The sequence below is a fragment of the Budorcas taxicolor genome, chromosome 13 (genome assembly GCF_023091745.1).
Source record: "Budorcas taxicolor isolate Tak-1 chromosome 13, Takin1.1, whole genome shotgun sequence".
Classification (NCBI taxonomy): Eukaryota; Metazoa; Chordata; class Mammalia; order Artiodactyla; family Bovidae; genus Budorcas; species Budorcas taxicolor.
This window is the reverse complement of record NC_068922.1, coordinates 53038668-53109222: the sequence shown is the minus strand read 5'-3', so window position 1 is coordinate 53109222 and position 70555 is coordinate 53038668. Positions and strand designations below refer to the sequence as shown.

General features: G+C 51.1%; 1 protein-coding gene and 1 non-coding gene across 7 annotated transcripts; one reads left to right on the top strand and one right to left on the bottom strand.

The window, feature by feature from the left end:
- Positions 1-14203: 14203 nt before the first annotated feature.
- SIRPA (signal regulatory protein alpha) lies at positions 14204-57614 on the top strand. 6 transcript variants are annotated; one of them, XM_052650837.1, is made up of 9 exons: positions 14204-14378; positions 15419-15506; positions 35274-35630; positions 41228-41548; positions 42115-42444; positions 44207-44320; positions 47294-47318; positions 53930-53981; positions 56482-57614. In XM_052650837.1, the coding sequence occupies exons 2-9, from the start codon at positions 15428-15430 to the stop codon at positions 56734-56736; spliced, it is 1533 nt and encodes a 510-aa protein (XP_052506797.1). In that variant the 5' UTR covers positions 14204-14378; positions 15419-15427; the 3' UTR covers positions 56737-57614. The 6 variants fall into 6 exon arrangements, with proteins under 6 accessions (XP_052506797.1, XP_052506798.1, XP_052506795.1 ...); XM_052650838.1 differs by having other exon boundaries at positions 14204-14553; positions 53930-53969; XM_052650835.1 differs by having other exon boundaries at positions 14204-14553.
- TRNAW-CCA (transfer RNA tryptophan (anticodon CCA)) lies at positions 50000-50071 on the bottom strand. The gene has a single exon. It is a non-coding gene; the product is annotated as a tRNA-Trp (tRNA).
- Positions 57615-70555: the final 12941 nt, after the last annotated feature.

Genomic DNA, 70555 nt, shown 5'->3' with positions numbered 1-70555 from the left:
GAGCTTCAGGGCTGATGATGGGTGAGGTCACACACTGGGAGATGAAGTGAAGAGGGGGAGACTTCACCCTCTCCCTGCAGAGTCTCACACCCTTTCTCTCCCTACATTGCTGACTGGAGAAGGGTAGGGGAGGTGGACGGGAGGGGGAGACACCACTTGTCCTGCTGCCTGTCCTCTGGGACTCGCACCGTCATTTGGAGGAGATCGGTCGTCTTCTCTCTGGTGAACTTCCAGGTGTCTTGTACATGCTTGAGACACTAAACGTGAAATAGAACAGGTGATTCTGGTGGTGTGGGGTCATGGGATGGAAATTTCCAGGGGAGCAAACTCTGGGTGCTCTCCTACCCCCACTGTACCCCCACACTCACATGTCTACCCTCCTGGGCTCCCCGGCAAGGGCAGAGTCTCACTTACCATCAGTGAGCAAGTTGCCTCCTCATCTTCATCTATACACAGATGAAGCACCAAATAGAGAAACAGGGTCTAAAGAGATCACACAGATAAAGCCCTTCCCAGGAACGAATGGGAGGTGGAGTCAGACTGTGGAGTGCGTGTCCAGACAGACCTTGACTGGACACCTGGTTGAGGGCAACACAGACTTCTATCTCCCCAGTCTGCACAATGCAGACCTGCAATTCTGCAGGTCAGAATTGCACATAATCATCTGAAAGTTGAAAATGCAAAAGACCAGCACACAGTGGGCTCATTGTATGGTAGCTAGAAGAAGGGTTGGTGCCTGTCTTTCTAGACCCAAGCACTGCAGGGACTTCTGTTGGGGGGATTCCCCCAACCTGGTCTCAGCTGGAGACTGGAGCGGGAGGCCCATGGCCTAGGTAGCAAAGAGAGATGAGCTGCGGGGAGCTGGCACTGGCAACAAAAGGTATTTGCATCAGATAATGGGTAAAGTGTCTTGTTATTCCATTAACTTGTGTAGCAACGACTGCGGCAGAGAGAAGGGAGTGCTGGAAACCCACAGGGTGGGCAGGAGCTGAGATCGCTGATCAGCAATCAGACTGGGGGCTTCCAGGGGGCTGAGCAGCCTCAACAGAAGCTGCAGCAGGTGGCCTTTGGACAGAGGGGTACGGGCAGAGCTGGGCTTCATCCTAGACCCTCAAGACTGCCTCACGGCTGGAGACCCAGCTGGAGGCAAAGTTGAGAAGCACATCCCTGGTACCACTGCACCAGCCGTCAGGGGCAGGTCTCAGGGAAAAGGAAGAGCAAGCACAGAGCCCCAGGCTGGACTGGACCAACATGTTAAAGGACAGGAACAAGGCCAGTGTGGCTGTAGCACAGTGGGCAGTGAGTGGTCCCACCTCATGATGGAGAGGATAGAGGAACAAGGCACATTGAGAAGGGTCAGTTGCAGGACTTGGGTTTGATTTTAAGCACCATGGCAGGCCCTGAAAGTTCAAAAGCAGGGAAGAGACATAATCCTATTTAGATTATTCAAAGGCCTCCTAGAGGCTAGTTGGAGATGGATTGCAGGGACCAAAGCTGCAGGAACAGAATTGCTGAGAGGAGGATGGTACAGTGTCTGGGTGTGAGCAGATGGTGGGCAGTAAGAGTCGTCCTAGGGGAGGTGGAAGAGGCAAATGGACCAGGACTGGGTTTTAAAGGTCAACAGGACTTGTAAATGGACAAGGGGGTGAGGCAAAGAGGGGACAGAGATGACAGGGATGAAATGAGATTATGGATGTGGGTAAAGGGTTTATTTAGCACGGCACCTTGAACACAGTAAGTGCTCAGTAAATACTGCCCATCATACGAGCCAAACGTTCTGCACCAAGCCTAGCCTGCCACCCAAACCCGCTCTGCCAACTCTGCAGGTGGAGTCTCTGCTTGGTTTCCTGGCTTGGGTCAGATAACCTCTAAGAAAAGGAAGACTCCCCTCTCTGGCAGGGGTCAGGCACTCATGCTAAGTAGTAAGGGCAGTGCCCGTGTGAACACCAGGCAGGGGCTTCCCCGGGTCACTGGGCTTGACAGAGGCAGAGAAAGCCCTGGAAACCAAGTCTCCTGACCCTGGAAATCCCCTCTGGAATCTGGAAAGTCAATGACGCCCAGGCATGAATTCCCAGCAGCACCTTCCCCCAGCATCCGCTGAGACACTGGCTCTGAAGTCCGTTTCCTGACTCTTCTCTGGACCGCAGTGGTTCTAGCAGCTCAGCCTCAGAGACTTTGCACTTGCTGCTCCCTCCTCCGGAACCTTCCCAGGACTACTCCTCTCTCTCACCCCAGCAACCTTGCAGAGGTCTGCCTGTGGAGGGAGCTGGCCTCACAGCCTGCAGGATTTCCCAGGACTAGGCAGCTACTTGGGCAAACCCAAAAGTCGGGTCATTACCATTGCCTCATCCTCTTCCACAGCCCACTTGGAAGGACTCCCCAGCCCTTCGCGAGGACAGGCCAGCACAGCTGCTAGCACCCACTCTGTGGTGCCACCAGCCCCCACGTGGACTGGCCCTGGACTGTGGGGGCGGAGCCACACAGGATAGACCCACCTTTCCTGCTGGGACGCAGCCCAGGCAGAATCTCCCTTTCTTCCTTCTTGCCCAGCTAGAATATGAGTCAGAGAAGGTCCCATTGACATTTTTCCTCTCTCCTCCTCCCCAGCCCACGAGGGCATGAGCAGGCACAGCCCTACATGGCAGGGAAGAGAGGTGGAGCTAGCTGGAGTCAGTGCTCAACCTGCTTTGCCTGGTAAGGTCATCCAGGAGCTTCAACCCAGTGGGCAGTCCTTTCTCCTGTCTCTGAGGCTACTGCCTTATGCTGGCTCCAAACTCAGGATACAGGCTTTACACTTAACCCCAGAGCAGTCCCTGCCTCACTCAGGGCCAAGTTCAGACAAGAGGCAATCAGGGGCTTAAGTGGCTGCCAGAGAAGGCCAGCCGCCTAGTTATTAAATATTAAGTGGCAAGAGCCTAGGAACGTATAATTGCAAATAAGACTTTGAAGCAGATGTTGCCAATGGCTTGGACTGGCGCTCACAGTTTGGACCAACAGGGGATTGCAAGTCACCAAGCTTGGCTGCTGGCAACTGCCCTGTGTTTACTGGGCACCTGCTGGGTGTCAGGCTCTGAACTGGATGCTGCAGGTAAAGGTTAACCAGACATGGTCTCAGCTTCAAGGGGTTCCAGGTCTAGTAAGAAGACAATGTAAGCAAAGACCCACAGCCTCAGGTGGTAAGGGTTGGAGAACAGAGGAGAACCATTTCTCCAAATGGTGTAGGATGCTTTCAAGCATTTGTTGAATACCTATTGTGTGCCAAACATTGTTGTAGATTCTGGGAAATCAAGTATTAAATAAGTCAAACTTTTTCCTTCATGGCACTTGCAATTGAGTGGGAACTTGCATTCCACGGCTAAATGAGCGTGCACCATGAAGAAGAGGCACTGGGGAACAAGCCCATGCAAAGATTTGGAGGCATGAAAATGTAAAATAGATTCAAGGCAAGTAGGGAGTTCAGTGCAGCTGGTTGCATGTGGGAAGGAGAGATGAGATGGATAGTAGTTGGGGCCTGAAAAGCCGCCATGCCAAAGAATTTGAGTCCTGGAGTTCAAAGTAAGTGAAGTGAGCTCCCTCGGGGACCATCCGTGGCTCCCAGGATCACTGGGATAGGACATAATCTGACCTTTGAAGCTGTCGTCTTGAGAAGAGTGGAGTGGAAGGAGACACCTCAGTGGACATCCTGGGGTGGGAAGTAGCTGCCTGGTTGGTGACCACTCCAGTTTCCACTGCCCGGCCTTCAGAGGAGCCCTGCCCCTTGACTCTCCTCACACCTGCAGCCTGTTACACCAGTTCCTGAAAGGCAGCAAACATAGCCTGAGAACATAGGCGCCTTTGTCTCAGTCCCTGCAGAAGGTGAAGGGGTAATATGAGCCCAGACTATTCAGGAGACAACTCCTTGCCAAAGGAAGATTCCAATTCAACATCCCCAAGAATGTCCCAGTTGACTGGGCCTCTCTCTCCACTGCCCTGCCCTGATCAGGGTGAAGTGGAGGTCTAGGTGGACGAGATGAACCTTCAAAGTCATTCCCTGGCCATGATTCTATACAAAGAAAGGCGAGAGAAGAATGACCTTTGAAGATGCTAATCCAAGAGTTCTTGGGTACACTTCTGAGAGTCTAGAGTTGCATAAGGCTGAGGTTCTAGAATTCTGCAGATTGAAAATTCTAGGATTCTAGGATCCTGTGATTCTAAGCTGCTAGCTTGATTAGGAAAGGAAAAAATCAGCCATCATATCCTCTTAATAAAAATTATGCATCTGGAGAGAACCTCAAACTAACACTGAAGCCAAGGAGGCTTGTTTTCCCCTTTTCTGCCTTTAAATTGTCTTCTCACTCCTCCTCGGTGTCTGCTCATCTGCATACCCCCACCACAGTCCCTCCTCCAAGCCTGGCAGCCACACATTTGCCATCTGCATATAACCCAGTGATTAGCGCAGCCGAGCAGGAGAGGAGGGGTGTGAAACCCTTGCTGCCTGCCAGTCAGGCGGCCTGAAGTCAACCAGGCTGCGGGGAGTCACTCAGCTCCCTGAAAACGGCTGAGCCGGGGAGGAGAGACACACTTGCGCAGACACACACCAAAGAGCAAAACACACCAAGAAAGGCCCCAGATACATAGACACACAGAGACAGAGACATGCACACCACATGTGGACATCTGCAGACAGCACACACACGTGCAGCACACACATGCAAACAAACCAAAGGAAGACACACAACCTTACAAGTGACACATTCCTGAATACACAGACATGCAAAGCTTCAGAGCAAGACACGTACAGCACACAGGGATATTTGCAGTACAACACACACATGCACACACACATGCACACACACATACACATCCATACACATGTGGCCACAATAGCAAGACACACAGTGGCACTCACTCGAACACCTATGTACAGAGAAGTCCATGAAAACAAGTGCAAACAAATAGACGCATACTATATAGGTGGATACACGACCAGGAGGACACAGTACCGAGTTGTTAGTGAACTCTCCAAATGAGGAACGACAAGCAAGTCACCCTTCCCATCCCCTTCTCATCCCTCCCCTCTCCCTCTCATTCATGGGACATTACTGAAGGCATCCTATGAACACAGCCTGGCTTGGGCCCTTGGGAGACTGCATGAAGTGGGAAGGAGCAGTTCAGTTAGACTGTGGGAGCTCAGAGTGGCTGAAACACAAGTAGGCACTGAGTTTAAGAAACTGTTCCCAGAGCTGCAATGGGATTGCCCAGAAAGGTAGTGAGCTCCCCACTGCTAGAGGCAATCTAGTGTAACAGAGAGATTTGCACATCAAATGAGAGAGGGAATGATGGGGGAACTGAAGGCCTTTGAAATTCCTTCCAGATCTAATACTCTCTCCCAATTTCACCAAGCTTAAAAATCGGTCATGTTCTAAAATGTTTTAATCATATTCCCATCAGTAAAAACATTTAAAATATGCACCCTAATGTACATTTGTTTATTTTATAAATATGTTATATACTTTTAGACTAATATGTACTTCATAGAACAGGCACGAAAATAGAAAAACTTGAACTAATAAGATGAAAATACTTCTGATTATGTACCTTAAAGGACAGGCAGAAATGGAGGGGGTGATGTAATATTTATTGAGTACCTCTTATGTGCCAGACTTGTTATACATATTATTTCTTTAAATCTTCAAAATAGCCCTCTAAAAGGGGGCAGTATTTTTTTCCTTTTTACAGATGGGAAACTGAACACGAGGGGCAAAGTCCCTTTCCTGAAGGCACGTGACCTGCAGCTGGCAGGGCTTGAATGTGGACCCCAGCAGGCTGGCTCCGGAGTCCACTCCTCCCACATCATGCAGGCAAGGGGTGGGGCTTGCACAGAAAGGAAAGACCCATTGGTTCTTATGGACAACGGGCCCACAGGTTCAAAGGGCACCGCAATAATTTAGGCTTAAAACTGAACAACAGGTAGGATTCTCAGGCCTCGGGCATGGATGGGCACCTGCTACTCAAAGTGTGGTCTGTGGACAAACAACTAAAGCTTCACCCGAGAACTTGTTAGAAATATAAGATCTCAAGTCCCATTGGGACCTACTGAGTCAGAATCTACATTTAACTGGGTTAAAATATGGGAAGCCTTGGTGACGTTAAATTCCTCTGGTCTGTGATTCTGTCCACTGGAATGAGGAGAAACAAGTTTACCCTTGGTCGCTCTAGGGGCTTCCTTCTCTCAAGAGTTTGCTTAGTTCCAGAGTATTAGAGAGGTGGCTTCCAAGAATCTGTCTACACTGCTTTCCCTCTGAAAGTGAAAGTGAAAGTGAAACTGAAGTTGCTCAGTCGTGTCAGACTCTTTGCGACCCCATGGACTGTAGTCCACCAAGCTCCTCCGTCCATGGGATTCTCCAGGCAAGAACACCGGAGTGGGTTGCCATTTCCTTCTCCAGGGGACCTTCCTGACCCAGGGATCGAACCCAGGTCTCCTGCATTGCAGGCAGACGCTTTAACCTCCAAGTTAAAACTGAGGGCTTTGCCTTGCCTGTGAGACTGTGAGCCCTACTTCCTGTCCAAGCTTACTTCCCTACCGCTTCCTCTGCTATAGTGTCCTGGCTGCCCATGTCCCTGCCACCCGAGGGCCTTTGCACTGGCTACCCCTTTCATTGTGTGGCTCTCCCTCTCATATCCATCAGGAAACTCCGTTATCTGAGCGAGACCTTCACTGCCGCCCTGCACAGATAGCAGCACCCCCTCCCACCATCAGTCTGTGTCCCTCACCCTGCTTCCTTTTTTTCGGGATCTATCACTGTTCACGTGACATGCAGTGTATTTCAAAACTCACACATTCATTTTTCCACCTCTCGCACTAGAATATGAATGCCTCAGGCACCCAACACACCCCAGCCCATAGTAGGTCCTCCATAAATATCTATTGAATGAATGCAGGCCATGCGTTGTCCCACCCCAGTGGCCCCACTGGCTCAGCTGTGCTGTGGGGCTGCAGGATCTCTGAGGAGACCGGAGGTCTTGGTCAGCCTTCCTGGGGCCACCAGGAAGCCTGCCCTGAGGTCTTGCCCTGCCCCTGCCATCCTGCTGGGGGAAGAGCAGCATCCTCTCCTGTCTGGGACCTGCCAGCAGCCACGTACAATACATCTGTCTCCCTCCAGCCTCTCCCACTCTTCTCTGGCAATTTCTTCAGTTTCAGACTTTACAAAAACCAAGGCCTTACTCTGGGTTCCCTTCTGCCAAATCCCTACAACTCCTGTTTACTAAACCCCAATATTTGCTTGAAACTGGGGAGCAGAAACACTAGGAGAACAACACAGAACAATGTCATCCAGTTTGGTTGGCCAGGCATCTAGGGAGAGACTTTGGGTCACCCCATTTCTCTCTTTGCCCCTCAGTCCTCTTATGCATTCCATGGGGACTGTTACTACTTTCCTCCTGGTCAGGGAAGAGAGTGGACTGGGGATAAAGATGAGGAGTAAAGGATTTGGTATCAGAAGATCGGGGTTCACCATCTTACATCCACTGGCCCAGCAGTCTCTGCCTCTCCTGAAGCCTCAGTTTGTTCATCTGTACAAATGGGTAGATGTAAGTGGAACAAATTCCAGCCAGGTGAGGCTGACATCTAAACCCAGTCTTTGCACAGCATGACTGTGAGGCTCCCGTGTGGTAAGAGGCCGAGGAGCTCTGGAAATGAACTCTGGAGTCCTCCAGCCCACCACCCCCCTTGCTCCAGTAGCATGGCACCGGCATGGCCACCTGCCACCTGAAGCCACAGTGCCAACTCCTCAGAAGCTGGGAGCAGACAGCAGGATGGGTTGCTTTGGCTTCCCCTGAGAGCCAGGCCAGTTCCTGCTGGGGACAAATATTTCCTCTTGGGAACAGGAATGAGGCCAACTGGAGTCCTGGCCTCCCAGCCTGGGAAGGAAACCCAGGTTCAAAGAAGACATCTGTTTCTTGAGGACACCCAGGCCAAGCAGGGGCAGGGGCAGAGGAACCTGTGCCACCGGTGGAGCTGCCAGCACCTTGCGGACAGAGCTGCTCCCTGCCTGGCTCCTTTCACCCTGTGGGCAGCCACTCTGTGCAGGCACGGCTCCAGGTGCTAGAGAGCAAACATAGAGTCTGGGTGGAGCTCGAATCAGGTCAGCGAATCTCCAGCAACCGAAGAGGGTGTCATATTTACATGCTACCAGGAAAAATAAGAAATGGTAGGAGACTTTTAAAAAGAGTGCTCAGGACAGGCTTCTCTCAGGAGGGGACACCTGCGCAGAGGGAGAGTGAGGCTGGTGGCTGGCTGGGAAGAGCAGGTTCTAGGCACAGGGAGCAGCAAGCGCAAAAGCCCTGAAGTGGGCACCTGCTGGGCGGATTCCTGGAATTCAGAGAAGATGAAGATGGCTGGACTAGAGTGAGCTGGGGGAGAGGTGATAGGTGAGATCATGAGGGGCCTTTGGGGTTTACTCCTCTTTCCCTCCCTCACTCCCTTTTACTCATTAATCCTGGCCTCAGCCTGTTTCCAGAAGAGGAAATGGCGGCTGAGATCCACTCAAGATCACACAGCTAGTAAGGGGCAGAGCCTGAGTTGAAAGCATGCCTCTCAGCCACTGACCAGTATTGTCCCATCACGACTGGAAAGTCAGACTCATCTGCTGATTCTTTATTTCATTCACCAGATACTTTCATTCCTACGACACATCAGCAGGCCTGCACCAGGGCCTGGAAGCCAGAAAGCCCCTTGTTGTGATGGAGACCCTGAGAGGGCACTCTGGGGCCTCCAAGCTCACAGCAAAGTAGAAGGCAGAATGTGCAGAGGTAAGGAGCAGGGGCTGGGGGATGATAACTCCTGGATCCAAAGCCTAACTCTGCAATTCACAGGCTGTATGTTCTTGCACAAGCCCCTTAACCTCTCTGAGCCTCAGTTTTCCCATCTGTGAAATGGGGATAAGAATCGTGTCCACATAAGAAAATTGAGTGAGAAGCATGAGAGAATCCACTGAAATCCTTCAGGCCTGGGGCTTAGTAAGCAGTCCTAATTTAGCAGTGATTCGTGTTATCACTGGGCTGAGTCAGCACTTGAAATCAGGTCCCCCAGTGCATGCTGAGTCAATCAACTCTGTCCTGATGCCATCCTTGCACCCCTCCACCCTGCAGGGGACCCTGCCGCCCAGAGGGTTGGGGGAGGTTAGCTTCTGCACAGCTGAGCTGAGCTCCAAGCGAAGCCAGATCTCCAGAGCCTGAGAACAGTGTTTAGGGCCTGACAGTGCGGTCCCACCCCTGACGAGCTCAGGCAAGCTGCCTGCCTGCCTGCCAAGTCACTTAGTCGCTGACTTCCCCTGGAAAGCACTAATTACAGCACGGCTCTCTCAGGCCCTGGCTCTGTGATCTGTCACAGCCCCTCAGCTTTGGGGGCACTACCTGCAGCCTCTGAACCAGTACTGTTGCCCTCTCTGTTTTCCTCTAGGTGGGAAGGACAGAAAGCAGAAGGGCAGACAGACTGCAAACCAGCCAATAGGAAAGCTGAGACTGGGCTCATGAAACAGTCTGACTAGTCTATTCAGTGGTCCTACCAGTCTATCCATTGGACTGCAACATCAGCGTCACCTGGGACCTTGTCAGAAATGCAAATTCTCAGATCTTACCTGATACCTATTGAATCAGAAACTGGGATCCGTGGTTTAATAATCATTCCAGGTGAGGGTGATACCTGCTCTGTGGCGGGAAGGTGGGGGCTGTGGAGAGGTGATTATAAAGTAGAGTGCACTGAAGCACAGGGTCAGAGAAACACTTCTTCAAATCCAGACTCTGCCGGTGGATGTTTTAGATGTCTTATCGTGGGATTGTGGGCAGGTCGCTTTTGTAATTGAATAGATATTTATTGATAACCTACTGTTCACTATTAAGGCCCTGGAGCCTCAGCGCTGGGAGAAAACTATGGCAATAGCCAATATCTTTCCGCAGATTAACTCATTTTCCTTACTAGAGACTTTTTAGGTCCGATTCCATCAATTCCTGAATCTGGGTAAGTGAGGCACAGATGGACAGAGAACCCTGCCCCATGACTGGTCAGAGGCAGCGCTGGGGGTTTCACCATAGTATGTGCTCCCAAGGCTGGGCACTGAGCCCAGGGATAGGCTGACCCGCAGCTCATTAAGGAGTTGGATAATGCGCAGGGCAGAGGCACAGCGCTGGCAGGTTGTGATGCCTGTGATAAACACGAAAGAAAGTAGAGAAGGAGGCAGAACACACTGGGGTAGGGGAAGGGACTTTTAAAAGGATAGTCTGGCAAAGTGACCTGTGAGCGGAGACCCCTCTAAGGCAGCTTAGAGGAATTCTTAGTACCTAGGTGTGGTTTGAATATGTCACAAAAAACACGCCAGTAAAGCACAGCAGGAGGCTTCCCAGGTGGCTCAGTCGTTAAAGAATCTGCCTGTAATGCAGGAGACCCTGGGTTTGATCCCTGGGTCTGGAAGAGCCCCTGGAGAAGGAAATGGCAACCCACTCCAGTGTTCTTGCCTGGGAAATCCCAAGGACAGAGAAGCCTGGCGGGCTATGATCCACGGGATCACAAAAATAGTCGGCCGTGACTTAGTGACTAAATAACAACAACAAAGCAGAATAGATGCTGAACAAATGGGAACTGCTATTATTTGGAGACGTGAGTTCAAATCCTAACTGGCTTGGTCGTTCACTAGCTGTCTGTCCCATGTCCGGAGTAAGTAACCCCATCCCTTTGAACTGCAGTTTCCACAGCTATAAAATAGCCACGTGACCTCTGGAGATGACCCCCCTGCAGGTCAGAGAACAGGGAGCACAGTGAGGACGCTCCTTCCTTCAGCCCCCACCAGCTTCTCTCCAGCCCTTCAGCAGCTCCTCGCTGGGGCAGTTGGTTCCCTGGTCCAAGCTGCCCAGGAGTCCTTGCTGTTTTTATTTTTATTGTTCTGGCTCCACAGCTGAGGCCTCTAACTCCAAATGGCTCCTCTTGCCCAGAAAAATAGGTCGTTGGCAGCTCCGGCCTCCTGACAGGCCCCACACAAAGGCGGCTGGCGGGCCTGCCTGCTGACGCCAGCCCAGGGTGATGGGAAATGAGGAGCAGAGCCCGCAGGGCTGGCACCCGGCAAAGCTGGGTCCCTGCAGGCTCCTGCGTGCCCTGGCAGAGTGACCCTGGTCCAGTCGCTTTCTGTCCCTGGCCTTGCTTCCTCACCTCTGGGGACATGGTGGAATTTCTGAGGCTTTGACAAGATGACCCCTGTAAACGGGCCTGGCACACACAGGGACACCATCACCCTACCAGCAGGGACAAATTCCACAAATGCTCCCACCACAGCAGCTTCACATTTGTGCCACCACCAACCCCTTGACCCGGGTGGACCTTGTTACTCCTGTTTCACTGATGAACAGACTGAGGCTCAAAAAAATTTTTTTCCCCAAGTTGCACGAGTCAAATAGGCAGAGCCTTGGCTTCAAGACCCTGACCCCCCCCCACCCCCCTCGTACTCTTTCACATCTTTCCACCAACGCTGGACAACAGGAGGCACATGGTCTGACCTCTGGCTGCTGAGTGGAGAACACACAGGGTGGGAGATGGTAGAGAACTGGATCTGAACGGTAGAAGGAAGGGGCTGAGGAGTGCTTTGGCTCTGGATGTGGAGGGATGGTCCGGTGGGGGATGTGCTACACCAGGGAGTTACAGAGTCAAGGACCAAAGGCTGAAGGAGCTGCCTCTGGTTCCATCTAACATCTTTCAGGTCTTTGCCCAAATATCACCTGTTCTGAGGCCTCCCCTGACACCCTCCCCTTGCATCATCAGTCCTGCTTCATTTACCCCTGTAGCCTGTCCCCACCCGACAGACTTGCTATTTTACAGACTGACTTGCTTGTCCCCAAAAGACTGTTAGCTCCTTGGGGTGAGGGTCTTGTCTGTTTTTCTCAGTTGCTGCATCCCTAGTGCCCAGCCTAGTGCCTAGCACATAGCAGACACTTAATAAACATGGACGAGTGTGTGAATGAATGGGAAAGGGGCAAAGCCATTTTGACTTTAATCTGGGGCAGCCCAGGATGCCTCCCATGGAGGGGGTTGATTCACCTCAATTATCTGCCATAATCTGCGTGACCTCAGGCAAATTGTCCCTCTACCTCAGTATATATCCAGATGCCCATTGGTCTGAGTGATCTCCCAGCCCTGGCAATCGGCCAAGGGTGATTTTTCCGTAGATGCTGATTCAGGAGAACAAGGCCCCGACCCCCTCCTGGTGAAGAAGGGAGGCTGTTGGGAAGCCCTGCTGGGTGCCCTGGCCGAAGGTGCTACATAAATAGCAGCTGGTTCCATTATTATCCTTCCCTAATCCGCAGGTTCCTAATCCCAGGCAGGTCTGTGTGTATGTGTGCAGTGAACAGCAGAGCCTTCTGGAAGCCCAGGCCAAGAGGCTGCCTCATCTCTGACCTTCAGCAGCAACCCCTGCCCCGACTCCCACCCAGATAGATTCAGGTGATGGATTTACCCAGGAGCCCCACTGGTCACCTTCATGGTATCAGTCAGATGTGGTCTTGAACAGTTGGAGACTCCCTACCCTCACCTCAGATACTAGGAGGACCCCAGAACTTCTCTGTGATTCCACACTCTCCTCCCTCCAGCCCATTTTCCACTTGTAGCCACAGTGGCCTTTTAAACACATAAATCAGACCATGGCACTCCCCTGCTTAACAGTGCCAATTATTCTTCCCTGCAGAATAAATGCATGTGCTTTACCAAGGCCTGCTAGGTCACCCATTTGGACCAGTCTCCCCCATCCTTTGCTCACTCCCCTCCAGCCAAGCTAGCCCCCGGGCCTTTATATGTGCTGGCCCCTCTTCCTGGAACAGCAAATCCCCCAATCCTCGCCTTGCTGCCCATTTTTTTGTGATTCAGCTCCCAGTCTCAGGAGGACTTACCCTTATCCAAATCAGTGCACCCTTCTCACTGTGTAAGCTCGACCTTCTGCTGTTCATTAATTATTTCTGCTTGTCTACTTATCTGTCTCCCCACCAGAATGTAAATTCTTCACGGACAGGGATATGGCGTGGGTCCCTGCTGCATTTCCTGCACCCAAAGAAAATCCCCTTACACTTCACATACTACCCAGAACCCTGTAGGTTCCTGAGGACTGCTGTCAAATGCTTGACTTATTTATCAAATGCCATGTGGCAGTTTTTAAATGTACAAATACCAACTCATCTCATCCTCACTCCAGCCTTTTTAGGTTGATACTCCTGTTGGCTCAGGAAATGGAGCCACAAAAATGAGGTATTTTCTCAAGTCTACACAGCTCACAAGAGGTGGCTGGCAGGATTTGAACCGAGGCAGCACCCTGCCTGCCTCCTTGTCTTAGCAGCACATCAAGACCAGACATTTAACAGGGAGGCTGGGGTAGGGTCGGAGAGGGATGAGGGTGTCACTGTACAAAGATCTTTAACCTGGGAATCAGAAATTCAAACTTTGTTTCTACCCCAGGTCTTGCTGTGTCACCCTGGGCAAGTCCATACCCTCTCTGGGCTTCAATTTCTCCTCAGTTTAGAGGACTGGCCCTTCTCCCACCTTGCTTCATATCATCCTAAAGGCTTTGTGAAGCCAAACTGGTTATTGTTTATTTACAATTAGAGGGTTTTTGACTCCACTCCCTCCCCCAGTCTGGAGCCTTCTTTGGCCTGGTGATCAGAGCATTCTCATCCTCATCCCTGACCTGAGTGCTATTGGGAATACAGCTTTCCCTCAAAGAAGGGGAACAGAAAGAGGAATTGAGAGAGGGAAAACGGCTGCTTTTTTCTCACCAGCAGGCTCTGTCCTGCCTCCAGGCCTCTGGTTCCAGCTCTTCTCCCATCCCCTCATCTTCCTCACCCCCTGCCATCTTCCTGAAGCACAGGCCTTCCAGTTGCCCTGGCCCCGCACCTCTTCCGGGCCCCTCCCCATCCCTGAAGCAGCCATCCTTGACAGAGAGGCACCTCCTTGACAGACAGGCACCTGGCGGGGAGAGCCCACCTCCCCAGAGAGGCCCGGACTCCTCCCCCTGGTGTCCTGGCCACAGCCCCCCTTCAGCTCCCTCTCCTCCGCGCCGCTTTCCCAGGCGGTACTGAAGTCCTTCCTACACACACGCTATTTTTGTACCATCACTCTCTCCTTCCTGCCCCCTTCCCCCTACCTTCACTTACTTCCTGCTTTTTCCTTCACCTCGGCCCAGATCTGAAAGGATAGGGGCCCCTTCTGGCCCTCACCCACCCCGAGAGGGGCTTTGGCTCTGGGGCCCCGGGACAGGGCCGCAGAGGAGGGGCGAAAGGCAGACGTCCCCCTCCTCCACTCCCCGCGCTCCCGAGCCGCCTCCAGCCTCCCGGGGCGGGAAGCCGGGACTGGCCGCGGCCAGAGTCCGGAGGTGAGGGGAGGCCGGCCGCAACTTCCCCAGTCCACCTTAAGAGGACGATGTAGCCGGCCTGCGGCTCTGACCTTAGAAAAACAAGTTTGCGCAAAGTGGAGCGAGGGGCCCGGCCTCGGGGCAGCCCCGGCGACGCTTCCACCGTCTCGCAGCTCTCATCCGCCGGGCGGCGCAGGTCCGAGCCCGGCTGGCCGAGGGAGGGGGCGAGGGGGAGGCGGTTCGGGGCCGGGGCCACCGCGCGGGCGTCTGAACTGGCACATTGTCGGAGCCCCGGCAATTCCAGTCCCGAGCCGAGCTGGGCGCCGGCGGCCGGGGCCACAGCCCGGGCCCGGGAGGGGATGAGGGGGTGCCCGGGCCTGGCGCACCGCCCTCTCTCGCTCCCTCCCTCCCCGGGGCGCGCAGCTGGCGGGCGCTCGGCGGAGGTGCCCGCGGGGCCCGAGCCCCGCAGCCTCCAGCGAGGCCGGCGGGAGGAGGGGAAGGGAAGGAGGGCGGGGGCCCCTGCCCAGACTGCGGGCCGGAGGAAGCGAGCCGCGGCGCCGCGAGGAGCCCGGGTGGGGCAGGAGGGCAGCGGCGGGGGCGGCCGGGCCCACTGCCCCTCGCCCTGCCCGCGCGGTCCTCCCTCTCCCGCGCTGTCTGTCTCGATCTGCGCGCCGCCTCGCTCACTCCGCGCGCGCTCTCTCTCTTTCTCCTCAGCTCTCGCCTGTGTCTCTGGCTCTCTGCCTGGCTCCCTTGGGTCTGTTTCCCTCTCCTGCCGGCTCTCTCGGGCTGTCCCTGGCTTCGTTTCTCGCGCGCTTGGGGTCTCTCCCCTTCTCCGTCTCTCGATCTCTCCGGGGTGGCGGGGCTCGGGGGAGGGGGGTTCCTCCGAAAACCGCGGCGCTGACGGCGCCTCCTAAGCCGCTCCAGGCGCCCGTTCCAGGGAGGGGGGAAGCCCGGCCGGGAGGAGAGGTGGGGGGAGAAGGGGGAGCCTTAGTCATTTCCCCGCTCCAGCCCGCGCCCGCCCGAGCGCGCACTCACGGCCGCTCTCCCTCCTCGCTCCGCAGCCGCGGCCCATGGAGCCAGCCCGCCCGGCCCCCGGCCGCCTCAGGCCGCTGCTCTGCCTGCTGCTCGCCGCGTCCAGCGCCTGGACAGGTAAGCACCCGCACCGCCCACCGCTGCCGTCCCCAAATTGCCGACCCAGGCCTCTCAGCCGGCCACTCGGAGCCACTCGACTAATGTCTAGCAGTAATAGGGGGAGAGGTGCCTGTAACCAGGGTTACAGATGAGGAAACTGAGGCCCAGAGAGGGACAGCGATTTGCCCAAGGTCACACAGCCAAGGATGGAACCCAGTCTCTCTGGACTCTGACTGTGCGCCACTACGCTGGGCATCAGAACAGACCCAGAAGAGCTGGTTCATTGGCCCCTGCCCAATCTGATGGGGGAGGCGGGCTGTCAGTGGCTTTCAGAGCGAGGGACCCTGGCTCCTCTGGAATATCTCTCCCAGGTCTTATGTTTTCCACATGTTTGACTTCAGGGTCTGAGAGAAGGGGATAGGGGCAGAGGTCCTTCCTGTACTGGCCAGGATGGAACAGAAACAGGCTATGACAACTGGGGAAGAGTGAGCTCTCCCTCTGGTGCGCAGAGTAAAGCAGTGTTAGTATGCGGGAGAGAGAGGAAGAGAGGCCAGGGTAACTCTGGGGTGAGCGGCTGTGATCTGCGATCTGCAGATGCCGATGTGGAAACACAGCGGATTGTCCCTGTGGTTGCCAAAGCCTCTGGGTGGATGGTCGTCTCCCGGCTGCTCTGTGGCCCCCCTCCTTCCTCCCGCCTTCCCCAGGTTTCCAGGCAGCTCGCTGCAGCTCAGGTGCTCAGTGGGGCTGTTACCTGTGGCTCTGAGCATGTCTTTTTGTTGGCCTACATCAAACACCTGGCTGTCTCCAGCAGGCGGGCTCTGAAGGCTATCGTGTGTTCGCCAAAGGGTGAGGTCACCATTCAGGAGCCCTGCTTCTTAAAGGGGTTTTGCAGCACCCTGAGTCTCCTGGGAGGGTGTGGAGAGCAGAGAAACTGTGTTAAAGGAGTTGTTGGGGGCGCAGAGAATAGGATTTTGTTTCTGGCTGCTTGAAGCCGTGTTGTCAGCAGAGGGGTCTCTGCACCTCCCTCTCTTGAGGGAGGGAGGTAAAGATGAGCTCAGTACCCACCTCCCCCCTCCTTCTGCATTTGCCTAGAGACTGGTAACCATCTGATAGCGGTGAGAAAGGGAGAACTAGCAAAGAGTGGGTGGAGGGAGAGGTGGGGGTGGACAGCAGCTTCTTTCTGCCCCACTGTTTCCACTGAGCCCCCAGAACCCACGCAGGCACCCCCACATATCCCCACCCCCACCCCCACCCCCAGTATTTCAATTACAGTTGGGCCCTTGCTGGGCAAGAGGAAGCCCTAATAGATTTCATGTCTCTCTGATGAGCCAGTGGTGTCTCCGATCTACTCCTTCCTGCCTGAGCTGACCATTTACACCCAGTAAAAGTCTGAGGCCCTGCCCTGCCCTCCTTCCTGGCCTGGGATGCACGAGATTCTCTCACAAGAGCTTAATTTCCCTGAAGCAGGGAACTGGGCCCAAGTTAAGTTCTCAATGTCTGTTTGAGACCCTTCTCTAACCAGGACCCTGTGGTTCCGTCCCTGGGAAATTCAGGGTGATGCTGATTAACAAGTGGGCAGCTGCCTTTCCCAAGGCTGCCTTGGGAGCACCAGCACCCTTCTCGTGAGGAAATTCTCCCCCTTTTGCTATAAAAACAATCTATAAAATGGTAAAGATTAGGCTGTAAAACTTCCGTTCCAATCCATTCAGCATCAATAGCCTGAAAAAGTGGGAGCAGCAGAGGGGCCAAGATTAACTTTGAAATAAATAAATCTTAGGAGGGAAGAATACATTTCTTGGTTGAGGGTGGTGGGGAAGGGGTGTTACCCCCAGAGCTCAAGCTTCTCAGCATCCTTCACTCGGTTCTAAAGGGTCCTGGTCACCCTTGGCCCTGGCGTGGAATTCACCTGGTTTGGCTGAAGAATGGGGCTTCAGACCCTTCCCTCAGGTCTCCAGGCATGCATTTTATGACAAAGCAGAAGAGAGGAAGGGCAGAAGAGCAGGAAGGTAGAAGGAGGCAGTTGTCCAATTTTCTAAGAAAATGGATTTGCTTGAGTGAGGAACTCAAATGTCAGGCTTGGGAAGGCGTCTTTGGATTGAATGACTACTACTGTCTCCGGCAGAACTGTCGGCCTAGGAGGTGTCACATGACTGCTGTGGTTTCACATGATCACTGTTTGGAGGGGGCTACTCACGTGAATTATCTTGGATAGGGGAGGCAGGGAAGAAGTTTAAGATTGCTTTCAGCACAAATGTTGCCAAAGAGAAGTTCTGAAAAGAGGCCAGTGAAGTCACCAACTTGTGTTCTTGGAGCCAGTGTTTGCTCAAACAACTTCACCAAGGGAGATTCTGAGGCAGCAAGAAGGGCAAGGGGCCTGGACTGGGGGCACCCGGGAAGCTGGATTCTGCAGTGGCAGCAGCAGTGCCTGACACCAAGGCTGCAGGCTCCTCACTTGGCCCCTCCGGGTTTGAGGACCTCTGGGACCCCTGCTGGACAGACTGTAGATAAACTCGCATTCACTCCTTGCTCTGATTTGGAGAAGGCCAGGCCAAAGTGGGTGTCAGGCTTTGGGGAACAGCTGAGCACTCTGGTGAACCTCTCACCCTTCAGAAAAGGGTAGCATGCTGGTGATTCCTCTGTACTTTCCTAAGTGGTGAAATTCAACTCACTTCCTCTTTCACAAGAAAAAACGAGTGGGGTGCCTTGGCCCCAAAGAGTCTGTGGAAGGTCCTTTAAGGTCTTGGTGTTCTCTGGGTACTTTCTTGCCATTAATTACTCCTTTACCAACCCCGTGGAAACTCGTGGTGTGATTCATTCCTTTACTTGCCATCACTTAGCATGTATGAAGTCCTAATGGGATCCACGTGTTGAGAGAAGGGAGGAGAACCAACATTCCTTGAATGTTGCCTGTATTCCTGGCTGAATCCTCAGTAGTGCCTTATCTGCCAAGTGATCTGCTATCTTATCAGTCAGCAAAACAAAGCGTGAGTTGGCTATTATCCCCATTTTGCAGATGAGAAAAATAGAGTCCAGACTAGGGAAGTAACTTGCCCCAAGGGGTAAGTGGTAGGCAGCTGGGATTTTGAATCTTGGCCTTATGGCTGGGTAGCCTTAGAGGGGAGACGTTTGATGACTTAATCAAGGGTACTTTCCAATGGCATGAGAGGGTCCCCTATCCAGCTCAGATAGAGATTTGTGAAAGGGTTCCTTCTGCGGCAGAAGTTTTTAACTGAGCCACAGTTGTTTCTCTGAGAGTGCCCTGAGGATGGGCCCTCCTAAAGGACAGCTCATGGGAGCAGTGCGGCTCCTATCAGAGCCCCCAGTCTGGGCTGCTGAGCTCTGGAGCCCCTAGAGCTGGAATCTTCCTCCCTGCATTTTCCTGGTGCCCTTTGCGACAGATGGAGAGGGGGTGTGTGAGAGGAAGGCAGTCTAAAACTGTTGTATGAATCCCACACGCATTCGCTTGCTGCTTCCAATGGCTCCGTGCGACAGATTATTTTCTTATTTGTAGTCCTGAACTGATGGAAGGTGCCCCCCCCACCCCCGCCTCTTTTTAATGCGTTCAGATTTCTGGTCTGTCAACACAATTCTGATCATGTCACTCTCCTGCTCAAAACTGTTGAGTGGGTCCAAGTTTTCTTTAAAAAAAAAACAAACCTACAACAGGGCCTGGGCTCCCTCCCTGACAGGCCCTATTTCTAAGCCACATGTTTTCCAAAGAGCTGACCTCTTGAGATGCTGCTAGATGGCCAGACTTCTGCCCTGCAGCCAGAGATTTCCTGGCAGCTCAAGTGTATCAGCACCTCAGAGACCCTGAGATGGGCTCTACTTGCAGAAGCCCCAGCTGGACCCTTTCACTGCAGGGTTCCCCAGAGATATGAATAAGAGGCATTGGGTTTGTTTGATGGCCATTAACACAGGGCCTAACCCAGTTTGGTAAATGTGTGTCTGTGTTAGTTGCTTAGTTGTGTTAGACTCTTTGTGACCCCGTGGATAATAGCTCACCAGGTTCCTCTCTGTCCATGGTATTCTCCAGGCAAGAACACTGGAGTGGGTTGCCATTCACTTCTCCAGGGGATCTTCCCAACCCACGGATCAAACCCAGGACTTCCGCATTGCAGGCATACTTTACCAAAGTTTGTTTAATGCCTTTGTACAAATCCACAACCTCAGCCGGACTTTCTCATCTCTGTGCCTTTGCTTATGCTGTTCCTGCCACCCGAGATGCCGTTTCCTGTATGTCCGTATCATTACATGTCCGAACCTACTCAGCCTTGCCTTTGTGCTGCCTCTTGTTCCACGGATCTCGTTCTCCTCTGAACCTTCACCCCAGGATTTATCTGAGGCTACTTATTACTTTTCCCTTGTTTTTTTAAATCACATATTAGTGCATGTTTAACTCTGGTGGGCATAGTGGTTCTGCGCTGTAGCCTTTCCACACACAGACACAGCCTAGCCTACTTGGACAATTTATTGAGCCCAGTGGTTCAGTTTCCTCATCTGTAAAATGGAAATGACATTAACAACTGTATTTCAGGGACTAAGTTAGCCCACGTTTCATGCTTGAAGCTGTGCCTGGCACGCAGTACGTACTTAGTACCAGCTTACCACACGTTACATTCAGTTGTCATCGTTTTGTTCTGTTGGGGTTTCCTCATCTATGGGAGTGGGACTGATGTTGGTAAAGCACCCTGCAAAAGCCCTTGCACACAGAGCAGAGGCGCTCACAAAACAAGAGCTGTCGCGAGTGAATGTGAGCATCACGTTTTTCCCTGTGGCTTTTGTGCAGTCAGGGAAGACAAGTTGAGCAGAGACTGGCTGGTGTGACTGAATAGTTCCTGGGACTCGGCACCCGCCGTGGGCGCAGCCTGCCTCTAGGTGTCTCTGTCTCGATCCACAGGGCTGGAATTGTGGATTCCCAGACCTGGAAAGCCGGAGGAGGCCTGAGAGAGCTTCCATCAGTCAGCACCTCTGTGTGCGGCCAAGAAAACCGCAGCCCTGAGAGAAGTCAGGGCTGGCTGGGCTCACACAGCAGATCCCTGGCAAGGCTTGGTGGTACACCACGCCCCCTGTCATTCAGGCCAAGCTCTTTAAAACCGAGCTGGGTTGGAAGTTTCCACCACTAAAGCTAGAAATCTGACAGGATGCCACATTCCATGGAAAATACCTAAGTGATAATAATGGGAACCATCGTTCCCGGCCCCGTACTGGGCTCCGCACTTGGCGCGGAAGATCCCAGTGGTGCGTAGAGTTACCCTGGGTGATGTGCATGGTTACCATCAAATCCATCTGACCAGTGAGGAAACTAGGCTCAGAGAGGCAGAGCAACTCGCTCAAGGCCACACAGTAAGTGTTAAGAGTTTAGGATGGCCACAGCGCCTATGATGTTCACTCACTCGGCGTCCCTCCACCCTGCCCGGCAGAGAGATGAGGCTCAGGGGTGCTGCTCTCCTGCCCTCTTGGTGCTCCTTGCATATTTTTGTCAGTCAGTCCATCCTCCTGGGAGGCAGAGACAGCGGCTCTTCCCAAGATGTGTTTCCATCGCATACCGAAGAGGGAAGCGTCTATTTTCACAGCTGAAACTGCTTTCCTGTTAACGTGGGTGTTCCTGGGACAGGTCTTTCGATAGCGCCCTCCACAAGGTGGATTTTCCCTGCCAGGCCCTCAGTCCAGGGAGGTGCAAAACAGCTGAGGTGGAAGTCAGTGGTGATACAGAATCGGTTCTTTGTGTCTGGAAGATTTCCTGGCACATCTGTTTGGGGGCACAGAGTGTGAGATGGCTGCAGATTAAGCCAGGAGCTGGGGGAGATCAGGTGTGCAGCCCAGGGGGAGATCGGGAGCCAGGAGTGAGAGATGAGCCTGCAGGCGGGAGGGCCGGAGTGTGTGCGTGACAATGCCAGCCTGTGGTGTCCTTCAGAAGTGGCAGCCCAGGCCGGAAGCAAGTCGTGTACGGTGTGCTTGGGCACTAGCTGAGCTGGGACTCTCTGCTGCCTCTTCCTTATCTTTTTATTTTAGAAAATTTCAAACATTTGTGAGATGAGGAATGGTGTGAGGAACCTCAGCTTCAACACTCATCTGCCATTCAAGTTTCACCTGCCCCTCATTTTTCTGGGAAAAGCGGGAGGAGGGAGGATGGGTAAAGACGGCTAGACATGAGGCTCCATTTCAGCCATCGATACTTGAACATGTAGACATGAGGCATCATTTCAGCCATCGGTACCTGAACATGAGCCATTGTATAATCCTTATAATGAGCCAAAATGTATGAAGTCCTTCATCCTCCTTTTACAGATAAGGAAACTGAGGATCCCCAAAGCTAAGTTGGGCTCCTCCGAAGGTCACATGGCCAGTGAGAGTTAAAAAGCTAAATCCAAGCCTCGGTTTACTCTTAATCACTTCTCTGTCCTTATTATGGTCATTTTAATTGTAAATATCCATTCAACAAATATTTTTGAGCATCTATGTGCCAGGGGTGGCTCTAGGTACTAGGAATATAACAGCAGACAGACAAAAACACCTGCTCTGATGGAACTGACATCCTAGTGAGAAAGGAAAAACAGACCCAAGTAAACGTTCTGTCAGGTGGAGACAAGTGCCACGAAGAGAGCTAAAGCAGGTCAATAGAATAGACGGTTGAGTGGGGATGGGGTGGGGGTGCTCTCCAAAGAGCAGAGGCCTGGGTAAAACCGAGGGAGCAGCCAAGGGAATATCAGGTTCAGCAGGCCACACAGAAGGAGTAGCAAGTGCAAAGGTCCTGAGGCTGGGATAGGTTAGCTGTGTTCCAAGAATAGCCAGTGAGGCTGGACTTAAGGGAGAGAGGCAGTGTGGGAGTCAGGAGAGGTCAGGGCCAGACCAAGTAGGATCTAATTCACTGAGCACTTGACATTGAACATGTGAGGTCATGTGATAGGATGATTACTCTATAACTCATCTCATTTCATTCTCGCCACTGCTCTGTGAGATGGGAACTATTGTTATTTGGGCAGATGAAGAAACAGATATTCAAAGAGGTGAAGTGACTTGCCTGAGGTCACACAGGGCCTAAGTACGGAGCTAGGTCTGAACTCAGGCCCCTAAACGCTGCAGCACCCTCATCACTGCTGTCTTGTCTCCCCTCTTACCCCCTTCAGTCTCTACCCATAGCACCTGGAGTGAATCAAATTCTCTTGGTCTTTCTCTGAACTTTTCAGTGATTCCCTTCAAATAAAATCAAACTCCTTACTATGATCCCTGAGACATGGCATTTTCTGGAAAACATCCATCTCTCCAGCTCCAACTAGTACCACACTTATCTTCCTCCAAGGGCTTTGGCCGCAGCAGTCTTCTTTCTGGACCTCACGTGAGCTGGCTGCTTTCCTACCTCAGGGCCTTTGCACTTGCTCTTCTCTCCTACCAGAGCACCTTCCCTGGCCTTTGCTTCCTTCAGCCTTCAGCTGCCATCTCACCTGCTCAGAGATGCCTTTCCCAATTGCCGCATTCTAAAACTGGTTCTGCTTGTTATTCTCTTTCGTGGTGTAAATGTATTTTCACTCCTAGCCATTTTTATATTTGTTTCATTATTTCACCCCTGTCTCTGCCACTAGAATATAAGCTATCTGAGAGTAGGGACTATGTCTTATTCACTGCTGGGCCTCTGGGACCTTATACTGGGCCTGCTAAAAGTAGGCAGATTAATATATATTGTTTGAATGAAGAAAGATCCTCATTTTTAAAAGGGAGCTCGGAACCTTGAGGTCACACAGGCAGTAATCCTGGTCAGAAAACAGACCTGTGCCCTAACGATTACACAGTTCTGCTTCTGTAAGGGGACCACGACTACAAATCCCTGCCCATCATGTGAAATAGCTCAGTTGGTAAGAATCCAGTTGCAATGCAGAAGACCCTGGTTCAATTCCTGGGTCAGGAATATCCCCTGGAGAAGGGAAAGGCTACCCACTCCAGTATTCTGGCCTAGAGAATTCCATGGACCGTATAGTCCATGGGGTCGCAAAGAGTTGGACATGACTGAGCGTCTTTCACTTCACTTCAAGATAATCAGGAAGCACAAAGTATCAGTGCCATCTAGGATGGAGGTAAGGGGCCAGAAACCCTAACTTCTCGCTGTACTGAACAGCTTGCCCCAGTGTAAACTCCATGGTGAACAAGCAGATAAACCATGAAACGATGCAGTTCATGCTATACTCTCTTGGCTGGGATTCGGCTTGAAGGGCCTGATTCAGTGCCAGCCTCCCCCGAGGGGCTTCCATCACACCAACCCATCTGATGCAGTGGGTAAGGATGTGGGTGGAGTCAGACTACTCTGCAGCCTTGTGACTTGACCAAGTGTCTGTACTTCCCTGAGCCTCAGTCTTCCCCTCTGTGAAGCGGGGGTAGGACAGCCTGTGTTGCTGGGTCCCTGTGGAGGGTCGTGAGGCCTGTCGTGCTCCTGGTAATATCCGTGCTCAATGCTTGTTAGCCATTGTTACTCTTATCATCGTGCAGCCGTCATTTTCTGGTTGGGGCTCTAAAGAGCAGGTGGAGGCCCTGCTCTTTCACTCACCAACCAGAACTTGGAACCCCCCATGCTGTCCCTCTGAGCCTCAGTTTCCTCTTCTGTGAAGCAGAGGCTCAGCTGGGCTGCTCTCCTGCTGGTCCCTTCCAGCTCAGGTGCTCTAGCCGGAATGCCCCTCTCACCCTCCATTGTGATGGTACCCCACACCCTCTGTCTAGCGGGGGGGAGGGGGGACAATGGACAGGCATCCACTTTGACACACATTCCTGAGTGAATCCAGGTGAATGTGCTGCTTCTTGGCTGTGTGCTCTGGAGGAGGTGTCTTTCTCTGCTCTGAGCTTTGGTTTCCTCATCTGTAAAATGGAAATGCTACCAGTCTTTCCTCTTGCATGGAGACCTTTGAGGGTTAAGGGAATGAAGAGCTGTGGAAAGTGCTTTTGTGAACTGCAAAAAGCACTATAAAAGGCATCTGTGAATAGTGTCAACTTGGGGAAAAATCTTGTCCGGAGAATGTCTGCTGTCGGCCGCAGAATGTGCTGAAACCTTGGCAAATGTCATTTAATAAATGCGTGTCGCTTTAAGGGGGCCTTTATCTCAACTGGGAAAATGTGTGTGTGTCCTTGGCAGCCTGAGAATCCAGAAGCCTGAGCCGGAGGGAACCCGGTCACAGAGGGAAGAGATTGCATGTGTCTGACGTTTGTGTTTGAGTTCTGCTTCTGCCCCTTCCTGCCTCGTCGGGTCTCAGCTTCCTCACCTGGAGGAAGGGGCTGGTGACAACAGCAGTTGCATCCCTAGGTCATGACAGTTAAATAAATGAGGGCTTCCTGTTATGTGGCCTTATCTGTTATGTGTTATCAGTGTGTTGTACCCATGAGAGCGTGGCTGGGAAGCACCAGGGCTTGTCCTAGAGGAACAGCTGGGCCTGGAGGTTTGGGGTTAAAAGGACACACCGGGGTTCTCAGCCTCTCCAGGCTTCATCCTGGGCCTTAGTTTCTCCTTCTGCAAAATGGGGAAATAGGGGAAAGGTTAGGCTGTCAAGAAAGTGCATGGTGGGTGTTACTGCCCCTGCCTGCTCTTGCAGCCTCGCCTGGCCCCACCAGGCCTGGAGAATGCAGAGGGTACTTATAGCACACATCGAGTAGTAGTTCTTTCCCTGCTGCTTTGAAAACAGGGCTGCACCGTGAGCATTTCTTCATTACATCCAGGTCCCATCTAAACCCAGCAAACACTCACCAGGGCCTCTGGCCCTCCCGGCCTCCTGCCAACAGAGCACACACACTGTGCACAGGTTCTGCTCCAAGGGATCTTGTGTAGACATCGAGGCAGAGCTGGTTCTGCCTCAGAGAGAATCTTTAGCTTCTTAGGCTTACGGCTGCAATCGTCTGTCTTCCTCTTCATCCTTAAATATCCACTGCCGTGATAACGCCCCGCACTGAGCACTTCCTCTGTGCCAGGCACAGCACTGAGCTCTTCACACACGTTAGCCTGTTTCATCCTAGAATAGCCCTGGTGTTAATGTCATTATTATCAGCATCATCATCCTCATTCTATAGATGAGAAACCAGAGTTCCAAGGGGGTCAAGACACTTTCTGGGGTCTCATGCGTGGCAGAATTAGAATCCAAACTAGAACATACATTCAGCAAATGCCAGTCACTGGTAGAAACCTGGAGGACACTGCAGGGAACAAAACTGAGTCCCTCTCAAAGGATTTATAAGTCTAGGTGGGGATTTAGATGCTGATGAAATTGACAAATGCTTATTATATGTTGGGTGGTGGGTGATATGTATTGTAGAAAAATAAAGCAGAGCAAGGGACATTGAGGGGGGTAGTGCTTTATACACAGTGCCAAGGAAGCTTCTCAGGCCTGAAGAAGGTGAGGGATCCAGCATGCAGATATCTAGAGGATGAGAGTGCCAGGCAGAGAGAGTGGCAAGGGCAAAGGCCCTGAGGTGAGTTAAGAATCCAGCACGGTTGCGAGCAAGGCTGCAGGAAGGATCCTGGGTCTCACCGTGAGAACAATGAAGGCTGCAGAAGGGTTTTGCACAAAGGAATGATCATGTTACCTTGGGTTTTATGGGCTCCTCTCGCTGCAGGGAGCGTACATCACAGAGAGGTGAGGTGGAGCAGGGAGGCTGGTTTGGAAGCTGAGATAAGGATCTGGTGAAGGATGGTGGCACAATAGAGGTGGTAAGAAGAGGTCAGAGTCTGGCCAGATCTTGGAAGGTGAGCCAGCTGCTCTGCTAATAGCTGGCTGTGGGTCAGGGGAAAGATGGGAGTTGGGGAAACGTACAGATCTCAGGCCAGCTCTTCCAACCACTGAATGTCTGGCATTGAGGAGAGAGAGAGAGTGGTACCCCCTTGTTTACAGGTGAGAAAGTGGAAGCTTTGAGAAAAGTGACTCTGCTAAGTCACCCTGCTAGGGCTGATATATGCTTCTTCTGGCCCCAGCGCCCAAGCTTTTAAGAGTTTACCTGCTACATGGAGGGGGATACCAGGGTCTGCCCTTTACCTGCATATGGACAGTGTCCAGTTCTCTGTGTTGCCTGGAGTGGCGATGCAGGAGAGAGTACCCTGATCCCAGTGGACCCGCTCCCATGTTATTCACAAGGTCATGTGTATCCTGATTTGTACCGGTCCCAAGGCAAGTGCTAGTTTCCACCGCAGCAGCTGAGGCATCTCCACCCAACAGGTACCAGTAGGCTGCTCCCAGTGATGGCCTGCTCTTTAGATGGCAACTGAAGCCATCCTTTAGGGTCCTGGGTAGCTCAGTCCTGGGCTAACCCTTCCCCAGCATGCTCACAGTTACTAAGTATGTCCCAAGGACTCTGCCCTGGTCCCTTAATTGTGCCAAGCCCTTTTCTCTCCTCTACACCCATGCTCACATGGTTCTCCCTTCTTGAATGCCTTTCCTTCGCCCTAGCCTTTGTCAGCTTTCAAGACCCAGCTCAGGGACCACCACCTCCAGGAAGTCTTCTCAGATCTCTTCCAACACCCTGTCCCCAAGCCTCTTACTGATCACCCTACACATGATTATTGCCTGTGTTCAAGACTCTGCCCTACAAGAGTGAGAACCCATCTGACTGCTCTGTGTCCTGTGGCATCCAGGACACAACCCGTCTGTAGAGTGAGGCTTGAAAGGGTGTAAGTGAATCAGCCTCACTCCAGAGGAAAGTCAGCGCCTAGCTGCAGCTGGTACTCCTGGATCAGAGCCCCAGGCTCCCCATTGGGAACTGCAGAGTCTACACAGTCATCACCTGTGCAACCCCCTCCTGAATGCATCCTGGGAGCCGCCTGCCCCACCCAGGGTCATGAGCTCCAGCAGGGCAATTCCAGGCTGGCCTCTTCACCACTGTGCCCTGCGGCTACTGCCTAGTAAGTAGGTGCTCAGTTTGAGCCTCCTGTCAAGGGCAGGACCCTGTCCCAGGGGTCAGACAGGGCCTTGCCCACCAGGAGCCAGACTTGAAGGGGCATCTCCCCCCACCCTCCTTCCTCTTTCACTACCCGGTGTGTGCCAGGCATGTTCACAGCTGGGCACTCACACACACAGTGTACATGACAGTGGTCCCCACTCACACTGCGGCCCCTTCTCCCCAGCACTTACGTCAGCACGCACACCCTCACATTCACACTCATGTACACCATTCCCATTGCACATGTGCCCTCCCTGCACACATACACACACACTCGTGTACACAGCCCACTTCTCTCCTCCCTGCATGCACCCACATTTGTATGTACCCACATGCTCACACCCCTCCCAGATGTCTATCTGTTCACACCTTGGGCAGAGACACACACCAACAGGTTCACACCCACATTCAGAAACTCTCTTGTGCACAGTTCATGCCCCTGCCGGGCCCTGGTTACCGATCCCCTTCTGACACACTCCTGAGCTGCACCAGAGCATGTTCCTGCACATGTGAGCATCTTGTACACAAGCTTATGTGTGTATGCAGCCCTGCACCCACCCATGCATACATGTGTGAATACCTGTGCTTGGCACACCCATGCATGCATGTGCACATTTCTCCTTCTCTCCTGTGTGCGTACTCCCATCCACCCTCCTCACTACACACTCATACACAGACATCAACTCGTAACCCAGAAGATGCCTAAGGCACTGCCTAAGGAGGTGCTGCTGTGTTGAGGGGGTGGTAAACCAGCACGCCCCACCCCCAAGGATGGCCAGTAACAATCAAAGCCAGGAAGGGGGATACTAAGCCAGGTGGGGCCAGGGTGGATGTTTTCTTGGGATACTGAGCCCCAGGTGCTGCCAGAGCTCCCGCCATAGCCTCCCAGGCCCCAAGCTCCTTGGGTTTGTGGAAATCTGAGGGGTGGCCTCCAGTTCAGTTCAGTTCAGTCGCTCAGTCGTGTCCGACTCTTTGCGACCCCATGAATCGCAGCACGCCAGGCCTCCCTGTCAATCACCAACTCCTGGAGTTCACCCAAACCCACATCCATTGAGTCGGTGATGCCATCCAGCCATCTCATCCTCTGTCATCCTCTTCTCCTCCTGCCCCCAATCCCTCCCAGCATCAGAGTCTTTTCCAATGAGTCAGCTCTTCGCATAAGGTGGCCAAAGTACTGGAGTTTCAGCTTTAGCATCATTCCTTCCAAAGAACACCCAGGACTGATCTCCTTTAGAATAGACTGGTTGGATCCCCTTGGAATCCATGGGACTCTCAAGAGTCTTCTCCAACATCACAGTTCAAAAGCATCAATTCTTCAGTGCTCAGCCTTCTTCACAGTCCAACTCTCACATCCATACATGACCACTGGAAAAACCATAGTCTTGACTAGACGGCCCTTTGTTGGCAAAGTAATGTCTCTGCTTTTCAATATGCTATCTAGATTGGTCATAACTTTCCTTCCAAGGAGTAAGTATCTTAATTTCATGGCTGTAATCACCATCTGCAGTGATTTTGGAGCCCCCAAAAATAAAGTCTGACACTGTTTCCACTGTTTCCCCATCTATTTCCCATGATGGGGCTAGATGTCATGATCTTAGTTTTCTGAATGTTGAGCTTTAAGCCAACTTTTTCACTCTCCTCTTTCACTTTCATCAAGAGGCTTTTTAGTTCTTCTTCACTTTCTGCCATAAGGGTGGTGTCTTATCTGCATATCTGCATATCTGAGGTTATTGATATTTCTCCTGGCAATCTTGATTCCAGCTTGTGCTTCTTCCAGCCCAGCGTTTCTCATGATCTACTCTGCATAGAAGTTAAATAAGTAGAGTGACAATATACAGCCTTGATGTACTCCTTTTCCTATTTGGAACCATCTGTTGTTCCATGTCCAGTTCTAACTGTTGCTTCCTGACCTGCATATAGGTTTCTCAAGAGGCAGGTCAGGTGGTCTGCTATTGCCATTTCTTTCAGAATTTTCCAGTTTATTGTGATCCACACAGTCAAAGGCTTTGGCATAGTCAATAAAGCAGAAATAGATGTTTTTCTGGAACTCTCTTGCTTTCTCCATGATCCAGTGGATGTTGGCAATTTGATCTCTGGTTCCTCTGCCTTTTCTCAAACGAGCTTGAGCATCAGGAAGTTCACAGTTCACGTATTGCTGAAGCTTGGCTTGGAGAATTTTGAGCATTACTTTACTAGCATGTGAGATGAGTGCAATTGTGCAGTAGTTTGAGCATTCTTTGGCATTGCCTTTCTTTGGGATTGGAATGAAAACTGACCTTTTCCAGTCCTGTGGCCACTGCTGAGTTTTCCAAATATGCTGGCATATGGAGTGCAGCACTTTCACAGCATCATCTTTCAGGATTTGAAATAGCTCAGCTGGAATTCCATCACCTCCACTAGCTTTGTTCATAGTGATGCTTTCTAAGGCTCACTTGACTTCACATTCCAGGATGTCTGGCTCTAGGTGAGTGATCACACCATCATGATTATCTTGGTCATGACGATCTTTTTTGTACAGTTCTTCTGTGTATTCTTGCCACCTCTTCTTAATATCTTTTGGTTCTGTTAGGTCCATACCATTTCTGTCCTTTATCGAGCCCATCTTTGCATGAAATGTTCCCTTGGTATCTCTAATTTTCTTGAAGAGATCTCTAGTCTTTCCCATTCTGTTCTTTTCCTCTATTTCTTTGCACTGATCGCTGAAGAAGGCTTTCTTATCTCTTCTTGCTATTCTTTGGAACTCTGCATTCAGATGCTTATGTCTTTCCTTTTGTCCTTTGCTTTTCGCTTCTCTTCTTTACACAGCTATTTGTAAGGCCTCCCCAGATAGCCATTTTTCTTTTTTGCATTTCTTTTCCATGGGGATGGTCTTGATCCCTGTCTCCTGTACAATGTCACGAACCTCAGTCCATAGTTCATCAGGCACTCTATCTATCAGATCTAGACCCTTAAATCTATTTCTTACTTCCACTGTATAATCATAAGAGATTTGATTTAGGTCATACCTGAATGGTCTAGCGGTTTTCCCTACTTTCTTCAATTTAAGTCTGAATTTGGTAATAAGGAGTTCATGATCTGAGCCACAGTCAGCTCCCAGTCTTGTTCTTGCTGACTGTGTAGAGCTTTTCCATCTTTGGCTGCAAAGAATATAATCAATCTGATTTTGGTGTTGAGCATCTGGTGATGTCCATGTGTAGAATCTTCTCTTGTGTTGTTGGAAGAGGGTGCTTGCTATGACCAGTGCGTTTTCTTGGCAAAACTCTATTAGCCTTTGCCCTGTTCAATCCATATTCCAAGGCCAAATTTGCCTGTTACTCTAGGTGTTTCTTGACTTCCTACTTTTGCATTCCAGTCCCTTATAATGAAAAGGACATTTTTTGGGTGTTAGTTCTAAAAGGTTTTGTAGGTCTTCATAGAACTGTTCAACTTCAGCTTCAGCGTTACTGGTTGGGGCATAGAGTTGGATTACTGTTATATTGAATTGTTTGCCTTGGAAATGAACAGAGATCATTCTGTCGTTTTTTAGATTGCATCCAAGTACTGCATTTCAGACTCTTTTGTTGACCATGATGGCTACTCCATTTCTTCTGAGGGATTCCTGCCCGCAGTAGTAGATATAATGGTCATCTGAGTTAAATTCACCCATTCCAGTCCATTTTAGTTTGCTGATTCCTAGAATGTTGATGTTCATTACATGTATAGGTTTTTCTTATTACAGGTGGGATACTGTCAATATTCTGTTTTTAAAAAAATTTTTAATATAAATTAATTTGTTTTAATTGGAGTTGGAGGCTAATTACTTTACAATATTGTATTGGTTTTGCCATACACTGACATGTAAATATTCCTTAATAGCTATCCAGTTTAAAAAATCTGAAAATACCCAAAATAGAAGGAATAAAAAAGAAAAAGCCCATTAGATTCACGACCCAAAGAGAGTTGCGTTTTATAGCCTTGTGTAGTACCTCACAGTTGTTTGTTTACATATAGTTTTAGTTTATTTTACAAAGTCATGATCATACTGAAAGCAGTTTTCCTGCTTCCCTATTGTACAAGTAACACAAACAGAAAACATAAAAGCAGAATCCCTTGGAAGTCTGCTACTCACAATTAGTCATGTTAGTCTTTAAATCAGATATACATCTTTTTCAAAATTAGAAGTTTAAGATCACATGAAAAACGTCACTTAGTAACTGACTCCGATCTTGTCATCTATTTCTGTGTCCATAATTATAATCCTTATATGTAGGTGTGGTCATAATAAGTTCATCATCTTGGGATCAACAGTCTCCTTTTCTTGGAAATTACAATGTTTGCAATTTTTTATTAGAACACCTGAATGAATGGTGCAAAATATTTGCAAGTATCCTTAGTAATATGAGCATGATTTTACATTGTTTTTATTTACTCATTTTTTACCAATGTCAAAATGCAGTTATCTTTGATGGTATTCTATGAGATTATTACTTTGTTTTTATACTTTTTCTTTCTTTAAATGCTTTACAATGGACAGGTTTTATTTGCTAACCACAATATCATTTAAAATTATACCTTGCAAAAATGTCCAGATTACCAGTTTCACAGTTACTGTTTTGTGATGGCTGCTTGTAATTCCATCTAGAGAATAGGCCACAGTTCCCTTAACCATCCCTGTCACTGAGCACTTGAGTTTTTTCCCAACTTTCACAAGATTGTTCCATGGGGATCCCACTCCATATTTGGGGTCGCATCCTTGTGGAGCAGCCCAGCAAAGGCTGGGAAACAGCCGCCACGCCTGGGTGCCTCCTGCCACGCTGTTTTCTTGAAAGGATGGCCCACCCTCCAATCCCACTAGCACCGTGGGAGGATGGCTGCCCAGCTGCCCTCCTCTCCCTGAGACGATGCAGGCTGCTGAACCATTGCCAGGAGGGCAGAAGAGAGTGGGAAATGGGTTTGTCAGTGATGCCAGCGTGATGACCCCAGGCCCAGAACCGCGGGAGTAGTTTTTAAGAAGCCCAGTTCCCAGAACAGGACCTGCAGAGAAAAAGAAAAGCAAGCAAATGAGGGAAAGACTCTGCTGAGAAAAAACACACAGAGATTAAAATAATATTTGGCACTTACATCGCACTTTTAAAATTCTTCAAACGCTTTATAAACACTGGCTAATTAATTAAACCTCCTAAATCTGGCTGCAGTTGGTGGAGAGAGCTTGAGAAGAGCTAAAAAAAAAAAAGTAGGGGGGACAGCCCTCCACAATGCCAGATTTTATTGTCGCCTCCCTGGGTGTGACTGCAGGCCTCCGGGTGCAGCACAAGAATAACCCTGCCCCAGCCCTGCTTCTGGCTTCACACCCCATGTCCTGCTCATGGTCCCTTGCCAGCTGCTGACTCACAGCCCCGTGCAGTGGTATTGATGACGATAATAATAACCACCACCGATTACGTGCATCTATGGTCCAGGCCCAGTCCCAGGCTCCAGGCTCGGTGTCTTCCAGACCTGCCTTTAGCAGCCCCTCTAACAGATGAGGCAAGAGGCTCAGAGAGAGGATTTGCCCAGGAGCAAGTGAAATCCCTCCTTCCTTCATTTTTGTGTTCTTTCAGTGTGTGTTTATCAAGGGCCCAGTGTGTACCAGGCAGTGTCCTAGGCAGGGGTCAGAAACACTTCCTTGTGGATCCTGTTTCCTGCTTGGGGAGAAATGCCAATCCAGAGAAAGTCAAGTATAATGTACCTTTGGTAATGATGGGAACAGAGACTAAAGTTTAATCAGCACATGTGCTACAGGCACTTATATCCAACCATTTCCTCATGACTGTCCCGGCGGGGGGTGTCAGGAGTGGGCGATGGAGTCCCACAAGGGCAGGTGCTGAGCTGGCTGGGTGGGGACTGCACTCTCACCCAGGCCTGCTGGCCCCAGCACCTGTGCATACTCCAAGCTGCGTTTCTAGTGTTTCCTCTGGTGTGAATGTGGACCCATTGGGAACATTCCTAGATAGATGCTGTTGGCGGCTGCTAATGAGGCCTGGAATGTCTCAGGGTGCCTGCCTGTCTCCATGGGCCTCCTCCCTGTGTCTCCCATACACCTGGCCACCCGCTTCACCCCAAGCCCCTGCCCTCTGCGGATTCTGGTTTCTTCCCTGCACCTTGAGGGTTGGGCTGCCCTCAGGCTGCCACTCTGCATCTCTGATCACCAGCCATGAGAACTGGGCAATCCCTGGCATGGAAGTCAGAGCTGGGACCATGGGCAGAGGGATGAGAAGCCTGTCCTGTAGTCCAGGCTTGCCCACAGTGAAGGCAAACAGGAGTCTGTGGCTTGACAGATTCACAAGGTCACTCTTCCTGCTCAGCCAGAGGTGAGGGCCTGCTTAGGGCATCAGCTACAACCCTGTCTGATGTACAAAGCAAGGTGGCCTAGGTCAGGACAGGACAGGGTCACATCGGGTCAGTGGCGCAACCAGGCAGAGGCCATTTGGCCCATCTGCCCATCTGCCAGTTTGACATCACTATGCGTCTCTGTCTTTTCTCTGTTTTCTCCCTGCGTATCTGTCTCTCACTCCGTCTCTGTCTGCTCCTCCCTCTGCCGATCTGTGTGTGTGTGTGTGTGTTTCTCCAGGGTCTTCATGATCTGTCCTTTCTCCCCACCCCCACCTTGTTTAGAATCAGGGCCCTGGCTGCACCTCCCTCTTAGCAGCCACAGCACCTCCTACAGCATCTTTACCCGGCCTGTCCATCTTCCTTCTGTGTCCCCCTTCCCCCAACCTCCTCTACTGGGAATCCCTGATCATGTTCCCCAGTCCTCTTTAATCTGGGGCTCGGCCCCCCTGCACCACTGACCTCCTGGACTCCTTCCACCTGTCCATCCCAGGAGCCCTTGAGGCCTGACCTGGATCCAGCCCCTGTGTGTCCCAGCATCCAGCCTGGGCCTGGCCTGCAGGGGTGTCAGTGAGGGCCGATGGAAGTGAGGTTCACTTAGTCACTGTGCCCAGCTTGGTGCTCAGGGGCTTTTGTGTGTCATCTCACTCTCTTTCCAGAACACACAGAAGGCTATGGGTGTTCTACCCTTCCTGTGGATAACGTAACTGAGACTGAAGCAATGCATAAGCTCGGGTCATGGGTGAATAAAAAGTGAGCCAGGTCTCAAACCAGTTCAGTTGGCTCCAGACACTAGACCCTTCTTTTTGACCCTGTTCTGGCCTAGGTATATTGTTTGTTCCTACCAGAGATCCATGGAGACAGGGCCATAGTAACTGACAGACGAGGCCAAGGCCCAGAGAGCAGTAACCCACACCACGCAGTGCCTGGCAGCATCCAGCACACTCGCAGGCCTCCCTGTAGGATCTTCATGGTTGCCTGAGTGATGGCCAGGGTCACTCAGCAGGACTGAGCCAGGACTCACACCCAAGCCCTTGTACCCAAGTACTTCACTGGTCCATGGCCTACATGGGACCCAACTGCCGAGTATAGTCTCTCTGCCCAGGGCCTGCTTACTGAGCCAGACCTGAAACAGAATAGAGCCCCTCACACACACTGTGCTGCCACCCACTTCTGAACCTTCGCCCAGGCAGGTCCTTCTCTCAGAAACACTTGTGCCCCTTTCTTTACTTCTGGTAAATTCAGACTTGAACTCAGAGCCCAGTTCAGACATGACTTCCATCGATGGCTCAGGCACTCAGACTTACTATCTGCCACATTTTTAGCCTCTCTGTGCTTCAGTTTCCTCCTTTGTAATAGGGTCTCAAGTTACAGGTTCGTTGTGAGGGTCACATGTGATATATGTGCAGTGGACTGAGTTCAAGGCCAGCTCATGGTATGCACAGTCACTGAAAGCTGTCGTTGATAAACACTTGAGAAAACCTACAGGATCACATGAGGATGAATACTTAACTGCTTTGTGTTTTCCTCCAGGAGCGGCAGGTGAGGGGGAGCTGCAGGTGATTCAGCCTGAGAGGTCAGTGTCAGTTGCAGCAGGAGAGACGGCCACTCTGCACTGCACCGTGACCTCCCTGAGCCCTGTGGGGCCCATCAAGTGGTTCAGGGGAACTGGGCCAGGTCCGGAGTTAATCTACAGTCAAAAAGGAGATGTCTCCCCCCGAGTAACAAGTGTTGCAGATACCACAAAGAGAAATAACATGGACTTTTCCATCCGCATCAGTAACATCACCCCAGCAGACACTGGTGTCTACTACTGTGTGAAGTTCCGGAAAGGAGAACAGGGTGACGTGGAGTTTAAGTCTGGACCAGGCACTCATCTCACTGTGAGCGGTGAGTATGGCTTGGGTCTCCTTTGTCCGCTGGTATGTGATAACGTGTCAACAGGAATGCCCTTCACTCTGTGAGCAAAAAAAAAAAGAAAAAAAAAAAGGCAGTCAGATGCAGCACTGTGTGCTTTCTCATGGTCTGGACATGCTCTGATTTCACGTCCTTCTACAGGTCAGGGAAGTTGAGGTCTGTGGGGGTCATGCTAATTACTCCTCATCCAACTCATCCCATCCAGCTCTTTGGTTCCAGGGATGAGGGAACTGAAAGTCTGAGTGACTTTCCCTGTCGCAGGTCAGATCCTACCACCTGCCTCCAGAGAGTACTCCCTTCAATGTGGCTGAGTGTTCCATCTGCTCAGCACTTACTGAGCACCTCCTGTGTGCCAGGCCCTGCCCTGGATGCTGTGGAGGCAGCAGTGAGCAAAGCAGGCAAGGGCTCCTCTTATGTGAAGCTTATGTCCGCTTCCTCCCAAAGAGGAGAAAGCCTTCCAGGGCAGGGAGGGGAGATGTGTTTATACATTCTTCAGAAACTACACACTGAGGGGAAATTTTTAGGGCAGACATCCAGTGTTTACTCTGATGGCCCTGCTTGAAGGAGATGCCCAGAGGTTGGGTGTTTCCTGGGGATCTGTTGAGAAAACCCTTCACTGAAAGCTCCCAGCAGAGCTGGGTCATCTCAGAAAAATGTCCCCATGTGGCTGACTTAGGGGCAGCCCCATTGAGGTAGCAAAGGTGCTCATTTAGGGTTTTCTGCCAGAGGTCCAGGATCCTCTTTCTAATTCCTGAATCCTGGACTGTCAGCACAGGAAGGATCTTTAGACACCATCCTCCAACCCCCATGTACACATAGGGGCCTGAGGCCAAGAGGTGACAGGGACCCAGACCACAGTCACGTGGTCAGTGAGGGGATCCTTCCAGAACCCAATCTGATTCCAGGCCAGTCCCCTTCCTGCAGCAACATTGAAACTGGTTTCATGGAAGAGCCTGGTACAAGGAGGGAGCAAAATAAAAGCCCCTTAATTTGAACCATTGAACAGGGACCCTTTTCATAGGTTTCCCAAAGGTTCATAATGCCCCTTACATGCAGGCCCTGAGACCCAAGGTGATTGGGAACCTCTTCCTACTTTTGTTTTAACCGTAAATCCCTCATTCCATATCATCACCTGGAGCTGCCCAGTATTTCAACAGCTGCAAAGCACTTGGCATATGGAGACAGCATCTACCAGTCTTTGTTAACAAATAAACGAGTTGTTCCCAAACTTCGGCCATTAAAACAGAACTACAGTGGATAACCTTACCTATACATCACTCTACTCTGGTGGGAGATGCCCACTGTAAGTGGCATTGCTAGTTCAGGCAGTATGTGGATTTAAATTTGGGTAGAAATTGCCCCAAATTTCTCTCTTAGATGTGGTAACAATTGAATCTCCCTACAACCCCTGGACATAGGAAAGGAAGGTGGCTTTTTCCTGATTTTGCAGATACTACTTAATTTCCCAGATGATGGGCTCCTTGCCCGCAAATCGCAGCCAGTAAGTGGCCCACCACCACCACTCAGATCTGCCGCCTCCCAGGAGGCTGCTCTGCCTCTTCCCCAGGCCGCCTGCCCAGATGATTCCCTGGGTGAGAACAGAGGGAGGGGCGGGGAGCAGCCTGTCAGATGCGGAATCTTCCTCATGCCTTATACTCCTTATAACCAGTGTCTGAGGGAGGGGTTCGTCTGTTGTCCTTTTATAGATGAGGACACCGAGGCTCAAGGAGGGGACATGGCTGGTGAGCAAGTAGGAGAGCCAAGATTGAACCCAAAGCAGTCTGACTCACAGCCCTGTTTGCTGCATACCTCACCGTGCTTGTCAAAGTGGGGAGAAAATTCCAGCCTTGTCCTCTTAAAATCCTGTATTGTTCTATTCTTCAGTATGAAGTATAAAAAAAAGAGTCCTGTGTGAGAGGCAGGACTACCTTTATAACCAATTCAGACAGATACTACAATATATCATGATTTTCCTAAAAAACACACTTAAAAGCATCAGGAGTCATTTCTGCCCACTGATGTGATGTTGACCCTTCACCAGGCCCCTGTGGAGCAGGTCTGGGAAGGGTGGTGTGGACAGAGTCCAGAGGGGCCACTGAGACCCAGCAGCACTGGACACGCCCATTCCTGGTTCTGTGGACTGAGGATGAGGAGGGGGAGATGTTCTCTAGAGGATGGTGGGGCCCTGTGTAAGCAAGAGTTCCTGTTCTAGACTCAGGTGTCAGGAGCCCATGTCTTCCCTTGTTGTTCCAGGGTCCCCAGGGCTGGACCCTGAGAGGCTCCTTCTCCCTGTAGTCGCTTGAATTCAAGAATCTGAGGGAAAAGGCGGGGTGGTGGTCAGTGTGGGGGCTCCTGAAGGTGGGCACTTGCTCTGCTGATGGGCCTGAAAGCTTGGACTTGACAGGATATTCCAGGACACAGTCAGGGGTGAGAGGAGACAGACCCTTCATTTCTCTCTGCCTCAGTTTCCTCATCTGCACGATGGTGGTCATCATGTCTTTCAGGAGAGTTGGAAGGATTTGAGGAGCTCTGTCCAAATCACCAGCATAGAATAGGGACTCCTAACTAAACGTGTTTCCAGGCTGAGACCCGATTCCCTGTGCTGGGCTCCCGTTTCCTCACCTATAGAAAGAAGATCATCTCACAGCCTTTGCAGGGTGTTCCAGGAGTATGATGGCCTGGCGACAGGACAGCCCCTCGGGAATGAATGGTGCTGGCCTCTCAGGCTCTGTGGTCTTGGGCACATCTCAGTTCCCCCTGCTCCTCAGTTTACGCATCTGTGAAATGGTGGGATCGAGGGTCTGTGATGACTGGAGAGGGTCTAGGAAGCCCTGGATAGGGTGGGTTAGGGTGTTCCTGAGCTCAGTGCACAGTGGTCGAGCCCCCTGCCTGGGCCCCCACCCCAGTTCTGCCCCGCTCTGGCTCTGCGACCTCTGATAAGTCCCTCCCCACCTTGGGGCTCAGTGTCCTTGTCCCCTGGTGACAGCCCCAGCCTCACAGAGTAGCTGCAGGGACTGAATGAGGGCACACATCAAGAGCTTAGAGCAGAGCCGAGCACGTGGGACAGGTTCCACCAACGTGAGCTCTGATGTCCCAGAGCCAAAGGGCCTTGAAAGAGTTTTCCCTCCAGGACTAAATGTAATGGGTTGGAGTGGAACTAGGAGACTTTCAACCTCAACTGCTCATTGGAATCACCTGGGAGGTGGTGACAAGCTCCAAGGACCCTGGGTCCACCCTGGAAATTCTAGTGTAAGTGCACAGATGTGGCCTGGGCAGCTGAGTGTCTTAGCTCCTGCAGAGGATGCTGGTGCCTAGCCAGGACAGAGGAGCCCTGAGCTATGTGTTCTCTGAGATCACAGAGGGAGAGCTGTAGTTTTTTGCTGAAAAAGGTAGGTTCCACTTGGTGCCTGGGTTTTAAGAACAGATCTTTTGGGTGTTCAGAGTAGCCTGTGATGGTGACAGCATTTAGGAGGCCCAAGAAAGTTAGCCTAAGTGGGTTGGCAGGGACACCCCTCACTTCCAACAGAACTCACCTAGGCTGAGAGGGGCTTCCTGCCCACTCAGACCACCTGTTCAGACCTGAGCTTCATCGCTGGGGAAACCTTCCCATCTTTAAACATGTGTGTGTCTAAACAGGTGCTGGAATCCCCAACAACACTCCATGCTCAGCCCAGAGCCCTCCTGCCTCAACAACCACAGTGACACTGACGAAATCTGCCCTCTGTTCTTTCAAAATGCTTCCAGCTCTGAAAAAAGCTGATCTGTAGGAAAACACCTGTGATCCCTTGTGTGTTTTGAAAGCCAGTTTCCCCAGCTTTTTTCCTGAGGGGGTAGTTTTGAAAAGAGGGAGAGGGTCCTAGCTTGGTGGTTTTCTACTCCTTTATTCATGTGAGTCTTTCATGGCAGCTGCAGGGAACAAGGTCTGAGGCTTGTTTTTTCTACAACACTTTTGTTTTGCCTTCCTACTGCCTAGAGAATAAATACCTAGGAATGACCTAAGTATGACCTGGTATGACCTGATCAGGCCTAGGAATGACCAGATATGATAACAATCTTGGGTATTATTGTTTAAGCACCTACTATATGCCAGGCTCTCTGTTTTATATACACCCCTCACTCATCTTACCAGGTGGTGCTTTATCCGCTTTGTCTAGAGTCACTGAGGCTTAAGAGTAAAGATCAGAGACGCTAAAATCAATCAGTCCCACGTGCAGTGAGATGAACTCTGATACTTACTCTCTGGGTGTTCTTGGCCTCATACCATAATGCATCTTCCTGGGCCTCATCCTGTAAATGGGGCCACACTCAGCCCTCCCTCTCAGAGTTGGTGGAGGAATTAAAGAGCTGAGGTTCCTAGAGGGATCAGCCCAGTGTCAGGCTCCCAAGAAACTCTTGATAAGTGGTAACTAATCACAGCATCTGCTCCCTTTACATTCAGGATGCTGATGATTTTATGACTTGACTTACTCAAGTAACACCTCTTTACCATGTTCTCAAAATGTTTGATGAGTTTCAGGAAGCAAGTTAAATACTTACAAATGTAGATATTTATATAGTTGCTATCTGCCAACTTTTACAGAAGGTGTTAGGTAGTAATGGACAATTTGGAGACGCCCCACAGGACCTTTCTAAAGAGAGAAACTGCCCTCACTTTTGCCTTGCTGATTTGTGTATATTTTCAGGACACAAAAAGTGCTTCTGCTGCTTCATAAGCCTGTTTCTGTGTGTCTTCTGATTTAATAACAATTAAGAAATTAACCACCGTTGGTTTCTCAGCACTCAGCAATCTTTGTTTCAACCCAAACCTGATCTAGGAGAAGAACCCAGATTCAGAAAAGTATCTGTTTGCTCCCTTTCCTTCAGATTTAAGGATTGGTACACATTAGTCTTACTGGAATAGTTGTGGAAAGAGTGAAAACTATGGAGTAAATTCATAGGTACCTGAAGGGGCAGCTCTGGATATACGTATAGTCTGGGTTAAAGAGGAATCTGTGTTTATTTGGTTTGGTGAAGCATATTGTGTTTTACTCATGGCAAAAATGCTTCCACTGACTGTTTAACTCTCACTGGAGCTCCAGGAGGAATAATACCTGCTGTCCCACTTCGTAGATGAGGAGCTGGGAAGTACCACGGTCACATCTCTTGTTGGATGGCCAGCCTGGTTAAGCTTCCGTGTGATCCCTCTGTGCCCTTGCTTCCCTTGCATTCACTTCTATAAATGCTTTCTCTGAACTTAAGTTTTCCAGGAGAGCCCAGCTAGGAATAGCAAATAGGAAGAATGTCTGAGACCAATCAGCACTTTTTGTTCCTGTGCCCAGACTGGTGGGAAATCACCTTGCAGAGGAAAGCAGGTGGACTTTGCACTCAGACCTGGAATGCCATACCCCTGACTCAGTCACCCCGGGGAACCCGTGTGTCTCCTTTAAGATGAGGATGATGGCAGTACCCTCCCAGAACTATTTGAAGAATTAAAATAATAATATATGTGATAGTTCCTAACTATGTTACATATTTTCATTAGTGATGATAATCACAATTGTTTTCAGTGTTTATAAATGTTCCTTTCGTAGCCAAGCCCTCTCCGCCCATGGTATCCGGCCCTACAGTGAGGGCTACACCTGAGCAGACAGTGAGCTTCACCTGCACATCCCACGGCTTCTCCCCCAGAAACATCTCCCTGAAATGGTTCAAAAATGGCAATGAGCTCTCAGCCTCCCAGACCAGCGTGGACCCAGAAGACGACAACGTTTCCTACAGCATCACCAGCACAGCTAAAGTGCTGCTGGCCACGGGAGATGTTCACTCCCAGGTCATCTGCGAGGTGGCCCACGTCACCCTGCGGGGGGGCCCTCCTCTCCGTGGGACTGCCAACTTGTCTGAGACCATCCGAGGTAGATGCCCCTCATGCCATCCCAAGCCCATACCTGCCCCCAAGGCCCCAACCTGCTCCTTCCCCCTGATTTTTGTTCCAGGCCTTGAATTGCCTGGAATCTACTTCCTGACAATCCTGCCCAGTCACCAGGCTCCTAGATGAGCTGGTAACTTATTACTGTTTTCATGGCAGCTGCCAGGTGGATGCCTGTCATGTGCCAAGCACTGTGCTAATAGTTTACCAATAGCTTCTTCAACTACTGAGCACCTACTGTAAGTCAGGCCCCTGTGTGTTCAGTGATTTCATTTATTTTGCTGCAGTTATTATATTTCACCTGCATACTAGGGCTGTGCTTATAGATTGCACACATGGTTCACCTCATAGGAGCCCAGCCTTTGAGCACCTGCTGTGTGCCCTGCACTGTGCTTAGTGAGTTCATTCATATGCAGAGACAGCATCAGAGCTTTAGCACCTACTGCATGCCTGGCTCTGGGTGACTCCCGGGCTGTGCTGAGCGGTTATCCATCTCCTCCCCTATGACATGTCTGTTCCATAAGGTCAGAGCTTCTTCCTGTGCTGTTTCAGTTCCACCCACCCTGGAGATTACCGGACACCCCTCAGCTGGGAACCAGGTGAACGTCACCTGCCAGGTGAACAAGTTCTACCCCCAGCCTCTACAGCTGACCTGGCTGGAGAACGGAAACATGTCCCGAACAGAAGCGGCCTCAGTCCTCGTAGAGAACAAGGATGGGACCTTTAACCAGACGAGCTGGCTCCTGGTGAACTCCTCTGCCCACAGGGAGGCTGTGGTGCTCACCTGCCAGGTGGAGCATGATGGGCAGCCGGCGGTCTCCAAAAACCATACCCTGGAGGTCTCTGCTCCCCAGAAGGACCAGGACACAGGTCAAACCCCTGGTGAGGTCACCACTGCAACTGACTCAGCTGTTAATCTTTTTTTTTTTTCATATTAAAGGTAGTCATTCATACTTTTTATAGAACAATGTCAATAGATATAAAATAGAACTTTAAAGTGAATTCCCACCTCCAAGAGTGACCACTGGTAAGAGTGTGGCATATTCTTTATAGATCTTTTGACATAAATATCCTTGAAAGAAAGAAAGCAGGGAAGGAGAGGGATTGTCCTGCTCATGGTGTACTCTCTCGCTTTCTTCTACTAACAGTTTCTGTGTTCACCATTCCCTGCCCGCCCACCTCTTCCACCTTGCTCTTTGTGAACTGAGCCTGCTCTCCCTGGCCGCCCCACTGGAATCGGGGCTCCAGGCATCTGTGGCTTATCTCAAGTGTGATCAGTGCTGCACTAACTGCCCTTGTACACATTCTGTTACATGCGCAGCTATTTCTATGGGACGATTCCCAGGGAATGTTGCTAGGCCCAAGTGCCTAGATGATGGCGATGCTGCCACCCTCCTGGGAGAATGAAAGGTGTCAGGGTGTCATTGTCTCAGCCTCTGTCCAACTGGTTGTCGGCGTATCTCCCTTTCTTCAGAATGACAGTGCCTGGTTGGCATTTTGGTGCCACTGTGGAATGTTCCATCACCTATACCCTTGTACATAGCAAACCCTTTGAATGGATTAGAATAGAGGCCATTTCCTTCCTTCGTGCATCCTGAAAGGGACAGCTCTAAAGAAGCCTTGGGGTCTGTCAAGTTGCCCTTTGATGCCACCATGAGCCCTTCCCTGGGAGACAGGATGTGTGGATCCACTCTGGCTGTCCGTCTCACTGGGGAGCTTGAACAATTCGGTGCCTATCTCTAGGCTGCTCCACCTGCCCCTGGCAGTGTTGAAGGAGGTGACCCTGGTGACCTCTCAGCTTTGAGTCTCAGCTGCTGGGACCATGGCTGTCTCAGCACTGTGGCTTCAGGACTGGGTAGGTAGTTGACACCCAAGAAATACTTTTAGAAAGGATGAAAGAGTGAGTGGTTGGTTGATTAGTGAGGTGTTCCTCAGAGCTATTCAATGAAGTAGAGATGACTATTGGCCTCATTAATGTAAGAGGAAGCCAGTGCATGAGGGGATTTAAATGACCTGCTCAAGGTCGCTCAGTGAGGGCACTGATTTGAAGCTGCATTTCTGTGGCTCAGAGCCCTGCTCCTGACTGCACACTGTCCTCCTGCGGGATCCCCTCCCTGTGCCTGGTGCCAGCCCCTGCACTGTCTCCATGTCAAGTGTCCTGAGCTCAGCCCTCCTGGGCCTAGGCCCAGGCATGGACCAGCGCACTGCCTCGGGGCTCTGCATGTCCAGTGGCAGGTCACCCTCCTCACAACCCTTCCCTCTGTGGTGTGTGATGCCCCAGCTGCCATTAGGAGATCCAGGCAGACCTGTGTCCCCAGGTGGCCACTCCATGGCTCACTCAGGTGAGGAGGAACGTATGTCTATTCCTCAGGAGGGCAATTCCACCCACACCCTGCAGCCGGGGTTCCTCCAAGGCTGACAGCAATGTTTCCCTCCTGGCACCTCGGCACAGATTTTGCACTGCTTGTGGGTAACCCACAAGGGGAAGTGTGTGCAGATCCATGGACATGCCCACGGGGCCAAAACATCTGAGCCAGATGTTCTCAGTTAATGATGCCTGCCTCGTGGTGAAAAGGGGAAGTGGCTTTTCCTTTTCTTTGTTTTAAATTTTCCTACATGAAGCCTCTATTGTGTGTGGTCCTAGGCCAGAATGGCAACAACTGGAACGGCGTCTTCATCGTGGTGGGCGTGGTTTGTGCCTTGCTGGTGGCCCTGCTGATCGCAGCCCTCTACCTCCTCCGAATCAGACAGAAGAAAGGTGGGTGGGTCCCCTGGTTCCTCCCTGAGAGCTTACCCCTGGGCTGTCCGTCCCAGACAGGGAGGGGTCTCTGCTTTGGGCTACAGGTGGTTTAAATCATAAGGACGTCCAGTTACTCCCAGCAACAAGAAGTCCAGGGGTACCATTGCCTTGGCTGTGCAGCCCCTCCACAGGCTGAAATCTGGGTGGGCCCCCTACCCTGCAGCATCACTGATCCAGGCCTCGCAGTCTCACAGAACCACTGCTGATGTGGGAATCGGGGAGATGCCAGGGTGGCGAAAGGGTCTCAAGGAGGAAACGGTACTTCCCAGGAGCCCCTGGCAGACTTCTGCTTTCCCCTTACCTGTCCAGATTACATGCCCAGCCCGCTGGCAGGAGGCTGGAAGGGAGTGGGGAGAACACCACCACCTGCCTCCCAGGCTGTTGGGAGAATTAAATGAGTAACTGCGGGTACAGCAGTAGCGAGATGCCCGGCGCAATAGCAAGTTCCTGATGCTAGCTCCGGTAATGAGTATTGTACATGAGACCGGAAGCATGAGCCACCTCCCTGGAGAGCTCCCCTCATAGTGGCAAGGTGTGTGGCCTTTGACTGCAGCAGGAGGGTATAAGTTTAAACCCAGGACATTGTGACCCATTTGCACTCATGCGTGCATGTGTGTGTATGTGTGTGTCTGTGTAGTTGTTTCTGTCGCTGGGCCTCTTGACTTTGGAGTCAGATGAACCAGAGTTCCAGATCCTTGTTTTATGCTCTAAACAATCAGTTTGGCCTCCATAAGCCTCAGTTTCCTCACCTGTAAAATGGACGTGGCAGTGCCTGCCTTGGAAGATAGTTATGAAACAAATAAGCTCATGTGCAACAACAGCGCTGACACACTGTCAGACCTAAAAAAATGCATGTCCTCTTTCCCACTCTTGAAGACTATTTTAAGCCAGTGTTTCTGAAACCTTTTTGGCTACAAGTGATAGAAATACATTTCATGTCTCAACCCAATGCACACACACCCCATCTATAAAACTGGAAATCTGATATTTTCCTTTCTGTCATATTTTGGACTATATTCTCTTAAAAATGCTGTGTGTGACCCAGCACCACGTGCCGCAGCCGGCAGAGTGCCAAATGCCGTCCCGAGCTGCATTTCTGCACCCGAACCTCCAGGCAGAGCTTGACGGGCTTTTTGTGCCTCAGCCATACACCCCTCCTGCACCCCCTCTTCTCTGGCCCCCAAGTTTCCCTCCCCGCTGGACTGCCTGGAGCACTCAGCCCTGAGACACTGCCTGAACCTCAAACTCCCATCTGAGAGGGCTGGCATCTCTAGAATCTACAAAGGGTTCTTCCAGGTGATCTGCAGGGTGGTTTCCCTAACATTCCTCGAGCCACCACACAGGCAGGACTCCTCCTTGGATGGGGAAACAGGGTCTCTTGCCCATGTTGGGAGACAAGCCAGCCCTTGGATGGAGCATTCATAGTGCCTGTTCATAAAGCCCCAGCCTCCTTTGGAGCTTTATCCCTGGGCACCATGTTAGGCTCTAGCACATAGGAGCTCATTTCCGTGGGCTTGGGCATCAGCCATCCAGGGTTCTGGAGAAGAAATGGGGGTTGGAGAGCTGCAGACACTGGTGAAGGCCACCCAGCCCTGAATGGTGGGTCTGCTTGTGTGCAGAGTCCAGGTCTCAAATGTGGACTTTAGTGACAGTGACAGCTGGCCCTCAGTCAGCTCTTTTGACGTGCCAGGCACTGAAGTCACCACAGACCTAACTCCACTTTAAAGATGAGAAACTGAGGCACGGGAAAGTTACAGAACTTGATCAGGTCTCACAGCTGGTGAGTGCTGGTGCCAGGATTCACGTGACGGTGGGTCTCCAGGGACCATGTTTGAGATCACACTGCACTTTGCCTCTGCCCTAATGAGACACCCCCTCTCCCTTGTCAATCCCCGGAGTTGTCTACCATCCTCTACCTCATACTCACAGTGAAATATCCTAATTTCAGCTCTATCACTTACCTGTTGCGTGACCTTAGGGAGTCATCCAGTGTCCTTAGTGTGGAATGGAGATGATCAGTGTCCCATCATTGGACTCCCTGAGACGACTCGTGTCCCAGCACTTGGCAGCCCATCAGCCTCCATTCAAATGTTAGATGCTGAGCTGTGCATCTAATGGGTACCACTCACCTAAAAATCCAATACCTGCCCAGGCACCAAGCGTTCATCTGGCAGTGAGAATTCTTGCAGTGTGGCAGCCTCCAGCCTGCTAATATGTGATACAGAGCCCACTTGCCTGTGCATGTTGCTTTTTAATTACAATTTTACAGCAAAATCAGAGTCAAATGGTGGCGAACCCCAGTGGCTTCTTTGTGGGATGCCCCACATCACAGGCTCAAAACCTCTGAGCCAGACAGACCCTTTCTTTCCTCCCATGATCCTTTTTGCGAAGGTGGTAAGATGAAAATGAATGTCCAGCTCACTGTATGACTTAGAGCACTGAGATCTAACCTCGGAGAGGGAAAATGACCCACCCAGGGTCACGCAGCATGTGAGTGGGTGGCAGAAGTGGAATGTGCACTTGCTCCCCCAATTAGCAGTTCTGCCAGAACCTGTTCTCCAGCAGTGAAGGGCCCTGATGGGCACCCAGTCTTGCTGTAGGGTTTCAGGTAATGTGAGTGATGGATGGAAGTGAGGCTCAGCCAGAGGTAGGACAGCTGGCCCTCTCAGGCTGAAGGTTGCTTTGGGATCTGACCTTTGGCAATTCCCAGAAGTGGGAAAGCTGGCAGGCCCAGCTCTTCCTGCTGAAAGACAATGGACCACCCACCCCACTGGGGTGGGCATGGGGTTTCCTGTGGTTTGGAGGATATGATTTCAACAATTCCTCCCAACATCCCTGGGGGCAAGCCTCTGCACCCTCTGAAAAGTAATTATAAAAGAGAAGTGTGTTTCTAAGTTGAATAACTGGCTTTTTTTTTCTTTTCTCTTTCAGCCAAGGGCTCCACTTCTTCTACAAGGTAAGTACGCCACTGGGCTGGAGTGCTTTTGCAGTTATTTGGTTGTTTGCCCCCCAAAACTGCCGAGCAGAATCCACACCCACTGACCCTCACTCCTGTGCCAGTCAGCCTTCCTGTTTCTTTCCTTTGTAAGCTCCTCTCACCAGATCTGTCTTTAATTACTGCCTCAAATGAGGGGATTTTAGCACACAGAGGCACTGATTTCCTGCCCGCTGCCCACAGACAGTGAGACCCTTATCAAACCCTGTTTGGACTGTGGCAGAAACTCCTGCACAAGCCATCCTCAAGTCTAATTGTACACTGTGCTCTTTCCTTTGTTCATTAAGTATTTATGGAGGGCTTTGATACAGGTAGCCTGGGCAGTGCCAGGGTAGGTGGGTATGACAGATGTGCCCGTGCCTCCTGAAAACTGTGCCTTGGTCAGAGGCTAAACCAATGACATTACATCATGAAAGGCACGTTAGTGGGTTGATTTAACGTTTGCAGTGATTTTTGCTGAGTCCCTACTGTGTGCCAGTTCTGTTCTGAATGAACAAGAGTCAGTCTGGACGTTCATGAAGCTCAGATGCCAGTGAGAGAAGCAGGCAGTAAGTGTGGAGGTGAAACAGTCTGTAATGTCATGTCAGGTGGTGACAAATTAAACACAGCAAGGGGGTGGAGATGGGGGCAAGGGCAGGGCCTCTGCTGAAGAGGGAATATGAACAAGGACCTGAAGCTGGGGAGCCATGAGGGGGCACAGGCTGGGCAAGAGAGCAGGCAAGGCGAAGGCTCAAGGTGGGCTGGGAGGACGGGGGAGGCCAGCAGTTGGGGCAGAAGGAGCGAGGGGATAGGAAGGGATGAGGTCAGGAGATGCAGCCCACATGTCTTAGCTGCAGCCCAGGCAGCAGGTAGGTGACTAATCCAGACTCTGCAGCTTTGGGGAAGCACTCCCCCCACCAGCATTCACCCCAGCAGAGTAGAGGCCACACCCCATCACCTACCACATGAATGTGTCTGAGTGGAAACATGAACATCGACTCTAAGTACGATAAATACAAACTATAAACCGCTTCATGTTCGTTCAGGACTGGTTTTGCCATCAAATGGGTTTTGCAGATCTTTTGATTCTTTTAGCACCTTGTGGATTTCAGAATTGCGAAACAGAACTGAGGATGCAGAGTGGAAGCCAGTGTCTAGGGGCTGTGGCTGTTAGGACTCCGGATTTTACTCCCAGATGGATGAGGGGGCATAAGAGGGAGCTGATCTGACTTTGTTCTCAAGGTACTACTCTGACCACACGTGAGGACCAAGCTGTAGGAGGGAGGGTGGGTGGAGGCAGAGAGGCCAGTGAGGAGGCTGCTGCAGTGGTCCAGGTGGATGGCTGTGGCCTGGATGGGTTTAGAAATGGTCAGATTCTGGAGATATTTTGGAATTGGAGGCAAGAGGACTTGCTGACAGATTGTAGGGTCGGGGACAACCCCACAGTTGGGGGAAGGGAGTGCTGTATCTTGTGTTTGGGGGTCACTGGTGACAGGTATGGTGGAGGGCAATTCCAGGCCTGTGGCTGCACACAGCAGGAGCATCTAACCCATCTGAGGGGTCCTGGGAAGCATCGGGCCTTCCTGCCGTACCAGGAGTCTGTGTTATCCCTTGGGAGAAAGCCTTGCTTTCTGCTTTGACCTCTACAGGTGGCTTCCTGCTCTGAGCCCTGGCCAGCCTCCCGGTCCCCGAACAAACAGAGCCACCATTCCAACAAAACCAGGCTCCTCACACCCACAGAGAAATGTGTTTCCTGTTGCCATGCCTTCACCTGCCACACTTCCCACAAGTACACTCTTTCCCAAGAGCAAGGCTTGGCTTTCATCCCTTGCCTGGAACCCCTCAGTGATTCCCTATGGCCCTCTGGACAGTCCAGATGCTCTCCTGAGGCCCCCAAGCCCCTTGCAGTGCAGCCCTGCTGAGCTGGACAGTTTCACTTCCTACCACTCCGAGGGCTCGAATTCTGTGGCTCAGCCTCGGCCCCCACCTCCTCCCTCATGCTGCATTCTCATTCTCCTCACCCTTGTGCTCCCCACCCCTGCTCCGGAGTCACCAAGGGTCTGCACACCTCCAGGGCCCAGCAGTCACAGCAGGTTCTGAACAGCGCCCCTTGGAGTGGTATGACATGGAAGCTAGCGTGGGTGACCCTCCTTTTACTTGGTTGCCTCCTGCTCTTCCTTCTGGGCTCAGCGAGGGCATTACCTCCTCCAGGGACAGAGGCTCCTGCTGGGAGCTCTCCTGGTGCCCCTGGGTTGACAGCCCAGTGTATTCAGGCTGTCTCTGCACTTGTCCCTGTAGTGTGACCCACCCCTCTTCAAGGAAGGGTGGGTTACCTCCCTCATGTTCATTGCTGGCTGCTGCTGAACTTGGCACTGTGCCTGGAATGGAATAGGTGCTCAGTAAAGCTTTGTTGAATGAATAAACGCTACCTCAAACCACTCCAGTAATCCCTGATCTCCAACCTCATGAATCCCTAAAACTCTCCTTGTCAGTGGCTTCACAGCCTCAAATATGGAAGGGGAAGGTGAAGGTGAAGGTGAAGTCGCTGAGTCGTGTCCGACTCTTTGCGACCCCATGGACTGTAGCCTACCAGGCTCCTCCGTCCATGGGATTCTCCAGGCAAGAATATTGGAGTGGGTTGCCATTTCCTTCTCCAAGGGATCTTCCCAACCCAGGGATCGAACCCAGGTCTCCTGCATTGGAGGCAGATGCTTTAACCTCTGAGCCACCAGGGAAGGAGCTCTCTTTTTTGTTTCGTTCTTACTGCTATCACTATTTTTACGTCTTATCTCCCCAATTATACAAAACATTTCTGGAAGAAAAGGGCTGTGTCAATAATAATAATGACAACAGCAGCAGCTAACATTTATTGAGCATTCACTGTGTTCTAGGCACAGATCTATGATTTCACCTTTATTAGGCCTTTGGTGATTTGATTATCACAAAAATCCTGTGATTTACTATTATCCCAATTTAATTCAGCAGAGGTTCTCATACTTGAGTGTGTAGCAGAATCCCTGGGAGGGCTTATTAACACGCAGATTACTGGCCCCTTCCCTTGAGTTTCGGATGCAGAATTTATATTTCTAACAAGCTCTCAGGTGGTACTGACACTGCTGTTTCTAAGCCAGACTTTGAGAACCCCTGCTTTAGATGCTTATTATTGTCCCTATATGTGGTTAAGGAAACTGAGGCTCAGAGAAGTGTTGTGACCTTCCCAAGGACCCACAGCTAGCAAGTACGGAACCATGAGTCAACCCAGGTTTCTCTGATGCTGAAGCTGAGGCTCTGTGTCACTGACCCAGTGCTTCTTGCTGCCTGTTTCTTCTTCCCCAGAGAAGCCAACCATTTTCTGCCTGTTTTGTTTTTTTTTTAATTTTTTGAGCATGATCCTACCCAGGGAGCTGTGAGATCACTTGCTCCCTTTGATCTCTCTAAACCAAAGCGTTAGCTAGTGAGCGGTACTGGTGCTTTTCCATGCAGCTGCTAGCTTCAGCTCGGCTGGCTGGGATCAGACACTTTCCAGAGAATGTTGGCGTGGGTAATAACCCAGCTTCCTAGGAGGGGGAGGGGCAGTGGCAAGAGTTGGGGGTGCCTCTGCTTTGAACTCAAAGGGCCCATCAGGTTGCAGGGCCAGTGGGAGGACTGGCTATTTCTAACTCCCTGGGTTAGGAACGTACAGGAGAACATTGTAATCTTCCCCAGCTCAGATGAGAGGAAGATGTGGCTCTGCTCCCTTAATTGGGCACTGGGGTTCATTCGGTTGGCCATTTGTTCACTTGTCAGACATTCACTGCGTTTATTCTTAGAATAGTTAAGGCTTCCCTGATTCTTTCATTTATTCATCAGGATTGAGCGCCAGGCCTTAAGCTGGGGGGATTGCAAAAAGGAATAAAAAAGACACTAGCCCTGGTCTGTGGCACTTTTGATCTGATGGGAGAGATGCTTGTTCATTCATTCAACAAACATCTCTAGTGTGCTGATGATGCACCGGCCCATTACTAGGTGTCGAGGCTCCGGTGGTAAACACCATTGACCTAGTCCCTGCTCACATGGAGCTCGTGGTCCATAGGGAGGCAAGTTACCATACTAGCTGGGAGGTTAATACGTGGTATGCTACAGGCGCTGACTAACGCACAGGCTCAAAGCAGAGGCGGGAGGTGGGGTGGTCAGGGAAGGCCATCTAAGGAGAGGACATTTAGATGACAGCTGAGGGGCGAGAAGGCTCTAGTCTTGGGGACATCAAGGGCAAGAGTGGACCAGGCAGAGGGAACAGCCAGTGCCAAAACCCCAAGGCAGGAGCAGCTGGATGTGTTCACAGACCAAGGAGGAGGCAGAACGGGGCGGAGGCGGGGAGGGGGAGGGCGAGCAGTGTGGAGTGAGCGAGGGCAGAGACAGAGGACTAGAGCACATCGCGGGGGCCGGGCAGTCAGGACACAGAGATGGATTTCACGGTGTGGTGGGAAGGAATTGAGGGTTTTGAGCAGAAAAGTGACATGACATCATGTATGCATTTTACATGTGGTGAGTGGAGTGTGGGGGGGTGGGGGGGCAGAAACAGAGCAGAGACACCAGGAGGAAGCTCCTCAGAAATTTGAAACCTGGATGGTGGCGATGGTGGTGTTTGGAGTGTATTTTGGAGGCAAAGTCGACAAGCCTTGTGGCGGATTAGACGCGGGTTGTAAAGGAGGAGGAAGGAGAATCGGGGGGCGGTTCCCATTTCTTTAGCTGAGCGCAAGGATGAGTAATAGCAATGCCATTCACTGAGACGGGAGAGACCCAAGGATAGATAGGCATGACAAAATGGATAACTGCTTCCGATCTATAATTATCGCTCTGAGAGAGGAGCCCAGTGTTCTGAGAATGGATTTTGGGATAGTGAAGGTTTCCCTGAGAAATGACCATTTGAAACAACTCTGGGGGAAGAGAAGGAGTGGATCAGAGGAAGAGGCAAGGTGGACTGAGTGTGCAAAGGCATTGGGGCAGACTGATGGGCATTCATTCCAAGTCACTTTTGAGCACCTATACCCATGTGGTGAGGAAGCATGGCAGACAGACAGACATACAAACCGGATGGGAAAATATGCAAGGAGTTTGAAACTGTCATGGACGGACAGCCCAGCCAGCTTAGCACTGTCAGAAGCCATCCCAAATACGTGACAACGTAGTTGTACTGAAAGATGAACAAAGGTTAACAAAGAGGAAAAGTTGTTCAGGAGGTCCTTCAAGGCTGTTGACATGTAAAGTGCATCACATTGAGCAGCGCTTGAGAAATATTGGGTGGGTGGATAAGTGGGTGAATGAGGATGATGGAGTGAATGAGCCTGGGTTGGTGTGAGGCAGGCGGGGTGGTCAGTCAGGACCAGACTCCATGGGACTTACAAGCAGGACTTACAAGCAGGTTGAGGTGTTGGACTTGAACCAAAGTCGGTGGGAACCCAGACAGGTTGGAAGCAGGAGGGGCATGGATGGAGCCGAGTGAGCAATCTTCTCCAGACAGCGTCCCTGCTCCCAGAGGGCTGTTGCTGTGGCCACGTGGGGCCCGTCATGCCCCAGAACTGCTTTCTGAGCCAAGCACTCATGCCAAATCCATTAATAACCCCGCTGCCAAGCCCCATTGCTCATTTCTGACATGAGCCAGGCTAACGTCCCCAGAGTGGCTGGCTTGAGAATTTACACAACTGCTGGATCAGAGGCTCCGGTCTACTCACCACCTTGACTGTGACCCTGCAGTGAGCCAAGCCACAGCCTCCAATTACAGAATCAAGTGCATGAACGGCTTCTTTGATTGATCAGAACACATGGCCCTCCTCTTTTCTTTTCTTAATGATAAGACTTAGGTGTGTAGAATATAGAACATTAGGAAAACATGGGAAACTAAAAAGAAGAAAAAATACCACCCCAAGACCACTGCTGTTAGCATTTTACTATATTTCCTTCCAGTATTATCCACACATTTTTCATAATTGAGATCATTCCACAGAGAATTTTATGCTTATCATTTTAATATAATCATTTGTAATTAAAAAAAAAGAAAGCTTCCCCCATAAACCTCTTAAGTCTTTATCTACAAAATCTATCCTGATTTCCTTAACCAGTCCCAACTGGTGGAGCTCTGAGATGTAAACCTCCCTCTCCCAACTCGTTCTGTGGTAAATGCCTTAGAGCATAAAGCTTTTTCTATATTTTGAATACCAATACCCCCAAATGTGCAATTATGAGTCAAAAGATGAGGACACCTTCCAAGCTCTTGACTTTGACAAGCTGTTTCCAGAGAGCATTATGCCAGTCAGCCCCTCTACCAGCAGTGCATGAACCTGCCAGTCTCACCGCACCTTCCCCAGCACCAAGTATTACAGTTTTTAAAGATCCTTGATGATAAAGTAGGTTAAACAAACAAACAAAAAAAGTAGTGCATTGTTGGAAAGTCCTTTGGTCCAAACATGTGATCAGCAGTTGTGTTTCTGCTGGGAACGGCTCATCCATGTCCTCCACCCATATAGGAAGTAGAACCTAAATGTTATTCTTATCCATGTGCATGAGCACTAGAGATAGTGAGGGTATTTTTATCTGTGCGTCTCTTTCCTTTTTAGGCTGCATGAGCCCGAGAAGAACACCAGAGAAACAACTCAGGTACAGTCCTTGGTGAGATGCCCTTCCTGGGAGATCGGTGGTGTGATTTCCTTGCATCAACAGGAGTCGCAGATCCTGTTCTAAATTAAGACTTCTTCACCAGGGTGGGTGGGTCCCGGGGGTGGATGATCCTTACATTCATTCCTGAGTCCTCCACTCCTCTCCTCCCTCCCCCTTCCCCCATCCTTCCACCCACTTAACACACACCACCACCACCACACACACACCCCCAACCCTCTGCCCTGGCTCCAGCCTGGAGAGTCTGCCCCAGCCTCTCTCAGTGCCAATCACCGTACAACTTGGAAGGGCACCATCCGCCATGTGTTCTGTGTAAATGGTGCTGCTGGAGTTGGGCTTAGTGCTCTTCACACCATCCGGCCTCCATGCCTGTGCCTGGCCAGCCCCTCTACCAGGAGCGCCCTTGCAGCCCTGTGTCTCTCACATGCGGGAACACAGCACTGCACTGCCTTTGCTGATGGGAAGACCCCATGTCATTTATCACCTCGTGCAACGGCGCATGCCCCTGGAGCTGGCAATTCCACCCCAGCGTTATTGAGGAGGCTTTGCAGTCACCATGGTTGGTGGCCTGTTTCTGAGAACTCTGGCCCTGTCTGCACTGGCTGATGCTATCAGACCTTGGGAGGCAGAGGGCTCCTCAGCGTCTTATAAGGAGACAGGCCCAGCCCTGAACCTGGAATGAGAAAAGCCAGCTGTCCTTGACATTTCCCTGGCAGTTGTCATTGCTGTAGCTGTAATTTGTTGAAGAGAGCCAGGCTGGCAAAATGCACAATGTTTGTAGGCCAGAACTCTGCCGACTCGGTGCCAACTTCCCCTCCCCCACCAGCGACCATAGGCACAAGCTCAGGCAATGATTAGAAATACAAGATAATTTCCAATCATGGGTCAGGAAGGCTTTTCCCCAGTCATTTTACTTTCTGGAACTTTAAAAGTCAAAGTTCTTTCTGCAGTTTTCCAGGGAAAGAATGATGGTGAAAAGAGCTGGTCACTGAATCTTGTACAGAATTTACAGTCAGTCGGGACTTACTGAGCACCTACTATGTGCCAGGCCCTGGGCAGTGAGCAGGGCTCTTGTGAGCTCGCAGTCCTCTAACTAGGACTCCCAGCCCAGGGCCAGCCCTTACTGCTGGCATGGGTTTCCCAGAGAGAAGTGAGCAAGCATGCAGGGTTGAGGACAGGCGCCATGCGGTCAGACCACAGCTTTAGAGGCCAGCAGACCTTGACTCTTTTCTAGCTGTATGACTTTGACCCAGTTATTTCACCTCCCTTGCTATAAGGTTCTTCACCGTGAAGTGGGATAAATATGTTGTGAAAGCACCTAAATCAGGTGATCCACGTGAGAGCAGGGTACTCATCAGCCGTCAGAGGTTATTGTTGTGCGTCAGGTGGGATCATGGGTGTTGGTCACTCCCCTCTACTTCCACGGTTAAGCTGCTAGGCACAAAGAAGCAAAGTGTGTCTTTTGTGATGGGTAATTTCAAGATGGCAGTTGTGAGTGATAAGACAGTCACATAGGAGCAGCTCAGGTTTGCCAGGTGGTTAGGTGATTGCTGACATGTGCTGCACATCCACGCACCTGGCATGAGCCAGGCTCTGTCCTGAGAGCTTTACCTGGACCACCTCGTCGGATCCTCCCATGACCATGGCAACAGATACTATTATTAGACCTACTTTAAAGATGGGGAAACCAAGGCCCAGAGAGGCTAAGTGAACTGTCCAGTCCCTCCTCCAGAGAGAACAGAACCAGGATTCACACTCCGACTTCTGCCTACAAAACCTTTGCCTCCTGTTAACTGCTGGCCTCATTCTCACAAACTCCCATCTTCTCTCCCCCCAGTCCCCAGCCTCACCTAGAGTGGGGCTGGAAGAGTTGCCATCCATTTATTCATCTGCCACTCATTCATTCATTCATTTAACATTGATTGGTTTTTTTCTGTGCCAGCCTTGATTTTTGCATCATAACAAATGCCTAGTGAATACTTGTTGAATAAATGAGTAAATAAATGAATGTCCCCACCCACTGGGGATCAGCATCTACTCACACCCCTGGACAGGCACAGACGGTCCTAGCTAAGGGGTGGGTGCTGTGATGGAAAAGCACCGAGGGAAGTGCAGAGTCATGGTCCTGGACCCAGCTGAGAGGAAGGTCTTAGGATGAAATTGACAGGGTGTGTTGGGTTTCATTACAAGGAGAAAGGGGGCTGGACTTTCTCAGAAGAGGAAGGAGCATCCGGAAAGGCAGGCAAGAACTTCAGGAGGGGTGACATAGAGGCAGAGCTATGAAGTGACCACACTGACATTTAGCAAGAGCCTTCGGGCTATAGGAAGAGGCTGATTGGAAGGGCAAGGCTGGAGACAGGTGACCTCGGCTGGAGAAGAGGGGACATGAATTAAGGCTGAGCTAGTGGAGGCCAAGAGGAGACAGAGCGTCCGGACTTGATTCCAGTGGTGACTGGCAGGGGCTCCAGAATGACCTCCTCTCTATCTCATTTAGATCCAAGACAACAATGACATCACATATGCAGACCTGAACCTGCCCAAGGGGAAGAAATCAACCCCCAAGGCCAATGAGCCGAACAACCACACGGAGTATGCCAGCATTCAGGCCCGCCCGCCACCCGTATCTGAGGACACCCTCACCTACGCTGACCTGGACATGGTCCACCTCAACCGGACCCCCAAGCAACCGGCCCCCAAGCCTGAGCCATCCTACTCAGAGTATGCCAGCGTCCAGGTCCAGAGGAAGTGAACAGGGCCGTGGTCATCTCTAGGGTCTGTCCCCATGAGCCTTCCTGTCCCACACGGAGCAGCCGTGGTGAGGACAACCAGCCCAGTTCCTGGGGGGCTAGGGTGGCAGAGGCCCTGGGACCCAGAAGTGAGGGTAGCTCTTGTCTCCTCAACCCAGTTGGCTCACCAGCATTTCCAGGGTAGCCATGACCCCTCCCATGTGGCCACACTTGGAGGCTGGTGTTGCCAAACCAGGCGGGGAGCCGGCCTGGGAACTGGCCAGAGCCACTGTGGGTGCGAGAACTCTCACACCTCTGTCCATCAGCCGTGGGTCTTGGTCACGGTCCTGGAGACCCCGATTGCCTCCTTGACGTTCCGCGGCTTGATCTTCCAGAGTGAGGAGGGAGAAAACATACCTCCTCCTCCCCCCGGCACTACCAGCTGGGGCTTTGGGGAAAGCTGTCCCCTTTAGATTGAACTGCCTGTCCATGGGGAAGCTGGACCCACCTCCTGAGACCTGGTGCAGTGGCTGCCAGCAGTCCTGGCCTCCCCCGACCTGGAGTGACCGGCCACAAGCCCTGGGGAGGAGAGGACCCTCTGAGGAACTCCTCCACCACCAAGGACTGTGGGACAGAAACACCCTTCCTCCTCGCAGCCCTCGAGACCTAGAGGACCCGTCATCTTGACTATGACGCTCCATGTGGCCCCACGTCTCCTTTCCAGACCTGAGCTCGCTTCCTCCAGCAAGCACTAACTCACAACATCTCGCTGTGGACGCCTGTAAATTATTGAGAAACGTGAAATGTGCAATCTTGAAACTGAGGTGTTAGAAAATTTGATCTGTGGTGTTTCGTTCTGTTTTTTTTTGTTTTTGTTTTTCTTAAAACAACAGCAGCGTTATCTTGGCTCTTTGTCATGTGTTGATGTGCGTGGTTGGTCTTGCACAGTCTGAGGATGAACGGTCGGTTGTCCTGGAGAGAATCACTCATGGCAGAAACTGAGTTCCTCCCGGTCCCAGAGGCCTGAGGGTGGGGCAGACGGTTCCAGGTTGTCTGCTCCATGGAGACACTTAGCCTTCCCTCCACGTGGCTGGTTCTTCTGCTTCCCGAGCCCCCAGTGTGGTAAGTCTGAACCTGCCCTTACTTCTCCAGGCTGCCTCCTCCACAAGGTCTGGTCGAGACCTTATGCCTCAGTCTGCTTACCTGTAAAGAGGGGGGGAGGAAAGACGCTGTCCCTCCCCTCCAACTCTCACAAGCACTTTAGGGCCATGCAGGGTAGGAAGCTGTGCCTGGCTGTCCCCCACCCCCCTTCCCCCACCATTCCAGCTCTCTGAAGACAGAATCTTCCATTTCTGTTCCCAAACCCTATTAGGATCAAACTGGAATAAATCAAAGACAGCCAGGAGGCCTGGACATCTATGAAGCCAGGAATGACCCACAGTCTGTCTCTCTGTCTCAAGAGGTTGGGCAGAGGCTCTGACCCCATTACCCTCAGAACCCTGGCCCTTCCAATTCAGTGTGGCAGCCCAGCTGGGCCCAGGGCAAGCAGGTGTCACAAGCCCTGTTTATTCAGTTTTCCCGTGTAACTGATCCACTCTCAGAGCTGATATGCTAGTCTTCACTGCCCCCTGGGTTTGGCCATTGGAGGCCCAAGGGAGTCCTGGCACAGGCTGTCAGAGCCAGAAGCTGAGCCATCCTGCCCATCAGCAGGTCCTCCAGGTGGAACCCTGTGAGGCCAGCACAGACCTGCCTCTTGGGAACACTGAGTTGTATTACACGATGGCATCCAGGAACTGGCTGAGCCAGCAGGCCATGTGAGCAGCTTTGGCCCCACAAGCCGGAGTTTCTCTGTGGCATCTGGGAGCTCAGTGTCCCAGCCACCTGGCTCGAGCTACTTCCAAATTCCATAAGGTTGGCTTGTAAACCCTGGTCTCCCTCTCTTTTACCCAGAGAGAGCACACGTGTGTGAGCACACACAAGCACACACAGAATTTTAAAAGAATGTTTTCTTGGTGCCACTTTAATTTTATTTTGAATTTTGGAAGAGGAGTAAGGAATGAGGCCAAGGAAGTCATGTAGTTTAGACTTAGCCTGGCAGCCTGGAGATTCCCATACCTTGTGTATCGAACCCCAGGAAAAGGAAACGGTCCAAACAACAGTACGGAAGGAGAATGGTTTCGGGAGTTTATTTTCAGACTGTGGGGAAGGAAACAGGCCCCATTTTGTATATAGTTGCAACTTAAACTTTTTGGCTTGCAAAATATTTTTGTAATAAAGATTTCTGGGTAACAACAGCCCCTTTGGATGTTGAGTATCCTTGTCTCTGTGAGTTTGTCCTGTCCACATGAGCTTGGGAGAAGATCGCCTGGGCCCCAGGGCTTGGAAGCAGCCTCAGCATTTGGGCCTCTCTCTGGGGCTTTCCAGGTGGCTCAGCGGTAAAGAATCTGCCTGCCAGTGCAGGAGACACAGGTTCTATCCCTGGGTCAGGAAGATCCCCTGGAGAAGGAAATGGCAACCCACTCCAGTATTCTTGCCTGCAGAATTCCATGGACAGAGGAGCCTGGCAGGCTACAGTCCATGGGGTCGCAAAGAGTCAGATATGACTGAGCAAGCACACATGTACACTTGGGTTTTATAGACACAAAGACTTCGTTTCCCCTGGTTCATAGGGAGTCAGTGTAAGAAAGCCCAAAACACCCGCTTGAGCAAAATTCCAACAGAAAACCAAGTTTGAATCCCAGATCTGCCACTTTGTAGCTTTGAGAACAAACCACTCACCTCGCTGAGACTCAGGGCAGTCATCAGCACAATGCGGACAGTAATACCCTTCCAGGGTTAGTGTGGGCATTAAAGGGTTGGCACATGGCAGGCCTTCGCTGAGCATTGGCCCTTTCCTTTCTGCCCTAAACACTGCACAGAGGGGACTGGTTGCCCCTCACTACCTGTAGGATTTTGGACAAACGGGTCACCCTCTTGGGGCCCCACTTTCCTCCTCTACCAAATGAGGAGCCAATGCTTGTCCTAGACTGTCCCTGCCAGATAATTCATGTCTGGTGCTAGTAGATGCTCAATAAATGTTGATGTACCCTCCATAAGAATATTAACAATATGAATGACAGTTATATAATGATGTCAACATAGCATTGATAGTCAGTGCTTACTGTGCGTTGGCCCTGTACGTTGATTAACCCTTTCATGCCTCACAAGTCCAGGTAAACAATACTGACCTCATTTTATACAAAAGGCACAGAGAGGTGATGTAACTGATACAGGGTCACACAGCTAATAAGTGACATTGCTGAGACTCAAACTGCAGCTGCCAGCTTCAGAGACCAACTTCTAGCCACTGAGTTAATAGCATCACATTACATATTAGCACTGACTATGCAAAATTATTAGCAATTATAAAAGCCAATACCTGCTATGGTAAGTAGTATGCCAGTGCTTTGTAATTATTAACTCATTTAATCCCCCAACCATCATGTGAGGTAGGACCTCTTTTTATCCCTCTGTTACAGATGAGTAAACCAAGGCACAGAAAAGTGAAGTCCTTTTCCTAATGCCCCACAGCAGAGCGCTAGGAGTCTGGCTCTTCCCCATCACCTTTAATTCTCCTAATTGTCCAATAACAGTGGCAGTTGTGTGCCCATTTTGCACAGAGAGAAAGTTGAGGCTCAGAAGTACCCATGACCTGGCCAATCTCACACAATGAATCTTTAGTGGAGTTCGGACTTGTACTTGGATCCACAACCCCACCGAGGATCAGTCCTGAGAACTTGGCCTGGTCCATGTGGTCACACAGGAGGCAACGAACTTCCTGCGGGGCTCGGAGAGGTTGCTTGCCTCACAGGCCAGGACCTTGGCAGGTGACAGAGAATTCAGCTCCCCTTCCTCAGCCCCAACCTGTGAAATATGTGTGCCGTTCCTGGGATGAGGTGTTCCAGGCAGGAATCCAGGCCCAGTGGGTGGGGAAATGCCTTTGTTCTCCGGGAAGGTGGGGGTGGAGGACTGCACGTCCAGGCAAGGAGAGGTGGGGATAGAATTCATACAGCACCTGGGCCTTGCTTCTCCACAGCCCGGATCTCTGGGGCTTAGGTTGGTGGGCAACCTCTAGTTGATGGGAGCCAAGTGACCCTCTCCCTCCTGCCAGCATTTGGCATTTGTCAGGCATCTCCTCTGCATTCCTTGAGCAAAGGAGAGTGATAACCCCTCCACCCTGCCCCACCCATGAGGACCCACTGGCCTTGCCTTCTGCAGCCCTTGCCCACTTTACATTATAATCAGGAAAATCTCTGCTCCTTCTCAAGATTCTGGGCTTCCCTGGTGACTCAGCAGGTAAAGAATCTGCCTGCAATGCAGGCGACCTGGGTTCAATCCCTGGGTTGGGAAGATCCCCTGGAGAAGGAGAATACCCACTCCAGTATTCTGGCCTGGAGAATTCCATGGACTGTATAGTCCATGGGGTCGCAAAGAGTCTGACATGACTGAGCGACTTTCACTTCACTCTCAAGATTCTGATGCTCAACAGTAAAAAACCCTGCATCTTCCAGCATGTTCCCACCAGCCAAGATTCGATCCAGATTTCTTTATTTAGTTTTAACATAAGCCCTTACTGCATATTAGAAAGTCTCCTAAACTCTGTCCAAATATTAACTTATTTAATATCAGTTCATCTGTCCTCTTAACAAAGCTTTAAGGTAGGTCCTATGATTTATCCCCCATTTAGCAGAGAGATTAGGAGTCTTGTTCAAGGGCAAACATCTGTCCGGGCAGTGGTGCTGCTGTGGGTATGGGTGGGCACCAGACAGGCATGTTGGGGGCTGGGGGGTGCTGGTGAGCCAGTGGGGGCCACAGACAATGATGGGGTGCACTGGGCTCTACTGGGAGCCAGGAAACACCATGTGGTCTCACCCCCAAAGTACCAGGGTGGTCTCGCTCTCCTGCCTGGTCAACAGCCAGCCCAGGCAACTTTGGGCTTCCCCAGGGTTCAGCCTGTCACCACTGGGGTCCCTGCTGTGGCCCCCTTAACCATTACACTGTGTTTGATTAGGGGCTGGATTTGTTTTCTGAATACAGGATTATGAAATTTAAAGTGTTTTCCAAAAAAGATATGGGCCCCAGATGTTCAGAAACAGGCAAAAGCTTGGTAACAGAGGTCAGTGGCGGTGGGGGGGGGGGGGGGGGGGCGGGGGCAGGGAGGCGCCACCCTTGGAGGAAGCAGTGGAGGGGAGGAGGCTGAAGGCCCTCTGGGGTGACAGGAAGCTGTTTCCCACCCAAATGGTGGTTACATGGGGGCTTGCAAATGTGAAAATCCATCAAGTACACACTCAAGGTCTGCATTTCTCTACAGACAAGTCACACTTCGGAGTCTGCAAGAGACTAGTGCCCTGGGGATTCAACCCCACCCCGAAGTTGATGCCTGCCCCAACCTGACACTTTCTTAAAATGGTATCAGTTCTTTATCCTTGGTCCAGGAGCCCAGCCCTGGGCCTTGCCCAGGTGAGAGCTTAGAGAGCCTTGCTGGATTTCTTTGAAAAATAACATCCAGGAGACCAAAAGAGCAGGGCTTCCCAGGTGGCTCAGTGGTGAAGAATCCGCCTACCAATGCAGGAGACACAGGAAACGCAGGTTCGATCCCTGGGTCAGAAGATCCTCTGGAGAAGGAAATAGTAACCCACTCCAGTATTCTTGGCTGGGAAATCTCTTGATGAGAGGAGCCTGGCAGGCTCCAGGCCGTGGAGTCACAGAGTCGGACACCACTGATCATCTGAGCAGACACAACCAAAATAGCACATGAAACAGTGATAAACCATTTATCATCCCTTGGTCTAGTGAGACTCCCTTAATTACCCCCCTATCACCCTGTGCCCACACCCCTCCTCTCTCCACCCAGGGGTGTCAAGACAGTTGCTCAGAGCCCTCACCCTGACCCTAGACAAAGGGCTTCACTTCTGAGCCTCCATTTGGTCACCTGTGAAATGGGGCGGGGGTGGTAGTCTTCACTTCAGGGGGTTCTGTGATGTGCTCTGCTCAGTCGCTTCAGTCATGTCTGACTCTTTGCAACCTATGGATTGTAGCCCTCCAGACTCCTCTGTCCATGGGATTCTCCAGGCAAGAAGACTGGAGTGGGTTGCCATGCCCTCTTCCAGGGGATCTTCCTGACCCAGGAATTGAACCCATATCTCTGATGTCTCCTGCATTGCAGGCAGGTTCTTTACCCACTGAGCCACCTGGAAAGCCCAGGGGGCTCTTGTGAAGGTTAAATAGAGAATAGATCAGCCCTTTGCAACCCTGTGGCACAGACAGCAGTCCGTACACACACACACACACACAGATTCACACTCTCTCACAGCAAGGTATTTACACATTCACACTCTTTCACACCCACACTCACGTATTTACATATACCTTCACACAGATTCATACCCACACACACATTCACACCTCTACTCTCACACACCACATATACAGATTCATACACACAATCTCACACACACTAACACACACACACATGCACACACCAAAGTCAGATTCTCAGAGGAACTCAATGATGGTGGCTCTCCTCTCCTGGCTGAAATGATTTTATCAAGTCCCTCCCTCCCTCAGCCTAGGATGTCCCCCTCTTACCAACTTTGGGGAATCCAACATGCCAGCCTGGTTTCCAGCATCTCTTCCTTATACCCCACCTGGTCTATCTAAGAACACTTTCTGCTCTTCCCCAGCCCAGACTTGACTCTCCAGCCAAGCTGGTGTCCCTGTCCCACCAAATACCAGGTGAAGCTGCCTTTGGCTGCCCTGGCCCCACAGAGAGTCACTCTTCCTTCCTCCGGTGACGAAGTGTCCCCCCAGCCATGAGCTCCCCACACCAGATCTTCATTCCCTATCTCTGGAATCTAGCCTTGGGGCAAGGGGCACTGAAGCCCACAGGATCACAGGGAACTGAAGTCTGTATTTCACTGAACTTTTACTTCTTCTGAAGATGGATGCTATGGTGTCCATTTAACAGATAAGAAAATTGAGGCTCAGAGACATGAAGAGATAAGGTCAAGATCGCTCATTCAGCCAGTAATTATTTCTCAGGCTCCTGCTGTGAAGCTGGCCCTGTGCAAAATTCTGAGGATAAAATGTTGACAGAAGATAGCCACACCCTTATGAGCTCCTGAGGGGGCCAGAGCACGGGCAGCAATCCCTACACTGCTAGAGAACCACTAGAACAAGAGGTGTCAACTTACAACTTCAGGAAATGATAAAACATGAGGCAAATACAGAATGACAAAGTTAAACTCGGGGGTATCCCCACAGAATTAACTAATCCTTCAGCGGGCCTTTTAAACAACGGCAATGAAAGGAAACGCCACCTTCTTCGCCGTTTTTCTAAGTTTTGGACACTTTTTCCTATAGCAGAAAGTCATAGGCCTCTCACAGGGCTGAGGGGCTTCCTGGAGGGGAAATTCCTGAGCTGAGCCCTCAAGGATGAGTAAGAACGAGCCAGAGGAAGAGGGTGCGGAGGCGCTGGGTAAGGCTCTGCCTTCCCTGTGTGGGCTGGCCCAGTGTTACTCTCCCCATCTCGCCCTGCTCTGGCAACACCAGTCACCTGACGGTTCCTGGCAGGAACCATGGGGCCTTTGCACATGCTGTTCCCCTGCCAGGAACACTTGCGGGATCTTTCCTGCTAGTGCTCTAAATCAAAGATGGCTTGGGTTCCTTTGTTGACACCACAGTAACAGTCCTGTCCACAGCTTCTCCTTTGCAGCCCTGGTCACAGTTTGTAGTATACACTGACCTCGTGATGGCTTAACACCCTTCTCCTCCACTGCCCTGGGGGCCTCCTCAGGGCAAGGCGCTGTCGCCTTTGCTTACTAATATAACTCCTGCACTCAGTCCACAGGGTGCATCCAAGACATATTTATTAGATGAGTGAGTAGAAGGATGGGGGGATGGAGGCCTGGACAGGAAGGAAAGGAGGAAGGAAGGAAGAGACAGAGTGGGGAAGAAGGTTAGGGAAGGAAGAGAGTACACAAAGACCCAGAAGCTGAAGACATCACAGCATCATAAAAGAAATGAAGCCTGCACCAGCTGGTAAGTTTGGAACTAGGACTCAAACCCCAGTCCGTTTGACTTTCCCTACTAAGTCTCTCTGCCTTTCATCGTGATCCTGGGTTCAAAGTAATCACTTTTTAAAAAATTGATGCACGCTTCCCAACAGACAAGGAGCCAGTGACCCTTCTCTGAGCCTTTGATGCCTCATCTGGGGAAACTGGGACCACACTTAGAAAACAGAATGAGAGATTGCAGATATTTCTCTCCCCCAAAATCGCACGACCCAGGCACAGCTGGCAAATGGCCCGGCTTGGAGAGCTGGCAGGGCTCAGCCACTCAGCAGACGTGTCCTCCTGGCCGCACTTCAAGGACAACAGGGCAAACCCTCATGGTGGAAGGGGCCGTTCCCAGGCGCCCGGGCCCCCTGCCCCCGCAGGCCCGCTCGGGGCAGGGTCAGCTGGTGCGCCAGCCGGCTGCGTGGATCTGGGACACAGACCTGTCTCCGGAGTGAGGCCGGGTGAGAGTTTAATGGTGAGAAGGCGGTGGCCTGACTGAGGCCGGCGGCTCCGTTCTGCCCCAGCTCTTCGGTGCCAGTAAATGGACCCTGTGCACATGCAGATGAAGGCATTACCGCTAACATTATGTGCGCAATGCGAAAGCGCTCAGGCGGCCAGGCCGGGAGCTGCCATTACCGCAAGACCTTTTCACTGGAAAATTTTTCTTGGGGCAATTAAATCTTCAGCTGTCTCCTCGCAGGGAGTGCCAGCTTGCATTTTAATTATCCTTAGAAAAGAGAAGTAGGGGAAAGGACACAAGGCAAAGAATTAAAAAATAACAATCTGCTTTATAAACATGGCCATCATCCCGCAGCTGTGCATCTATTCAGAAGGGCCTCACCCGTCAACCCTTCGGGCTCCAGGCTTCCTGTGACGTGGGAAGGGCCCCTTTCTGGGGACCAGGGGGTGGCGATGGGAGAGCTTGGTTGGGCCCAGGATGCAGGGTCCTCCGTTTGGGGATCGGCGATGTGGCTGCACCACTCAGGGTCTCGTTTCTCCTTCACCACATTCTATGAGGTGGAAATTATTAACCTCATTTCCCAGAAGAGGAAGCCGAGACTGAGGAAATCACTGGCAATAGCATGAGTTACAACAGTAAGAGGAACAAACTACCGATACACACAACAACAGGGACAAAAATACATTGAGAAAAAGGAACCCGGGGCTACCGCATGTGGTATAAGGTTCCATTTACATAAAGTTCCAGAACCATCAAACTGAGCTATGGAGACAGAGAGCAGACCAGTGGGCCGGGGGAGAGGAGGGGCTTGACAGCAGGGCAGAGAGAACATCTGTGGAGGTGGGACTGTCCTTTGATTTAGGTGGTGCTTCCATGGGTGTATATATCTATCAATCAGAACTCATCTCACCATATTCTTAAGATGAGTGCATTTTATTGTTTGTAAGTTACCCCTTAATAAAGTTGATTTAATAATAATAATAAAAGAATACGAGTTAATATTTATCTAGACCTTACTCTGTGCCTGGCCACCTTGTAAGCACTTGCCATGTGCTGAGCCATTTATCCTTCATGCCAATCTGTGACGAAGGCACTGCAAGGGCCCTATTTTCCAGAGGAGGAAACTGAGGCATGGAGTAGTTCAGAAACTTTGCTAAGTTGACATGGCTAGTAAGAAGCAGAGCCTGGGTTCAAACCCAGGCAGACGGACTCCAGAGACTTTCAGCCTTGAAAGCAACGTTCAAAGTTACCCAACTAGTCCCAGAAGCAGGATTAAATTCCAAGGCCTTCTAACATGATGAAACTGGCAGAAGGGGCAATCCATTCATTTGAGGAGTATTTACTCAGCATTTACTGTGGACACACAGAGAGCAACCGACAAGATCCCAGACCTTTGGGGGAAGGGGAGGAGACAATGGGGTATCAGCAAATATCCCCAAAATAGATGTGAATTTGAGGCTTTAGGGGGGAGGTGCAGGAACCCAAATGCGCAATCCACACTGGGAGCCGCCCAGAACACTCCCTCACCCACTTGTGCGGAGGCCGTGCTGCCCGACAGGCACCAAAGGCCTGGGCTGCCTGCTCCTGATCTGACTTCCTTTCCAAGCTGTGTGTTCTGCTGAAGCAGGACAAGTTTTAGAGTCTCATCTTTCAAGAAGGATGCAGCAAAGGCCCTTTGAAATCGCCTGCCCTGCCCTTAGCACCTTGTGCCCAGAGCTCAGCTATGTCAAGAATGATCGCTGTGCGTGGTCCCCCGGCTGGGCCGCCCAGGGAGTCGCATTCCAGCACAGCGGCAACAGATGGAAGCCCTGGGACCCCACAGGACAATGACCTTGAACCAAACACCCAAGCCCTGGGGAGACCCCGTGTGGCACCGGCTCCAAAAAATGGAACAAGCCTTCCAGGCTGCCAAGGTCCAGCCTGCTTCCCCAAACATTCAGTCTTTGCGGGTGGCCACCACGCGTCGAGGGCCTGTGCTGTGCACTCTGCCTACGTTGTCCAACTCATTATTCTCAGTGGCTCTGGACTGCCAGCCTGGGTTCCCCGGCAAGCACAGAGAAGGGAGCCGACTTGCCTGAGATCACACAGTGATCACTCTACACGCATTTAGTGAATATATTTTTGGAAGTCAGACTCTGGATCCAGTCTGTGGCTCTCAACTTTCCAGCTGTGTGACTTTGGGCAGGTTTCTTAACCTCTCTGTGCCAGTTTCCCCCTCTTTTAGAAAGGTGCCTAAAACTGTTACTACCCCAAGGTTTCTATGAAGATCAAGTGAGATAAGACAATCAATATAAAACTGGTTACAACTGGGCCTGAATGATCATTAAGCCTTCAAAACCTGGGAGCTACTCTTACTGTATAAAATATGTTTAAAAAAAAAAAAAGTCTGTGCAACAGACTTGCCGACCCAGGGGCTGAACCCACATCTCCTGCATTGCAAGCAGATTCTTTACTGTCTGAACCACCAGGATGCCCTTCTCTATTTATACATTTGTTCATTTATTCACCCACTTGCCAAACATGCATATAGTGGCAGTTTCTAGGCACCAGGTGAGAGCACACAACACATTAAGCCCTTGCTCTCAGTTCTGGTGGAAGAGACAGTTAACAAGCATACAAATAACAGATTATTCCATCTTATGCTGAGTGCTATGAAGAAAGCAAGATGGGACAAAGTGATGGAGAGACCCTGGACTGCGGGGGGCGGGGTGGGGGGGGGGCGGTGGTGTGGACTACTGGTGCTCTAACTCCCTAAAGGATATGGCATTTATAATGCCACCAGCAGCAGAAGAAAGAGAAAGGTAAGATAAGAACCTAGGCTCAAATATTCCAGGCAGAGGAACAGCAAGAGCCAAGACATTGAGACTGCACTGAACTCAGTGTGGTTTGGCTGGAGAAAGTGAGCATTTTGAAATGATGGTGGAAAGGGAGGCTGGGCCCCAGGACGTGGGCCCTGTAGGCCTGGTGGGGAGCCAGGATTTTATCCTGAGGGAAATAGGAAGCCAGTGGAGCAGAGGAGCAGCCTGCTGTAATATGCATCTATACAAACCACTGGCTGCTGGAAAGGAATGAGTCGGAGAGGCACTAATAAAGGAAGAAGGAAGGTCACAGATTTCCTGATGATGGAGACTCGGGTAGTTTCTTTTCTTTCCCTACTTCCAAACAATTTTGCACAGAACATCATTGTACAGAAACTCCTAGAAGCGGGATGGCTGGATTTAACACATGGACTTGTTATCATATCCAGATGGCCACGTCGCCCTCCATTTCACTCCTTTCGGACACAGGAGCCCCAGGTTCCAATGGAGCTAACTTTCTCTACCTGCTTTGCTTCTGGAAACACGTCCCCCAACCTCTCCAGCCCTGGCACAAACCCACCAGTCTCAGGCGCAGTTATATTTCTTGTTGCGATCTGGAATTACAAGTTGCTAAGAAGAAAACCTCAGAATCAGGCTAAGTGGCTAAAAAGACTGCCCAGGGGGCAGAGAGAGGTCTTTACACCCCAAAGAGGACCAATTTACCTCTATTTTTTCAACCACAGAGAATTTCCCAGCTTTTTTTTTTTCTGCTCAGGTGTGAAAATGAGGCACCGCACCAAGATGGCTGTGGAAGCAGGCCCTGAGTTACAAATGATGAAGGGCCAGTTGGAAAACCATTCTCCCCACCACTCTCTGGGCACCGAGAATGGTAACAGCTGCTATTCTCAGAGCCCTCTGCCCCTCACCCTCCCCGGCCCCACCCTGCTTCCCTGGCTTACACCTCATTGCGTCCCCTGGACACACCACCTGCCGGCTGGACTCCTGATTTCTGTTCCATGCCGGCTCTGCTGCCAAACTTCTCCTTCTCATAAGCGGCCTTTATAAAGAAAGTGCCTTCTTCTTACAAGCAGTCACAGCATCTTCAGCAGTGTTGAAGCGTAATTTTACTCTCTTCTCATCACTTAGGGCTTATCTGCGTGGTTTATTTGGGGGACGGGGAAGGGCTGCTAGGATCTCAAAGATTCATAACTAGTACGCATGCAGTGTCTGATTTTACCCTTGACATTTGGAGATGCTTTTGAAGGTGGTTTATGTTATCTTTCCAAGGCTGATCTAGTGAGTTAATTAAGAGAGGATTTTGGCAGCAGAATGTTTCTTAATATTTTAAGACACGTGATTGCTTTTTTCCATAGTGAAATAGATGGATAGCAAACTCTTTGACACAAAAGGTCATTATTATTCACTAACTAATTAGAAGGAAAGTTATGACCAACCTAGATAGCATATTCAAAAGCAGAGACACTATTTTGCCAACAAAGGTCCGTCTAATCAAGGCTATGGTTTTTCCTGTGGTCATGTATGGATGTGAGAGTTGGACTGTGAAGAAGGCTGAGCACCGAAGAATTGATGCTTTTGAGCTGTGGTGTTGGAGAAAATTCTTGAGAGTCCCTTGGACTGCAAGGAGATCCAACCAGTCCATTCTAAAGGAGATCAGTCCTGGGTATTCTTTGGAAGGAATGATGATAAAGCTGAAACTCCAGTACTTTGGCCACCTCATGCGAAGGGTTGACTCATTGGAAAAGACTCTGATGCTGGGAGGGATTGGGGTCAGAAGATCAGGGGACGACAGAGGATGAGATGGGTGTATGGCATCACGGACCCAATGGACTTGAGTTTGAGTGAACTCCAGGAGTTGGTGATGGACAGGGAGGCCTGGCGTGCTGCGATTCATGGGGTCGCAAAGAGTCGGACACTACTGAGCAACTGAACTGAACTGAACTAATTAGAAGGTGTCCGCTGTGAGACTGGTCCCCTTGTCTCACTTTATCTTTTCAGGAGCTCTATAAGGGATGTAAGAGTTTTGTATACATTTTACAGGTGAGGAAACTGAGTCATCAAGAAGTTAACTTACCCAAGATTACAGAGCTAGTCAAGGGCAGGACTGGATGCAAATCCAGGACTCCCTTCCTTTGTAATCTTGATTTCCGCTGGCCCTGGGGCCTTGAACTGTGGAATGCTAGCAAAGCTGAACCTTTGTGTCCCAGAGTTCACCTCCTGTGTGGTTCTGGTTTGACACTGGCCGCATTCCTCATTCTGTTCAAGGTTTCTAAGGTACAGGTAAGGAGGCCACCGTCATATGATGCTCTGCAGTGGGTGCACAGCGCCGTGCAGAGTGGCCGCCCCGCATGTTGTTGCTGACCTGCTGCTCATCTTTAGGTGTAGGGGGGTCGGGGGCAGACCCTGCAGCTCCCACCAGACCTCCCTGAGTAGCTGGAGGCCAGGCATGGTGCTTGGGTAGCCCTGAGGG

Excerpts from the sequence above, each read along its gene's own strand:
- SIRPA (XM_052650837.1), top strand. The coding sequence starts at position 15,428 with ATGGAGCCAGCCCGCCCGGCCCCCGGCCGCCTCAGGCCGCTGCTCTGC. Across the intron at positions 44,321-47,293 it reads CCGAATCAGACAGAAGAAAG|CCAAGGGCTCCACTTCTTCT; the intron begins GTGGGTGGGTCC and ends TTTCTCTTTCAG. Across the intron at positions 53,982-56,481 it reads CAACTCAGGTACAGTCCTTG|ATCCAAGACAACAATGACAT; the intron begins GTGAGATGCCCT and ends TATCTCATTTAG.